This window comes from Nicotiana tomentosiformis, chromosome 1, assembly GCF_000390325.3.
Source record: "Nicotiana tomentosiformis chromosome 1, ASM39032v3, whole genome shotgun sequence".
Classification (NCBI taxonomy): domain Eukaryota; kingdom Viridiplantae; phylum Streptophyta; class Magnoliopsida; order Solanales; family Solanaceae; genus Nicotiana; species Nicotiana tomentosiformis.
In genome coordinates, this window is record NC_090812.1 from 7,370,865 (window position 1) to 7,442,953 (window position 72,089).

A 72,089-nucleotide genomic window follows, 5' to 3' on the forward strand; every position below is an offset into this window, starting at 1 on the left:
AATAAACACCTCAAGTGGTCATTTATCATTTAGATACTTCTGTTTGACTAAAAAATGTAAGTTTCGGTTAACTCAATAAATTTATATAATGATGAGTTAAATCTAGTTAAAGATAATAACTCTAAATGTAAATCTTAAAGACGTGCGGAAGGTAGGGACAAATTCCGTAAATTATTGATGACAACAAGTGCAATATATTCTTAAAGTATGAGCAATAATGAAGGTGTAACTGACAATAAATAACAATAAATGACATTCAAGTAAATAAGGAGAATGATTCACCCAACAATGGATGGATTGGACGAATATTTCTTTTGACAATGATGAGTGACAGAAAGACCCAAGATTTATTTGAACAATCCTCGGATCTGGTGGAAAGATGTGGAATAATATCAGCAAGAATCTTTGTCAAAAGGTAATCTTCGTATTTTTATATGTAGGAGAGAATCTTCTACTGAAAAGTGTTCTTATCAAAATGAATCTTACATGCCCCTATCATTATCTCTTCTCTCTATATATCTAAGACATTTTCCTAAGAAACCCTAATAGTACAAGTGCAGAGAATATCTACTAGAATATTCTCTTTTAATATCCTACCCTGACAAACTAGTTGTTGCAGCTCATGTCATCAATATTCAGCCTCGACCACGACCCTTGTTGACATCTCGATTACAGCTCTCGTCGACATCTCGACTACCGCTCATGGCTGACACCTCGCCCAATGACTTCGCTGCTTTCTGGTCCACCTCGACTGACTCTTTCCTTAATGGCATATTATGCTAAATATCCTTATGGCAGATTTTGATCTATACAGTTAGTCCCTCCGCTTATTAAGGCTAATCCCAGGCGGCCTTGATGAGCGGACTCTGTTTATTGTGGTTGGCAAAATTGGACGAGCAAGTCGAGTATTGGCATTTCAGACGAGGTGACGATATGACCTTTCGTGAGCCGCAACCTTTGGGGTCGCATCGTTTGAGAATGACGTCATGACATCATGCGTCATCATGACGTATTTTCCCGATGCTTTGCATCGTTTCCCGTGCCTCTGCCATTTTAATACCTGCGCTGGGTAGTGATGGCCTGATTTCTCGGTCCTGGCGCTTGAACCCTTATAAATAAGGATGCGAGATCATTCGTTTGTGTTTTGCATACTCTTAATATCGAATCCCTGTGTCTTCTTTTCTATTCTTCACATTAAATCCATGTCTTCCTTTGCTTTGTTGTTGCGTATCCACTCCCCTGATTCTGGTGATTCCAGTTGCTTCTATCCATTCCGTACTTAAAACATCTTCTCTCGAAAGTATGGTTAACGTACCTTCTGGTTCCGACGCGGCATCTGACCCTATCTCGTTGGCGGTGTGTATGCCTCCTCATGATGATAGTGTTTCCGTTGCCATTAAAGATGAGAATTTCTTTACGGTGGAGAAAATAATCCCTCGTAGTGAAAACATTAGGTCTGACTTTTCGATGATACCCGAGGACGACCCTGATGTCTCAGAATCAATAATGAAAGAGATCGATATTGCTGAGTTTCGGGCGAGGTTCAAGATTCCTGCCCATATCGATCTGATCCCAGCGGAGCACGATGTGGTACAAGTACACCGCCCCGGGTATTGCGCGTTCTACGCGTATCCTTTCTATGTTGGCTATTCCTTTCCTCTTCTCCCATTGGCGGAGGTATTTTATCGCTTTTACGGTATTTTTCCGGCCCAACTTTCTCCATACATCTACAAGCTTATCTACATGTTCACAAAATTTGCGGAATTGGCCATGATTGAGGTCATACTTCGCCACCTGATGCATCTCTTCGCCCCTAGTTTTTATAGGGGGCGATGCTGCATCTTCACCACCGAGGAAGTAAATGCCTGGTGGTGAAGATGGACGATAAGGCAAATCGCCAGTTCTAGCTCAACTACTTCTTCGTCAAATCCGAGGACGTGGTGGCCAATGTGAGCAGATTCCCTGAGACTTCAAATTATGCCCGTAAGTATCTTATTTTTTTCTTCAGTCGATCGTTTGGTTTTGCATGTTTTAGTCGTGGTGTGACATTCCGTCCCTTCTTCGTGCAGCCGAGACTACGCCCCCTTCTTTGGTCGGGGACATTCATGACTGGGTCAGCCGAATTCTGCCTTACACAGTGGGGGTTCATGAATGGCCGACCTTTCTTAAGAAGTTCGGACCTGCACCTTCCGCGACCGATGAGTTCACGTATACACCTTTTTATCTATACTGTTTTGACCTCATGATCGCTTACTCGTTGTAGTTTTATGTAGGAAGTGACAATCTTTTATTCTTTCCTTTTTCACCCCGAGGGCCCTCGAATAGACCGAAGGCCCCTCCTCATGTATTTCGTAAGAGGAAGACTGCTTCTTCTTCGGGGTCTGTTATCGTTATTGTCATGATCAGGCCCGCCCGATTGTCCACTTCTATTCCATCTTCTGCCGCGGCTAGGTCTGCCCGATCGTCGACTACACCTGTAGCAGGACTTCCGACTTCCCCTTTGAATCATCTAGTAGACGAGGATGATGAAGGAGAATCGTCTCCGAGTGGAGGTAACTTGCTTCCCCGCAAGAGGAGATTAGTGATGGAGGATTTCATCATCTGAGAGACGACAACCATAGAGCTTGAAAGTGACGCCGAATTACCGCCTGTGATTCTGCCCTCGTCTGAAGCTGAAAAGGGTACATCTCTCCCTGAGGACGTGATTGGATTTGAAGGTCCATCGGTGAGAGTCCCTGATGACTTACGGAAGGACGAGCCATCGACCTCGCGACCGGCCGAGGATCCTTCTTCGAGGGCCAACATAAAAGTAAAATACATAGTCGAGGAAGGTTATGAGACGAGCTCCGACATGGATGTCGAGGAGGTGAGGATGATGAGGAAGGTTTCACTCGACTCGAGGTGAGGTTGGAGGGGACCACACAGACTATTGCTATCCTCATGGATCGAGATTTGCTGGTGTACACGGAGGATGTGGTCCTTTATCTTAGTCCCTTTTATTCTGATGTGCACGATTAAACCCTCAAAAATTTGAAGGATGCCACTCTGTCTAGAAGCATAGCCGGCCTTGCTCTGAGGATAAGTTTTTCGTTCCCTCTTCATTTTTGCATGGCGAGTTCAAAGTTTCATTCTTGCTCTTCGTTTTCTGTTTCTTTTTCTTTCATTTGGAGATTGATACCGCCCGACGTGAGGAGAGGCATAAGGCTATTTTTCAGAAGATAGAGCAAAAATATCGTGAATATCGTAACAAGCATCGCGAGATCTGCAGACGGTTCGGCGAGAGCGACAACTCTCGGGCTCTCCGAGATGAACTAAAGGAGAAGGATAGCAAGTTGGTAAGAGTCATTGGAAAATACAACATTCTTGAGGGGGCGTTAATGGAAAAAGAGGAGGAGCTTGAGGTGAGCAGGGGGGTCGAGGCCCAATGTACCGACCTTCAAGCCCAAGTGGTCTCATTGCACGCCGAGCTCGAGAAGTTTCAACTCAAAGCGGACGCTTTGAGTGGCGAGGTTAATGAGAAGGCAACGGGTTTAGAGAATGCGTAGTTGGCCCAGTTGTCGGCTATGAGGAAAGCGGAGGCTTTAGAGGTCGTGATCCGTATTCTCCGTTCTGAGCGGGAGAGTGCTTTGGAGACGTCCAGGCTCATAGAGGAGCAGCTCGATGAGCGGATAGGGGAGCTGGAAAAAGAGGCTTCAGACCTTTGTGATCGAGTTTCTTCTCTCGAGGTCGAGAAGGCACATCTATTGGCTCAGCCGTCCTCTTACCCTACTTCTATTTTTCCTGATGTTCCGCGGGATTTGTACGAGGAATAGATTCACGCCGAGGCCCAGCTGGATATATTTAGGGATCTAATGGGGGCGAGAGCTATATCAGAAGCCGACTTCGAGGATGCTCATGCTAAAGCACGTAAAGCTCGGTTTGCTTATGGCTACGATCCTGCTACACCGGAGGCAGGTGATGACGATGAGGCTGCGGGTGTGGATTGGATAGACAAGGATGCAGGGTAAGCGGATGAGTATCCAGCTGGCGATAGCGATGACGAAGAGGTTGATGGAGATGACTTAGGCGATCAAGCTAGTGGTGCTGCTGGGCCAGGCGGCGATTAGTTGCTTTTTCTTCTGCTTTTTTGTTTAGTCGCAGATTTGTGTGTATTTTTTGTAGACATGTATTTGAGCCTTTGTAAAACATATTTAAAGTATGAAATGTTAGTTCTGTTATTCGTACCTGATTCTTTTTCTTCTATTCGGGTTTGTATGCTTTTTTGATTTTGTTGCTCGGTTGCCTTAGTCATAATAATTTTGTTCGAGTAGGTCGAACGAGGTGGAAACAAAGCCTAGGTTTCTTTATGGCTGAGGGACAGTAGGTGTTGGTTCGAACGAGGTCGAACACATCACATATTTATTTATGGCCGAGGGCCGATTAGGTGTTCATTCGAACGTGGTCGAATATAACCTTCATTTCGTTATGGCCGTGGGCCGAGTAGGTGTTAATTCGAATGAGGTCGAATGTAACCTTCATTTAGTTAAGGCCTTAGGACGAGTAGGTGTTAATTCGAATGAGGTCGAATGTGGCCGAGTAGGTGTTAATCCGAACGAGGTCGAATGTAACCTTCATTTAGTTAAGGTCGTGGGCCGAGTAGATGTTAATTCGAATGAGGTCGAATGTAACCTTCTTTTAGTTAAGGCCGTGGGCAGAGTAGGTGTTAATTCAAACGAGGTCGAATGTAACCTTCATTTAGTTAAGGCAGTGGGCCGAGTAGGTATTAATTCGAATGAGGTCGAATGTAATCCGTGCTTGGGGAGATCAGAAATAAACTACATGTATTTATGATTTGTTCATATACTTGGAGAGATTTACATATTTTTCGGGCGCTGGCTGGCAGTTCAGTCCCAGTCCCAGTCTATCTAGTCACTTCATTGGTCAAACTGGAAAAGTAGTGAGAGATCGTGCAATGAACTGGCCCTCCAGTGCCTTCGTGTGCGCGCACTTCAATCCTGAAGTATCCCCGTCATCGCCTCGTTAAAAACCTCCTCTAGATAACCCAATTGGAATAAAACTCGAGTGAGGGAAAAAGAGTGCGACTTTGTAGACCTTGTCCTTTAAAAGTTGAAGTACTTGAGGTGTGTAATATTCCAGTTGTTTGGTAGTTGTTTTCCTTCCATTGTTTCTAGTGTGAATGACCCTTTGCTTGTTGCTGCCGTGATTTTGTAGGGGCCGTCCCACTTTTTTCCTAGCTTGCTTGTGTTTTAGCTTTAAGCACGTAGTCCTCGACTTTAAGTGGCCTGATTTTTGCCTTTTTGTTATAATAGCATTCTGCTTATTGCTTTAGGGCGACCATTCTCACGTAGGCCATATCTCTTCATTCCTCGACTTCGTCGAGTTCCTGCATTTTACAATCATCGTTCTGGGATCCACTTTCGCGGGAGTACCTTAAGCTGGGCTCCCCGACCTCGACCGGTATTACTGCATCAGCCCCATAGACTAATGAATATGGCGTTTCTCCTATGCTCGTCTTTGGCGTTGTTCGGTAGGCCCAGAGTACTTCTGGTAATATTTCCGGTCACAGACCCTTGGCATATTTGAGTTTCTTCTTCATGATGTTCAATATTGACTTGTTGGAGGATTTCGCTTGCCCGTTGCCCGCAGGTTGGTATGGTGTTGAGAGTATTCTTTTGATGTGCCATTTTTCAAAAAAGTCGGTGACTTTCTTTCCTGCAAATTGGGGTCCGTTGTCGTAGCTGATATCTTTGGGGAGACCAAAACGACATATGATGTTTTTCCATATGAAGGCGATCACTTCTTGTTCGCGTATTTGGGCGAATGCTCCTGTTTCTACCCATTTAGTGAAATAGTCAGTTAAAACCAAGAGAAATCATACGTTACCTCATTCTATCGGGAGGGGCCCACGATGTCCATTCCCCATTTTATGAATGGCCAGGGGGAGGTTATTGAGTATAGGTGTTCGCTTGCTTGGTGGATCATTGGGGCGTATTTCTACCATTGCTCACATTTTTTCACGAATTCTGTGACCTCTTTTTTCATGGTGGGCCAGTAATACCCTACCCGTATGAGGTATCTGACTATAGCTCGATTGCCTGAGTGAGCTTCAAAATGGCCTTTGTGTACTTCTTCAGGGACGCGTCATGTCTGATTTGGGCCAAAGCATTTCGTTAGAGGGCCGCCGTATGTCCTTTTATACAGGTCATTGTGGATGATGTTGTATCTGGCTGCTTGCATTCATAGCTTTTTGGCCTCTTTTTTATCATTGGGGAGTATGCCGTCCTACAAATATGTAATAATACGGTTGCGCCAGTCCCAAGTCAGGTTTATGGTTCTTACCTCGATTTGATCTATCGATGAGTTGAGGAGGTGGACCACACTTCTTTCTCTGATCGTAATATTCTTGGTGGTTGCGGCTAACTTGACGAAGCTGTCCGCTTTGGTGTTCTGTGCTTGGGGGATCTGCTCGAGTTGAAATTCGTCGAACTAGGGTAGTAGCTTGCAGATTTCAGTCTGGTACTTTTGTGACGTTTGTTCCTTGATTTGGAAAGTCTCTATGACTTGGTTGACTACGAGTTGAGAATCGCAGCGCAATCTTAGTCGCTTCACCCCATATTTGAATGCTAGTCTCAGTCCTGCAATTACGGCCTCATACTCGGCCTCGTTGTTAGTCATATCCGTGTATCTTATGGACTGGCGAATCACTTCGCCTGTCGGGACTTCGAGCGCGAGTCCCAGCCCGGATCCTGATGCGTTAGACGCACCATAGGTGTACAGGACCTAGAGGTCTTGTGTTTGAGGAGAAGTGTGAACCGTTTCTTTTCCGACTTCGGGCATTATTTTTGTGCTGAAGTCGGCGACGAAGTCTGTGAGGACCTGTGACTTTATCGTTGTTCGCGACCGATATGTTATATCATGCTCGCTCAGTTCAATGGCCCATTTGACCAACCTGCCCGATAGCTCGGGTTTATGTAAAATGCTTCTTAAAGGGAAAGTCATGACGACCGAGATGGGGTGGCATTGGAAGTACGGTCTAAGCTTTCGTGAAGCTATGACCAAGGCCAGAGCCAGTTTTTTGAGATAGGGGTATCTTGTCTCGGCGTCGACTAGTGTTTTGCTAATGTAATAGATGGGAGATTGCGTACCTTTATTTTCTTGGACCAGGATAGCAGGACTACGCTCACAACTACTTCGGACATGGCGAGATAGACAAGGATGGGCTGTCTCGGTTCTAGTTTTGAGAGAAATGGTGGCGAGGACAGGGACACCTTTAAGTCCATTAGGGCTTGGACGCACTCAGGGGTCCATTGGAGGCCTTCTCCTTTTTGAGTACGCCGAATAACTCATGGCACCTATCAGAAGATCGTGAGATGAACTTCGAAAAAGCGACGATAAGGCCAGTCAACATCTGGACCTGCTTTTTGGTGGTCAAGTGCTCTGGTATCCCTTTGGTGGCCTTGATTTGGTCGGGATTGACCACGATACCTCTCTTCGACACTAGGAAACCCAAGAATTTCCCTGAGGCCACGCCGAATGTATATTTTTCGGGGTTCAGTTTCATGGCGTATTGCCTGAGTATGCTGAAGGCTTCTCACAAGTGATCGATGTGATTTTCTTTCCTTTTAGATTTGACCAACATGTCGTCGATGTAGAATTCCATCATTTTTCCGAGTTGTTCTTTGAACATCTTCGTCACCAACCTTTGATAAGTTACCCCCGCATTTTTCAGTCCGAAAGGCATGACCATGTAGCATTACGTCCCCTGATGGGTGATAAAGGTGGTCTTTTCCTGGTCCTCTTCCTCCATTAGGATCTGATTATAGCCCGAGTAGGCATCTAAGAAACTTAGCAACTCATTCCCGTCTGTTGCGTCGATGAGTTGGTCGATATGAGGTAATGGAAACTAATACATGGGGCAAGCTTTGTTCAGGTCAGTGAAATCTACGCACATCCGCCATTTGCCGTTCTTCTTTTTCACCATGACTACGTTGGCGACCCATTGAGGGTTCTTCCACTCTCTAACAGAGCCATTTTCCAATAATATTTCCACTTCTTCACACACTGCGCCATTGATTGCTGAGTTAAATTTACGCCGAACCTGCCTCACCGGGGGTAGAGTGGATCGACGTTCAATTTGTGCGTGGCGATCTCCTTTAGGATACCTGGCATATCTGCATGGCTAAATCAAACAAGTCTGCGTTAGCAGTTAAAAATTCACGAAACTTACCTGGTTCCTGAAGTTTGCAGTCGATGTAAGATTTCTTGTTGTGGTCTTTGATGTCTAATTGAATAGGGTCAAGGTCCTCTATGGTCGATCCTGCAACCTCAACCATATCGGGATCTCTGATGACGTCCTCGCTGTCATCGCTTATCGACCTCGACCTTGTTGATTGCAATGCCTTTTTTTCTTTATCCTTTGTTTGTTTGGTGGCTGTGCAGTCTAGGGCGATGCAGTAGCATTCCTGGGATGTGCGTTGCTCCCCTCGTATATTGAATATCCCCCATGGAGTTGGGGATTTGATGATTTGATACAAGCTGGATGGGATAGCTCTCACGGTGTGTATCCAAGGTTGACCTATGATGTCGTTGTATGTCGTGTCCTGATCCATGATGTGGAATGTGGTTTCTAGAGTGACGCCACCCGCCAGTACGGGGAGTGTGATCTCGCCAGACGTTCGCTCAACTACATTGTTAAAGCCTGTTAGCGTGATGCAATGTGGCACTATCTTGTCCTCAAGTTTTATTTGTGCGAGTACTCGGGGATGGATGATACATGCACCGCTCCCATCATCTACCATAATCTGTCTTACGTCGATATCTAAAATTCGTAAATTAATAACGAGGGCATCATAGTGAGGCAAAGCCAAACCGTTGGTATCTGACTTATCGAAGATGATACTTTCTTCAAGTTCATCATACCGTTAGTAGGTGATCGATCGTTTGAGCTTGTGGGTTGTGGTGAACTTCACACTGTTGATGGAAGCGTTGTCCCCGCCGCCGATGATCATGTGGATAGTGCGAGCTGGCGAGGTAAATTTCGGCGGCCCTTGATGTTGTTCACGTCCCCTGGCAAAGTTGGTCCTTCCCCGACTGCTCAGCAATTCTTTGAGGTGTCCCAGTCGCAACATGTTTACAACCTCCTATCTTAGGGCGATGCAATCTTCAGTTTTGTGTCCTCGCTCTTGATGGAACTCGCATAGGGCGTCTGATTTTCTAGAATTCTGGTCCGACCTCATCTTTTGTGGCCACTTTACCTTTGGTATGAGCTTCACCAAGGCATAAACAATCTTTGTAGGTAACACGCAAAAATTGAGAGCGGATAGTAAAGGGGGCATGCCTCTCTCATTTCGGTGAGTCCTTGTTCTTGATCGGGGTGAGCCTTCTTCATGGTGAGATGAGGATGCAGCGGTAGTTTTGACATATGGGAGATGTCGTTCCTGGTTTAGTCGTGAGGCCACATGATCTCTTCTGATATCATTTCTCTGATCTTTTCTGGATTCTGCTTGTACCGAGGTTAGTCGATGAGTCGGCCCATTGAGGTCATCTTCGTCTGCTCGTACTTCGGCACAATATGCCTTATGTATTTCGTCTTCGTTTGCTCGTACTTCGGCACTTGCCTCGGTTTTCTTGGCCCCGACGTGGGCCGTCATGAACTTATTGGCCATTTCCTCAAAATATTCGATGGGGCGTGCAGGCAGTTGCAAATACCAGGTTAATGCACCCCCGTGAGGATTTTGCCAAATTTCTTTAGCAGAAAGGAGGATACTTGTTCCTTGGTGAGGTCATTACCTTTCATGGCAGTGACGTAATGGGTCACATGATCCTCGGGGTCAGTTGTTCCATCGTATATTTTCATATAGGGTGGCATTTTAAAGGTCTTTGGTATGGCATGTGGGGCAGCGCTATCACTGTACAGTTGTTCGACGAACCGACTGACATCTCTCTTCGGCAATAGATTAGGAGTGCCTAGTATTTTATCGACCTTTTCTTGGTATTCTCTCATTTGGTCCCGAAGTGCCATGTTCTCGTTTTCCATTTCCTCTATCCTTTTCAAAATGGTTGTGAGGGTGTCATTGCCTGTATTGTTAACAACATTGTGAGTGATACCTATCATCGTGGGAGGTTGACCATGTTGCTCGTCCACTGGTGGTGTAGCACAGGTTCTCGCGTTTACTGCGGTTGCATCCTAAATGGGCTTGTGGAGGATGCTGGTCAGTGTAACAGTGGAGAGAGGGGTGATCCAACTTACCTAGGAGAGGCATTGGGTGTTGTGTCCTCGTCCACTGCTTCAGAGCTTTCGTGGATGATGTTCATGAGGTTGGTTGGGAGGTCGCTCATTATTCTCGTTCTTTCTTTTCTATTACTTGTCATATCAGATCTATGCATGCAGAGAGGATTTTTTTTTTACGTTAGTAACCAGTGTCGATTGTAGATCTAAAAGGAACTAAAAGACTTAGCTAGAAAATCTCCACAGACGCTAAATTATTTGACCAAAAAACGTAACTTTCGGTTAACCCAATAAATTTATATAATGGCGGGTTAAATCTAGTTAAGGACAATAACTCTAGATGTAAATCTTAAAGACGTGTGGAAGGTGAAGACAGATCCCGTAAATGATTTTGATGACAGCAAGTGTAATATATTCTTAAAGTATGAGCAATAATGGAGGTGTAATTGATAATAAATATCAATAAATGGCATTCAAGTAAATAAGGAGAATGATTCACCCATAAATGGATGGATTGGACAAATATTTCTCCTGACAATGATGAGTGACAGAAAGACCCAAGATTTATTTGAACAGTCCTCGGATCTGGTGGAAAGATGTGGAATAATATCAGCAAGAATCTTTGTCAAAAGGTAATCTTCGTATTTTTATATGTGGGAGAGAATCTTCTACTAAAAAGTGTTCTTATAAAAATGAATCTTCCATTCCCCTATCATTTTCTCTTCTCTCTATATATTCGGGATATTTTTCTAAGAAACCCTAGTAGTACAAGTGCAGAGAATATCCACTAGAATATTCTCTTTTAATATCCTACCTGACAAATTAGCCGTTGCAGCTCCTGTCATCAATATTCAGCCTCGATCTCGACCCTTGTTGACATCTCGATTATGGCTCTCGTTGACATCTCGACTATGGCTCATGGATGACACTTCGGCCAATGACTTCGCTGCTTCCTTGTCCACCTCGACCGACTCTTTCCGTAATGCCATATTATGCTAAATATCCTTAGGGCATATTTTGACCTATACAACTTCAAGTGTCTATTAAGTAGATCAAGTAAATACCCGAGTGCAACACATTATATGCGTGAGTTACACTTGCCAATGTCATATCAAACGAGCCAATTAATAAATGACACGTGTAATTTGACATACAAATTTGATACATATAATTAACAAAAGAAAAAAAATACATTTAAAGGAAAAAAAACCATTCCTTACTTTTCACCAAAGAAGTGCCCCCCTCTTCATCTTCTTCCTTCAGTGTGCGTCCCAAATCCACTTTTCTCAAATCATTCAACCTCTTTCCAACAAATTAAATACAAAATACAAATATGAAACAACATAGAATAGCCAAATAAAGAACCCACTAAGGAACCATTTGTCACGCCCTGACCTCGGGAGCGCGACCGATGCCCAACCGAGATACCCTGGTCAAGCAAGCCTTTACAATACCTTCTACCCAACTCACCCATAAATAAAGAGAAGAATACATTTTATTAATTAGACCGTAAGAGATCATGTGAATAATACGAGTCTATTTTCATTAGTTACGTGATTAACAAATCTCCAAAATAGTACACTGTACAATCATAGTTAAAGTGGAACAGATGATATGATTACAACATTTTTAGTTTAACCTTCCCAAAAATAGATACAACCCAAGTCAGTTGAGGAGAGGGTGTGCTGTTATCACTGATCAATACCACATGCTAGGGAACCACATGCATCAATTAAAGATGCAGCGCCCTCGGTAAAATGGGCATTAGTACATATGGAATAGTAGTAGTATGTAAAACTAAACACCCTCTCAATAGAACTAGCAACATTAAACGGAGAATAAACTATGAAATCAATAAGAGACTTAGACAGTAACAAGGTGTCAAGTTAGGGGAAAGGTAAATTTCAAGTAAGTTTCAGAAATTTAAATTGGGAGATCTTTAGCACCAATACACCACCGTATTTTAGCACGGAGTCCGATCTCAGCCCGACCGACTAAGCCGTCTCACCCTGAGACATACACTCACAATACCACCATGTGCGCGGCATAGCATCCGATCTCGCCCGATCGGCTAAGCCGTCTCACCACAATTTTGTATTGGTCGACATCACATCATATCTCGCTAGCAATAATCTCATCCCATTTAAGGGGAAACATCTCAACACACTAATCTCATCCCATATAAGGGGAAACAGTCTCATCACATTAACACAGGGTTTTACCGCTCAATCACTCCTACACCGACACGTGTAATTTCAGGGTTAGGTTGTTTCGACCTACCCTTCCTCGGTGGCTAAACGATACTCTCAAGGCATTTATTATTAAAAGGATTTAGCACTCATTTCATATTCTTTTACATGTCATTCATTTTATTGGCACCATTAGCCATAACGCAATTCCATTCTTGGCACGTTGGCCGTACTTCATAATTCATGCTCACTGTTTCACTATCAAATATTATCACGGATAGTCAACAACAAATATTTCTATTTAAGACATTAAGCATACATTGGAGCAATTTAGGGTCTTAAGCACATGTGATTTCTTACACAATTTGATATGATCACTTTCATTTGGGCTTGACTTGAAGTCATAACATTTTAATACATACTCCTACTTTGAATACGCTCCCGAAAAATAACATAACATGATAAGAATATTATGGAACATATTTTCAACATATATATATATATATATATATATATATATATATATATATCTTTCGATGCCTTACTTATTCAGAAAAGTCATTTAATAATGGATAACTCGGGACATACAAGAACTTCGTAGGAATTCAATTATAAGAGAGAAGTTTAGCCAACATACCTTGCCTCGAGCTTTTTAAATTATATATATATCTTTCGATGCCTTACTTATTCAGAAAAGTCATTTAATAATGGATAACTCGGGACATACAAGAACTTCGTAGGAATTCAATTATAAGAGAGAAGTTTAGCCAACATACCTTGCCTCGAGCTTTTTAAATTACGACAATGTTCCGAAAATCTTAGCCACTTCGATCTATTTAGAGATATAGCAAAATTGAACATAAATTAGGAAGGAGTTCATAGTTCCAACTCACTTGAGCATTTTATCAAACACTAGGTGTGCATTAAGGTTTCAAGGTCCTCCTGTGGTCGATTCTTTCACCTCACTACCCAAAGTTTACCCAAAAAAGGTCAACAATATTTTTATTACCCTTGATGGTACATGTATGTAAAATAAACAACTCCCACACCCAAGAATTGCTTGACTTATTACCTATTTTAAGTTAAAATCATGAAATTGAGGGCTATGGAGTAGAACCTTACCTCTAGGATGAAGACCTAGTGAATTCTTCAACTTTGAGAAAGAATTGATGAGTGATGAGCTTAGGACTTCCCTTCTCACTCTATGACACTCCCTCTCTCAAGAAATATATGTATTAACCTTCTAAAATGATTCCCAAGGCTGTTTTATAAGAATGGAGTCGGGTTAAAAAATTAAAAAAAATGAAGCCCCGATGCAGATGTGCGATCGCATACCTATTTTGCGGTACAATCCCTGCCTCACTCTGCGACCTATCTGTAGTCCGCAGACCTATTTTGCGGTCGCATAATGTGCCACAGAACTTTCCTCCGGTATTTTATTGTGCTGGATTTGCGAAGGGTTATGCGGCCTGCAAAATAATTATGCGGCCGCATAATGGACCGCATAATGGTCCAAAATTTTGCTCAAATTTCTGCCTCGGTCTGCGGCAGATATGCAGTCCGCAAATTAGTTCTGCGACCGCAGAAACGCCTTGTATTTCCTATTTTTTTCTTTAATTCCCCAACGCACTGTTCAATGCAAAATTTTTCTTCAACTCCCCTACACTTGCTAACACATTAGCCTACTTCAGTACCACAAAACTTTAGATTTTAGGTAAAATTTTACGGGGCCTTACACCATTGACGGGCCTTGCCGGAAAAAGCTCCTCTCGCCGGAAAATTGATCTCCGATCAAAGCTGAAAGAAAGGATTCTACTGGAATCTTCAGCCTTCTCTCTCCATTATTTGCTTGACTTCAAATTTTGGGCTTATATAACTTTTGTTTCTCTTATTTGTTATTTTTGGTGTAAAATTATCTGCCGATTCAAATAATAGGTTGTTGTGTAATGAAGGAAGGTGTTTTCGCAGCTATTGTTGCTATTTTGTTTTTTGCTTCTGTCAATTGGGCTTGGGACTAATTTTGGGTCAACGAAACTAGGCGGTCTTTGGAGGTTTCGGGCAGTGGAGTTTTATGGTAAAATTAGGCAGTTTCTGATGATTTATGGTAGCTTAGTTGGAGCTTTAGTGGCCGATTTTCATGGCCTCTATGGTGGTTTCATGGTGAATTGCAGGTGAGGTGAGGTTAGGTGGTTTACTCACGAAGAAGAGAGGCTAAGCTGTCGTTTCTCGGTTTTTTTCAAAGAAAAAAAAATTAGGCAGAAAAATTTTATTCACGCGCTCAAAAGTTTGTCAGCAAACACGACTATGTTACATCAGCAATATGTGTTTACTTGATCTACTTAATAGATATTTGAAGTATTTAAATGATAAATGGGTCAGTTGAGGTGATTGTTTGATAGTTATAGACAACTTAAATGGGAATTTATGTATTTCGCCTTTTATTATATATCATTTGTAATAACTTTTTTTGCACAGTCATAAAAGTATTTCCTTAAAATAGCTCTTTTTTTCTTAAATGATTTACATAGTTAACACTAACCATTTGGAGCACTAAGAGTGAATTTGGAAAAAAAGAGAATACATAATCCTTCTATTTTCTCAGAACGTGTGATAAAAAAAATCAATTCATCAAAACGGCTAATAATTGAGAATGGATGGAGTTACTTTAACTAATACTCCCTCTGTTCATTTTTTATTGTCTTCCTTTAAGAATAAATAAAAAAAATATATTTTACAAAAACTATCTTATTAAAGCTAGATTCACAAAATTTGATTAATCCTTAAATCAGTGCTAATTTGTTTCTTTAAATGCAGTGTTCCTTGATCAATATTCATTAAATTAACAACGGGATTCTGTAGATTTGTGTTTAAATATTAGTGCCCTCATCCTCGTGTCACACTATCTCTCTTTAATTTGAACCTATAAGAATAAAGAAAAAGATAAAAAGCTCTCTTTTTCTTACACATAAAAGCTTGCACTCTCTTCACCCCTAATCTTCTGTCCTCACTTCTCTCTCCTCTTATTTTCTCTCTCTCTAAAAGCAAAAGTAAGAAGAAGACAAACCCACTCTCAGATCCTTCCATTCTCCAACCCAGAAAAGGCTATAACAACATCAACCACACGCTCCACAAATGTTGCTTCTTCGTTCTTCTATTTCCATTTTCTCTTTTTAAATTTCATACAAATTCAAGTATATAAATAGCATTGGATTTTTACAAAAACATTTTTTTGTTTTGTTTTTGATTTGGGTAAATGAGGTGTAAAAAGCACCTTTCGGACCTGAGTAGCAGCGTCGGCGTCTGCGCTTCCTGCCTCCGTGAACGGCTCTTTGCGCTTATTGCCGCACAGGCCCAGGCCCAAGCCCAAGGTCAGGCCCGAGCTCACGTGCAGCAGCAGCTGTTTCACGAGGATCATCGGAAATCTGATAGCAATCCTCCGCCGCTGGTGTTTCCGCGCTCCGTTTCCCCGTATATTTCTCGCCGGAAATCTGATACGACGCCGTGGCAATTCCAGCACAATTCGCTTCCGTCTATTCCAGATCAAAGATTCTACAGTACTCCACAAGTGGGTCCCAACGGAACGGTAATTGCTGCTGGCCCTGGGCCTTATAAGAAGAAAGGTTATTTTAGATTTTTCTCGGGTCTGTTTAGATCCAGGACGGAGAAACTAGAGTCGAATCCTAGAGTTTCGAATTTCGGCGATGCTTGCCCGGCGTCGTCTTCTTCACCGTCGTGGTTCACTACGATGCTCTCCGGTCGTCGGAAAAAACAGGTACGCACGTTTTCTCTAGAAGAATCGACGATCGGAGGTCATCGGAGGACGTGTCGTAATCGCGATCGAGGAATGTCTCCAGCTCGATATTCAGAAGATGAGGAAGACGAGCATTGTTTCGGCGGATCGAGCGGGTACTCGTCGGAGTCATCGAAACAGACTCCGAGAAGAACACCGGCAGCTCAACATGGACGGCGAGGAAAATCGAGTCATAATCGGAACCTCACCGGGATGGCGTTTTGCTTGAGTCCTTTAGTGCGTGCGAGCCCGAGCAGAAATTGGAATCAGAAGGGAATGCCGCCGGAAATGATATTCTCCGGCGAGATAAGATTACCGGCGAAGCCTCAGCTTTCCACAGCGACTTCGTTTTGCAAGAACAGATCGAGGAAGCTTGCCGATTTCGGAAGGTTCAATCCCAACCATTGATTTCAGTGAACGTTGACATTTGACCAATTTGACGATCACGACCTCTACGACTGTGATCATATAAAAATGAAAGTACGGTTTTGCCCTTGTTTGTTTTTAGTTTTTTTTACCTTCTCATCAGTATTTTCTCTGTACAATTCCACTGCATACAAGAAAAAAATAATCAAAATATTTTATCTAGATATCTTTTCATTGTTTTCCCGATATTTAACTAGAATGGATTATCCGAATTACCCGACCCATTTACTTACATTGTCAAAGAACAAAACTTAGTGGATTGTGGTTGAGGAACATGGTGGATGGTGCTCCCCATTTAGATTTCAGCGTTAGGCAGGGTACAAGTTTTTTTGTTTTTGATGAGTGAATAGTGCAAGACCATGTGTAAAATTATGGGCTATATATAGTTGCCTTTGTTTTAGTAAAAAGATTGATATATTTATCTTGTTTTTGTTATAAAATGTATTAAAACACGAGCTTGAATGAAGCGATACTCATATTTAAACTTATATATGCGACTATAACTTGCTTGGGTGATGCGTAGTTGTTGATATATTTTTTCTTTTGCTTATGGGTATAATTTTATTCTGGTTTAACTATTTCTTTTCATCTAATTGGCTAGTAGAATATAATCTAGTTGCCCAAAAAAAACGTAAACTTCTTGTCTTTACTTTTTGTTAAAGAGTGGAAGGAAGAAGGTGGCAAAGGGAGTCGAATCCAAGGGAATATAATAAAGAAAAGAGGAGATATGAGGGGACCCTCAAAATTTAAGGTAGTGGGTGCCAAAAACATATGTATGTACAGCGTATACATATAAAGACATATACAAGAGTGAGTAAATGTATACCCACAAAACCAAAGTGCCATTAAAAATATTGAAATAATTAGTTAGGGGTAGTATTGAATAAATGAAAAGAGTAATGTACACTAACATTAATAACGTAGCTAGAGGGTCCCGTTAGAGAGAGCAGCAAATGTATTTAATGTTTGACTCTGACTTCACAGTTGCTGGTGGGCTCATTCCTTTACTCCACTATACCTACACATTAATATTGTATGTACTATTGGAGCTGAGACACTCATCTCAAAATTTTGCTGTTACCAACAAGTTGATAAAAAAAGAAGTTAGTGAAGAATTTAAGTCAGCATGTAAATTATTTTTGTAGTAACTACTAATGCTTGTGCTTGCCGTATGGTATACTGTCTATGTCACATCGGGGTAGATCCACGTGAAATGAGGCGGTATTATCCGATACTGTTTCACCGAAAAATCTTACGACATATATGTGGAAATACTGTTCGGATATTAATAAGATAAAGGAAGTGACACCACTTGACATATATTATTGCTTGGCATGTTGGTTAAGTTACTAATTTTATTATAAAAGAGTTTGAACCTCAACTAGATCATTTTATGGGCAAATAGGAGCCACTATTGTTAAACATTGTAGATAAGTAGAATTGAACTCATGAATTCTTCTAACTGAAAGATTCAACAAAACCAATAGATAAAGACTATTTCTTGTTAGATAATGTGATAATTAATAGTGTTATTTATTCTCCACTCTTCTATAAATAATGACACCGCTTACAAAAAATATACGTACACTCCTGTATTATACTAATTTCGGTGCGGCCCTTACTCGGACTGCTCTTTCTAAGTTGATTCTAGTCTAAAGCAGTGAGTGCATCTACGTCGTACTCATTATACATCTGCCTGAGATGGGCTAAAGGTGTATGTGGAACAACATAATCGACCAGTTGCTGCAATAATTCCCATAAGTAGCTTGATACAAATTGTTCTATATTGCATTACACTAAATTAGGCTACTAAACCAGAAAACAAATTTTAAAATAACTTTGTTAAAAACCGTATTTGATGAAATTCAATACGGCTGAGTCAAAGCTTCATTATGGCTATGGAGAGAACGGTTAGGAAAAGGAAAAAAAGGGAGTTACTTCAGGTCCAGGTTGGTGGCTAGTATTTTCTTTAAGATTACTAATAATTCGGTTTTGGCCACTCTTTTTATAAATAGTACTACTGTACATTGTTATAACTGCAATTTGAGAATTTGAGTACGGGCTAGGGTGTTTAGGTACCGACAGTTGAGATCTGGTTGTGGTTTTTCCTCCTTTTTTTTTATTTTTAATTTTCATAAATCATTACAGTTTAGTGTCTAATTACCATAAGTAACTATAATTTTCCTAATTACCATTCGTAACTACTGTTCAATTATTACCAGCTTGTTACTTGTATTCAAACGCGCAGTAAATAGAGCATGTATCAATTGTATTCGTTTGCGAAATGAATATAACATATATCAATTGTATTAGTTCGCATAACGAATACAACCTAGAGATAAGCAACTAAGTTACGAAAGCTTGTTGCTCTCTTGTACCAATTCAAAAAATTGATCTCTTATTTCAGTACTACAAATTTAAATGTAGCTACGAATAGTAATTTTCTAAAAGTATAACTATAAATCATAAATATAGTGTATACATCTGCTGTGTCGCGTAACTTTTTCTTTTAGTTTTGTTATTTTAAATAAGTCTGATTGCAAGGAAGTTGAAAAATTTACTTCACTTACTTTTTTTATTTGCTGATAATAGTTGGTTTACGAGCATCAATTTCGAGGACTTGATTTGGTTTCGGTAGTCTATTTGAATTATTTTGGAAGTATATCTAACTTTGGTTAGTCCAAAGTAAAAAATGCAACCGTTTAATAATATCAAACGATTAAAGTTTGTTCAAAAAGATCCAGTATAACAAGTACTAGTACAATTTGATTGTCATATTTTATAATTTTGACCTCAAAATCAACTTAGAACACTTAATTTATGCAAGGGAGTAACATAACATGTAATGGAAAGTGCATATATGCCAGTATTGTGCTGGATTTAAATTAGTTCAAATTTAAACTCGTGTGCATACAGCGAAGAGAGAAAAATTGAACTTCATAACGGATAATTGGTCTCTTTTATGAAAGAAAAAGGGGGAAAATGGAAAGGGAATGAGTTATCTTTTTGTTTACTGTGTTAGTGTTACTCAAGTTTCTTGACTAAAAAGAGCCCTAAATATTCTTATTCAAAATTTCACAAATCATAAGACGATGATTGAATTTGAAGGGTTGAAGGAAAGTTCTAACAAGGATGTACTTTGAATATGACTTTATTTTCCTTGCCCTTAGCTTGTTTGAATAAGCTCCTCTCTTTCATATTCCTCTTTTCTTTTCCATTTCCAGAGAAAAATGGAAACAGGAAGAAAGTTCGTTGTCACATTCTTTCCTAATTAAATACTATCATGGACCTTGAATTCATTTAGTTCAAAATTTGGGGACCATCGAAATAATTAGGTGTCATGCGGAAACTAGTAAAGTAAATATTGAACGATAAATAATCAGACAACAAAAAAGAAATATATCAAAAGATGCACAAATATTTAACGTGATTTGGTCAATTGACCTATGTCTATAGGGCGAGATGAATAATTCACTATATATAATATAGTACACAATACTGAGATAATAACCTCACAAAGAGGCAAACATAAGCGGCATGCTAACTCTTGTCTCACAAAATTCTCCCCCTAAACAAGACTTTCAAAGCCCTTACGACTACATTGTTGATGCTACTGAATAAGAAGGAAGGATCCTTAATTTATAAAAGTCAAAACCTTTTCTTCCAATAAAAAGAACTAGCCAAATATGGATCATATGTTTCCTTTCCTTCAAGAAATATGTAAGGAAGCCAAATATGATAAATATGTTGCCCTTCCTTCAAGAAATAGAAAAACCAAATATTGTAAGAAAATTAGGACAAGCACCTAACAATTCTCACTCTTGATATGATTTTTCTGACAAAATAAAATTGATCCATCATCTTCACCTAACCTTCTATAGGTCGCATCTCCAAATCTTCACCACAAAGTTTGTCTCAACGTAAGTAGTACTCCGACCAAATTTTTCAAATAAAATTTATGATCATTGTCAAATACGTTGCGGCTAGAACTAAACCCGCCTAGATGAACTTGTCTTGAACCTCGCTCTAATACCACCTATTAGACTAAAACGATTAAAAAGAATACTTTTAATATGATGTAACTCCGTCCGCACGATCTTCTCCCTTCCACAAGTTTACCAAAAGCACAGACGTATAGTTCGTATTACTCATGTGTTGATGTTCCAAGAGATAAAGATTTTACGTTCGTTCTCATGTGTGTTTTCTCTAGAATTTTGTCCCACTCGTATTGATAAATAATTTCTACTTATGTAGATAATATTATTAGTTTTGTTTCGGTTGTTTTGTTAGTTCTCAAATGTAACGTATTCATTTTTTGGATTGAGGTGTTTTACCACCTTTTTATAGAATTTAAATATAGTATACATTCCTTTTATTTTATAAGATAGCTTTTGACAGCTCTTAATTAGAACTTAAGGCGTTTATTTAACTTATATACCATATTGATAATAGTTGAAGAAAAACTAAAGTAAAAATTGAGAAGTTAATTGTTAAAAGGGAACATCATATTACATATTAAATCTTGGATACTTTAATATACTTCAATTTTCGTAAACGAATTTTTTATTATCAAAATAGATAATATGTATTAAATATTGAGACGTTTTTAAAAGAAGTAGTGTTATATAAATTGAAACGTAAAAATATACTCCTTTTCGGTTTAATAGAGTGTACAAAGCCAGATGGTACCACTTTGTTTTGCTTTGTGGTAAGTGAGAGAGATATAAATGGAGTGAGCTGTACTCATCCCTGTTTTAAATGGTTTAGTTCGACTTATTCATGAATCCAAATATTGCCAGACAATATGATTATTCAATTTTAAATCTCTCTAATCCAACAATAAATAAGTAAGAAAAATAAACAATTAAGCATATAAAAAAATGATTCATTAATCCCTCTCTTTATTTGTTTTTTCTTTAGGCATCCGATATCAGAAATTTACTGGCGCATGAACTAATTCAATCATTGTCGAGTAAGTTCACTAAAACGGATAAAGTATTTCCTAACTAGAGATTCTTGATTTCTAGGCTCAAAATCGTAACATATGATGATCAAAGGTGAAGAAATCCCGACCATCCTACTAATTCTCTCGTTGGTTACTTGATCCCATCTCATTATTTGATATACTCACTTTAATAGTGTGACTATTTATAGAAAAACTTGGCATAAGAGTATTCACACCCAAAAATGGCAAGAAATTTGACTAGAAAGTAGTTGTTTTTTGGGGAAGAGGGGAATAGATGGTTATATTCAAGGATATTTCTTGGACTCCACTAGTTAGAAACTTTTAGTGCTTGGAACTTTTCTAAGATGTGAACCTAATTTTGGTCTCTTTGTTCAGATGCAAGGGCTCTATACACATCTGTTGCAGTAGTTGTATAGGATTTTCTTTTGCTCTTTTTATACAATCATTTTTGTTGAAAATTTTGTAAGAAGTTGGTGGCTTTCTATTTGTCCTTATTACACTTGAATGTGTCACTTTCTTTCTTTTCTTCTCCGTTCATGAATACGTGATTTATATATAGTAATTCCCTATTTTATGAATTGATTCCACGACAATGTGATAATGGGGGTTGCTAAGGTTTTACTTAAAACACTGCGAAGTCTTATCGAACTCATGGCTCGAAAATTATTACTTTTTATATGTCTTTTATGAGGATATTTATGATTTTTTGATGTTCAATCGCGTCAAGGATTTTCGATTTATAAGTTTAGTATTTTCTAATTCTACAATTGATTGACAATTACATTTCTTTCTTTCTTTCTTTCCATGTCCTTTTGAATCTAATCCAAAACAGATTATTATAATATTGGGAAGAAATGAAAAGCCAAGTCAGATATGATCATTTGAATTACAGATGATGAGCCCAAATTCGATGGTCTTTTAGTTATTGATGTCCAGTTAAGTCTTCTCTACTTTTTTTAAATATTTTTTTCTAGGTTAAAAATAGAAGAATTAACCCAAATAGCTGTTCACCTAATCTCTTAAACTAAAAATAGCCGACAGATGTATAATATATAAATAATTCATATATAATATATGTATTACTGTGTATAATTAATGTATAATTTATGTATACCGGCTAGAAAAAGTAGATATTGAATCTGGACAATTATTTGTGTAACAATCTTAAAAATATAAAATTGATTTCATCAATCTTGATCAACCAAAACAAAAAAGAAAAGAACAGAAAATTGAACGAAAATATAAAAAAATCAAGCTTAGCCATAAATTAAAAACTTTAGACGTCATTTAGCAATGTCAATGTGTGTTGCATTTCCTTGATATTTTATACGATGTCACAAGGAAAAGTACGCCAACTTGAGTTGTATTTGTTAGAATGGAAAAATTTAGAGCAACATTTTTTAAATTTTCGTTGTTAAGACGTGCTACCTTTTGCATATCATTTATTATTTGTTGACCACTGGCTTAAATTCATGAAGACAGATCTAATTGAGATTTGATCTGAGTGATGTTTACATATTTTAATCCTTTTGCAACTATGTATCATTTACTTGATGTCAGTCAACATATGTAAGATCAAATTAATTTATTTTTTAATTATATTGGTGGTGTGAAATGAACCGCACTCAAAATAATTCAATTACCATGCTAATTATTTGTTTTTGTAATCCTTTGAGTTTTTGATTGGGGATATCATTGGTGAGTAACATATTATTTTTATTAATTAAATTTAGAATTGAAGCCGCTTTCTCCCCTATTTCATATATTTATTGAGTACCAAGTCATAGACTTTTTTTTATTTAATTTAAAATGCAAGCTATTTGAACTTATCCATGTGCAAAAAGAAAGTCGGGTAATAGTGACAAATGAAATATTGATAAAATTATCGATGTCAAACATGTAAAGTATTTACATGCAGCCATTTCGTATACAAATTATATCTTAGACCCCAACTCCTCAAGAAAAGTGGCAAAGTGAGCACAAGTGCAAATGTCAAATATAGCTGTAAGGAAAACTTGGAATTACGCTTGCTTAAATTTCCACACGCATTAATAATGTTCTTCCTTCGCATTTCATTAATTATCATTGACCATTTGCTGGAGTTTCTTTTTATTATGAATAAAAAGCTACGTGCACCACACACATTGATACTTGTCAAAATTTTGGTACACTTCTCACCCATGTAAATATAAAGAATATAAAATATTTATCCAATCAAACTTTTCAAAAGTCAACTATATGTAAGGGTTTACATTAAGCATGAATTGACAATTTGAAAAAGATGGTCCTGGAAAAAAAACTTTGCAAAAATGGTAACTTATTCGAGTAGCTAGGTTAAAATACAGAGAGAAATATTTTGTTCGTCAATGCAGGGAATTTAAATTTTCCTACAAGAAGATATGCAATTTCTTTATTCCTTTTGCTTGTTTAATTATGAAGCGTTTATCCTTTTAGATAGAACGATCAAAAAAGACTTTCTAATTGTAGATGAAGCGAGGGTTAATACATAAATTAATAGTTCAATGATTAACTCCTTCTTATAAAGTGTGAAGCGTATTATCCATAGCTACTTAAATTGAAAATTTATACCGATAATTAATTTCAAATTTACTTTGTAGTGCAAGGCACATATGGAATCCATCAACTCTAATAAATCCAATTTTAGTAAAATCTTTTGTCCAGTATTCAATCATTAGCTTTTCTAAGTTTATGTATTTTAGGTAAACAACCATTAACCGTCCATGTTACCACATATAAATATCTTTAGTTTACATTAATATGTGTTACTTATTTATTTCCATGATTCTTTGACCTCAACTTCAATTTTTATAACGTTAGCAGTTGGGGTCAGCTAAAAGAAATCGTCTAGGGATTTTTTTTCCTTATCTATTGGAATTTAAACCTCAATCTTTATAATTTTCATCTATTTTATAACTACTTCTTCACTCCCTTGCAAGCACTTTGATCCCAAGTCTGTAAAAGTAGCTGGCTTTGTCCATGCCAACAAAGTCTATTTGCCTCACATAATTATATCAATTGCACCATATTTATATTATTCACTTTCAATAGTAATGGCAACTCTATTTCTCTTAAGCTTTACACAAACACCCTTATTTATTAGTATTTTGTATGATTTTTGCATAGCGATTATTATCACATATCTACGCGCTTGGTGTCCTCCGAAATGCCACTCATTTTAATATTTTGCATTGTTAACCAAACTTTTAGCAATTTTAGACTTTCGTCATGTATAAATTAAATTCTTTTTTTTTTTTTATAGTAAAATGATCCTTTGAACCTAAGTTTGTATGAGTAGGTGGCTTTGTCCACAACAATAAGTGTGTTTGTCAACGTAATCATAGCAATAACACTATGATTCACTCTCTTATTTTGGGACAAACAGTTAACCACTTTCTACTCATGTTTTTACAACAAAAGCCAGCCCTTCCTTAGCTATTATTTTGGGACAAACAGTTAACCACTAGAGTTGACATATTTTACCTATTATGAGTTTTGGTAATGTTTCTGAACTTTTGTGTTATGACTAATGCTCAGCATGTTAAGTTTCCCATGTTCAACTAAGTGATTGCTTGTCAACTATTGTAGACTATGCCCACTAGCCTATTTGTTATGTTGTTTGTGATCATACCTTTACTAGGCTCTCATGTTAGAACTTTCATGTGAAAACTACTATTTCACTTGTTCCTGTCTTTGATTCTGCTAGACCTTCATGTTAAAACTCTTATGTCTAAAGTCCTTCAGGCTAATTCTGGATCATGCTTTACGTTAAAACTCTCTTTGGAGTGGTTTGCTAGCTTATGATTCTCAATCCTATCATTTTGAACTTGTTTTTGGAAATACAACACGAGTCTACCTTATTTCGTGTAATGATGTCTTTGTGACTTAGTATATAGCTATCACTTGTATGGTTAGTTTGGCATTCATTTGGGCCTACTAGGTATGTGAAGAGTAAGGTTGTTTAAGGCCCATAAATATCATTCGGTTATTCTATATTGGGCATGTATTTATTCTATTGGGCTTGTAGTTATTTCCTTCTATAGTTAGTCATATTTGGGTTTGTACTATTTCATTTGGGCCTATAATAATTTGTAATAACGAATAATGGAGAATTAATGAAAAGGAGGTTGGGGTATTTTAGTGCTTGTATAAAACGGTTGAAAACATGCCTATAGGGTCTATGTGTTACATTTGTTATTTCGTTCAGCATGCCTTATTTGTTATTTCGTTTAGTGTGTTGCACACTAATAGAAATCATGCCTATAGGAATTATGCACACCTCACTTGTATATTCTTCAAGCATGTTAGTCCAAGTATTTGCCATATTCGTTTCTATGTTACTACTGTACATTTAGACAGCATGCCTATATGATGTAATAACATATGCTTTGTTAATCTAGATACCATGCCTATAGGACTCCAACTAATCAATTGGTTAATCGCTTCTATTGCTTTTAGTATACTGCCCATCTAGATATCATGACTATAGGATTTTACTCAACTAATCAATTACTTTGTTACTTCGTCGCACTGCCACACTTAGACGACATGCCTATAGGGATAAAGTATATAAAATCAATTTTAGTTGTTAACTACTAGAAATCCTACCTATAAGACACTGTCACCTGCCTAAGAAACATGTCTATAATATCAGCACTGGTAATTCAGAATACTTGGAACGTTTCACTGCCTCATTGCGCAGACAATTAGAGATCATGCCTATAAGACCTGCAATGCTTTAATCTGCCTATGCGCTAGTCTAAAGCTGCAGTACTGCTTGTACGATACTAGAAATCAGAATCACTTAGAAACCATGCCTATAGGACTTAACGACTCTAATACGTCTTAATTTTGAAACTGTCTACTGCATAACCTGAAATCTGTTTGCGTGCCTTTGTTGCTACGTGTGGAGACTAACATGAGTCGCTCATTGCTATTATGTGCAGTCCTATTTGTTTTGAATGTGTGACTAGTTTTATAATTTTGAGTAACCTAAGTAAAGTCTAGAGCCACCTAAATAATAGGTCCAAAGCCTCCTGGACCATAGGCATGAGACAGGTAGTGCACGCATAAGACACGACCTAGAATTGAATTAGAGCGCCTTTAGATAAGCAACTTTAACATAGTAATCGGGTAGCAGGAGATGATAGTCTGTGCCCGCTGAATAATATGAGCAACCCTTGACTCAAGGGAATTATGAAGTATTATTTATGTTGCATGGAAAAATCAATTTTAGTTGTTAACTACTAGAAATCCTACCTATAAGACACTGTCACCTGCCTAAGAAACATGTCTATAATATCAGCACTGGTAATTCAGAATACTTGGAACGTTTCACTGCCTCATTGCGCAGACAATTAGAGATCATGCCTATAAGACCTGCAATGCTTTAATCTGCCTATGCGCTAGTCTAAAGCTGCAGTACTGCTTGTACGATACTAGAAATCAGAATCACTTAGAAACCATGCCTATAGGACTTAACGACTCTAATACGTCTTAATTTTGAAACTGTCTACTGCATAACCTAAAATCTGTTTGCGTGCCTTTGTTGCTATGTGTGGAGACTAACATGAGTCGCTCATTGCTATTATGTGCAGTCCTATTTGTTTTGAATGTGTGACTAGTTTTATAATTTTGAGTAACCTAAGTAAAGTCTAGAGCCACCTAAATAATAGGTCCAAAGCCTCCTGGACCATAGGCATGAGACAGGTAGTGCACGCATAAGACACGACCTAGAATTGAATTAGAGCGCCTTTAGATAAGCAACTTTAACATAGTAATCGGGTAGCAGGAGATGATAGTCTGTGCCCGCTGAATAATATGAGCAACCCTTGACTCAAGGGAATTATGAAGTATTATTTATGTTGCACGGGGTGATCTTTTAGGCAAAAAAACTCAGGATCCCCCTTTTATGTTTGCTATGCACGCTTAGTTATTAAATATAGACCAATCAAGTTGTACCTCTGAAGACTTGTGTTTATTCATCTAATTATCATCCGATTTCTTGCGCGTCCATAAATATGACCTTTTAACTTCGTGTCTTCCTTCATTTATGTGATCGCTTAGGACAGTTTTGATTTATAATCCGCATAAGTGTAAACTTAGGCTCGAAGAGTACCTAACACCTTCTCTTTGAGGTAATTTGATCCATTACCCAATCTTTGGTAACACAGACTAGTTAAAATGGAGTTATTTGCAAATTGGTGCCCTAACACACCTTAAAATTGTTAGGTGGCGACTCTCCTCTTTTAATACCCATTTAAAAGAGTTGTCACACGTTGAAATCTGCTTTCGCGAGAAAATGGGGTGCGATAGCATGGCGACTCTGCTGGGGATTTACACTTAGGCTCTTACCATAACGAAGTTACCTTATGTGAATTATTTTCCTTATTTGTCTAAATTGCTATGACATGCATGTCCCTTCCCTTATTTGTTTAAATTGCTATGACATGTACATCCCTTCCCTTATTTCCCTTATTTATTTAAATTGCTATGACATGCACATCTCTTCCATTATTTTTCTTTATTTGTTTAAATTGATTTGACATGCACATCCCTTCCCCTATTTTCCTTATTTGTTTAAATTACTATAATATGAACATCGCCTCCCTGTTTACCTTTATTGCTATGACATGTATGACCTCTCTCCGTTTCCTTCATCTTGTCTAAGACTGCTATATTATTACTCTATTATCCCCATTTCCCTATTTTTACGTTCTCACACATTTTAATGAGTTAAACTGACTTCTCTTTTTTGTCTTTCTTTTCTTTTCTCTTTTGTTCCAACTCATGTTCATCTTTAGCATATTATTTACTGTTTTATGCACTTTTATCATGCAAATACTTGACAACATGTTACTATTTCTGCATAAAGCATGCTCCACATCATACTTTACTCGTGCTTATTATCAACATAGTGGCGCTTGATGAGTGTCCGTGCTCTCCTGAAAATACCCTTTTAAACCGGAAAGGCTTACTTACGGTAGACTAGTCGATCAATAGTGCAATCGACGGTCCCGTGCCTTTCCCTCTCAAGTTGTCCACTTGAGAGTAACATTCAACCAAATAGGGAACTGATCAAGGTTGCCCTCTTTGCCAGAGAATAGGTAATCTGCCCTCTTTTTCAGAGAATCACACTCCAAGTGTTTTTCTGAAAATGTTGGGTTTTAAAAAAAATGATGAGTCGGTATGTCTGAAGAAATCATACATCCCCTTTGAATTTCTCTATGAGCATTATGGGCATAGCAAGTCATATCGCCTTCATCATGAGGAGCTAGCCATTACCTCTTTAGGATGGGTGCACCGTCGAGTTTATGTTTTCATAGTCTATTTTGTGGTTGGAGGACGACATAGTTGGGGACATCAAACCAGGAGTTAATATGAAGGATAAGATCATAGATGAGGTTGCTGAATTACAAGTGAAGTACAAGAGGCTACGCAAAAGGGTGTTCGAGTCCGAATCTAAGCATCTGGAACAACATAAAGTAAACATAGAGGCAATAAGGGATGTAAGGAGATTGCCAATAAGTCGACAGAAAGGTTAGAATACTTGGAGAAAGGATTGATGGATCTAGAAGGGAAGATGAGAAATAGGCTTTGGGATTGTCAAGATAGACGATGATGAAGGAGGGAAGCTGGCCAAGGCTTATTTTCTACTGGACATGCATGATCTGGGGAACATAATTTATGGGGCCAAGAGAGCCAAGCATGGAGAAGGTCCTTCAGGGACCAAGTAAATTAGAAAAAAATGTCCTTTACTACTTTCTAGATTAGATTTCGATGTAATAAGGCTTGATGCCATTAGTGACTTTATTATTATTGTTAATTTAGTGGAATATTGATTTGGCTTATTTTCGCACTAATGGAATGAGGCAAATGTTGGCATGAATTTTCTCCAAGTCTATGTGTTGCTTAGGCCTACCTCGGGTACAATGAGGTCCCTAAAATTAGGACGTGAATTATTGCATGACCTTATGTGATACATGTTTAAATATTGCAAACACTCTTTTACTTCGTCTTACTGACTTGGTTACCTTTTATTTTTATTTTCTTTTGATTATTCCCATTCCCAAAGGTTGGTTCGTGCATACTGGTATCATCAGCATACCACACTAGATCCATAGGTCCTCCACCTAGCGATCCAAAAAAATAGGCAAAGGCAAAGGAAAAATGTATGATTTAAGTGGTATTCAAAAGAAAGCATATTGTTGTGGACGGGATATGAACCGGGCAAGGGTCTTGGCCGAAAGCTTCAGGGGATCACAGAACCCATATGACCGCAGTATCATGGCATGACCTTTGGGCTCGGGTATGAATATACAGTGCAAGAATATCTGGATTGGACACCTATGTGGCACGCTAATAACTATCTATTGGAACAACCCATACAACCGCTGCATCAAACATTCCGCGAGACTAACATGATTTGGGGATCCGAGGAAGACAAAATTTTGGCCGATATGAGGAAACTATTTCTGAACGAGGAGGACATGGGCTACAGTGCAATTTTAGAGGATGAGGAGGAGACCTTACTATTCAGACAGTGGGAGAAGGAGTTGTTCTCAAGAGTTGGACCGATGCACCATCCCGGGCTTGCTGAGTACCTGGATAGCCTGACAGAATTAACATGACTTGTTTTTCAATTGTTTTTGAGCATTTAAGATATTTTCAGTATTTTGTTTTGAAAAAATTACTCAAACTATCGAGTCCTACTTGTTGACAAAATTAAGCTTTATTAATGCATTATTGCTTTTGTAATTATTATTAGCTTTCTACATTCTTTTTAGCATAATTATTACATATCCTGATGAACCTATGACTGTGACATGTAATGAGACAACGCAACATAAGGACAGTGATTCGGAAGATTTGGAAGATGATATAATACCTGAGGAAATTATCAAAGAAGTAGATAATTTTGAGAACAAACCAAAGTCCAACTTGGGGGAAACTGAGGCAGTTAACTTAGGGGATTCTGAAACAGTCAAAGAAACTCGCATAAGAATTCATCTATCACCTTCAGAGAAGGAAGAGTATATCTGGTTTCTAAAGGAATATGAGGATATTTTCGCATAGTCCTACGACGACATGACTGGGTTAAGAACATCCATAGTAGCTCACAAGCTACCGACCAACCCTATGTGTCTGCCGGTAAAGTAGAAGCTTAGAAAATTCAAGCCAGATATGAGTCTGAAAATAAAAGAGGAGGTTACCAAGAAAATCAAAGCCCAGGTTCTTCGAGTGTTCGAATACCCGACCTGGTTAGCCAACATTGTGCCGATTCTAAAGAAAGATGGGAAAGTCAAAGTGTGTGTTGACTATCGAGACCTGAACAGAGCAAGTCCTAAGGATGACTTCCCGTTCGCTAACATACTCATATTGATCGACAACTGCATACATGAACTCTAATCCTTTGTGGTTTGCTTCGCAGGATATCACCGGATTTGGATGGATAAGGAGGACGCCGAAAAGATAGCCTTTATCACACCATGGGGGATATACTGTAACAAAATGATGCCATTTGGTTTGAAAAATATTGGGTCCACCTATATGAGGGACATGACGACTCTTTTCTACGACATGATACACAAGAAAATAGAGGTTTACGTGGATGATGTTATCATCAAATCCAAAAGGAGTTCAGACCATATAATAGACCTGAAGAAGTTTCTCGACTTCAAAAATACAATTTGAAGTTGAACCCCGCAAAATGTGCCTTCGGAGTCCCTACTGGGAAGTTGTTGGGTTTCCTCATTAGCCGCCATGGCATTGAGCTAGAACCGTCGAAAATCAAGGCTATTCAGAACTTGCCATCGCCAAAGAACAAGAAAGACGTGATGAGTTTTCTAGGATGCCTCAATTATATCAGCCATTTTATAGCACAATCAATAGTGATATGTGAGTCGGTCTTCAAGATGCTGAGGAAAGATGTTGCGATAAATTGGACCAAAGAATGCCAGAAAGCCTTCAACATGATGAAACCCGAAGGAAAGAGCAGGCGATATACTATATGAGTAAGAAGTTTACACTTAACGAGGCCAGGTATTCTTTGCTTGAGCTCACCTGCTGTGCTTTGACATGGATAGCTGAGAAGTTGAGACATTATTTCTGCGCGTACACTACCTAACTCATATCAAGGATGGACCCGCTGAAGTACATCTTTCAGAAACCCATGCCTACATGCAAGTTAGCAAAGTGGAAGATATTTCTAAGTGAGTTCGACATCATTTATGTGACTCAGAAGACAGTCAAGAGGCATGCATTGGACGATCACTTGGTAGAGAACCCCATGGACGGAGAATACGAACCATTTAAGACGTATTTTCCCGATGAGGAAGTGTCATTTATAGGAGAAGATATTGCCGAACCATATGACGGTTGGAGAATATTTTTCGACGGAGTGACAAACTTCAAGGCAGTGGGAATCAGAGTTGTTTTAGTATCAGAGACTGGTCAACATTATCCGATATCTACAAAACTCAAGTTCCCATACACCAACAATATAGCAGAATATGAGGCATGTATATTGGGACTCAGGTTGGCCATCGACATGAACGTTCAACAGTTGCCGGTAATCAAAGATTTTGATCTATTAGTACACCAGGTACTAGGAAAATAAGCTACCAAGAGCACTAAAATATTGCCATACTTGTACTATGCACAAGAGTTGATTAAGAGGTTCACAAAGATAGAATTCAAACATGTTCCAAGGATTCAGAATGAGTTCGCAGATGCTTTAGCCACTTTGTCTTCCATGATACAATATCCAGACAAGAATTTCATCGATCCTATCCCAATAGAAATTCGTAAGAAGCCAGCTTATTATGCTCATGTTGAAGAAGAGTTTGACGAAAATCCATGGTTCCACGATATCAAAGAATACTTAGAGAAAGGAGAATACCCATAGAATGCTACACACACTCAGAAGTGCATGCATCAAAGATTGGCCAACCATTTCTTTCAGAGTGAAGGAATTCTGTATAGAAGGACTGCTGATTTGGGATTGTTGTGATATGTCGATGCCAAGGAGGCATCTAGATTTCTCGAAGAAATACATACCGGAACTTGCGGACCTCACATGAACGGTTTTATTTTGGCCAAGAAGATATTAACAACAACGTATTTATGGATGACCATGGAGACATACTGCATTAAATATGTTCAAAAGTGTCACCAATGCTAGATACATGCCGATATGATATGAGTGCCGCCCAACAAGCTCAATGCAATGAGTTCACCCTGGCCTTTCTCTGCTTGGGTCATGGATATCATCGGACCAATTGAACCCGCTGCTTTAAATGGAAACAGGTTTATCTTAGTGGCTATAGATTAATTTACAAAATGGGTTGAAGTCACTTCCTATAAGGTTGTGACTAAGAAGGTTGTAGCAGACTTTGTCTAGGATCATATTGTTTGTCAATTTGGAGTACCCGAGTCAATCATTATTGACAATGCTGCCCATCTCAACAGTGATATAATGAAAGCTATGTGTGAAACATTCAAGATCAAGCATCGAAACTCTATAGCGTACATACCACAGGTTAGTGGAACCGTAGAGGCCTTTAACAAGAGCATCAAGAAGATATAAAGGAAAATGGTGAATAACTACAAGCAATTGCACGAGAAGCTACCATTTTCTTTGCTCGGGTACCACACCATAATTCGTATGTCAACTGGCGCAACCCCATATCTACTCGTCTATGGTACCGAAGCTGTTATTCCAGCCGAAGTGGAGATTCCTTCCTTTAGAATCATACAAGAGGCCGAGCTCAACGTCGCAGAATGGATATGGAGTCGGTATGATGAGCTGGCTTTCATCGATGGTAAGAGGATGAACACAGTGTATCACGGTCAACTCTACCAGAATAGAATGGCAAGGGCTTTCAACAAAAAGCTTAGATCGAGGCAATTCACACCGGGGCAATTGGTGCAGAAATAGATCTTCTCTCATCAGGATGAAGCAAAGGGGAAATTCTCGCCCAACTGGAAAGGCCCTTACATGCTTCATCGAGTGCTGACAGGATGAGCGCTTATACTTGCAGAGATGGATGGAGAAATATTGCCAAAACCTATCAATTTAGACGTAGTTAAGAGATATTATGTTTAAGACTATGTTTGCACTTTGTATTTAATGTAACCTGAACTACGCTTGACCTAATTCCCGTTTAAGAGGGTATACATAATAAGTTGGCTTTTTAACCAATGTCTCTTGGCGCTTTTATAGGATTTTATGCCCCATTTATTGGGAAACAAGTGACTAATTATGCTTTGAATGGCTCGATTTCAGGTAATAAAGCTTTGAGTATGCTTAGAGAATGGAAAGGAATCAAAAATATAAAGAAAAGACTAAGTCCAAGTGAAAAATGGAAGAAAAGTTTAAGTTTGAGCTGAAGACCCTGCGTAGCCTTGTACAGGCAAACTTGCGTAGGCTATGTAGAGGAAGACCTGAGAAGTAAAACTTTAAGGACATTCTATTTTTTCCTACGGAAACTTGCATAGGCTACGCAGATATCTTACGTAGAGGAAAAAAAGCTGAAGTATTCAGACTTGCGTAGGCTATGCAATTAGCCTACGCCCATGCATCCAGCCTACGCAATTGACCGAATGGCAATTTTGTCCAGTCGTGGGACTTTGTATAAATAGCTATTTTAAGTCATTCTAGGGTATCTTTTTGGCAAGAATACTTTGTGCAACAGCTTTTGGGATTCTTCTTTGGGGATTTTGGGTGACTTCACCATTGTTCTATACAATCTTTCTTTCCTCTTTAGCTATTATGTTTAGTTTTTCATCTCTTTTTGTATTCTCCTTTATTAATATGTCTAGCTAAGTTTATTAAGCTAGAACTGTGAACCCTAAGTGTGGTTATGCTTTTGGGTTATTAATATAAATTCAAATTTTGATTAATCTTTGTGTTATCCAATTACTCCGTGCTTTATTGATTGATTTTGTGGTTGCAAACACTAAATCCATACCTATTTTGCTTGTTCTAGCTTGGAAGAGTAGAACTTAGCTTAGGTATAAAGTAATTAGCAAGGAATTAAATGGGTTAACCATTTGATTAATGAAATCTAGCTAGGAATAATGTGATTTCTACTTGGGCTAATCAATTGCTTATCATTGAGCCTTAGTTGTCTTGGAAGAGCAACTTGGGGTAGAAACCTCTTAAGTGTTGGAAGTCATTAAGTTGGTAGAATAGAAATTGAGGTCATAACACATGCTTAATTAACTAGAATTGATGATTTGTGTACCCAAAAGCATAGCCTACACGAAGGGAAGCAATCCTAGCACCTTTCTCTTATTTTGTTATAACTACGTCTTATTTGCACTCTACTTATTTGATAGAATTCCTTAGTTAAACTTTAGTAGTAATTATAGACATAATTGAACAACCACTCTTTGTTTGAAGATTGCATTAAGAATCATCGAGTTTGCATGCATTTGGACACTCTAACACACACCTACTCCTTGTGGGATTCAACCCCAACCTTTGTTGGGTTTATTATTGCTAACGGACCTGCTACTTTCAAATAGAGAGTAGGCTTAGATGTCATCAATTTTTGCCGCCGTTGCCGGGGAGTACGGTGTTCTTGTGTTATTTTGTTATTGTGTGTTTTCTTGAGTTCTTATCTTTTCTTAGTGATACTTTGATTCGTGTGTGCTTGTTGTAGGTTACCAATGGCGAACAACAATGACCTTGGTGATTTGCCTTGTGGGGCCTTTGATGAAGATATGGTAGATTAAGAAACGACTCCAGTTCAAGGAAATCGGCGTGGTTGAGGTCAAAACCAACACCAACCTCCGCCGCATCCACCATCACCTCCACATGGCCAACTGGCTCAACAATATGCCACACTAAATGATGGCTATGCAAGTACAATTGTCTCCCCTCGCATTAGGGCAGGAAATTTTCAAATTATAAATGTCATGCTCACCTTGCTTGAGCAAAGAGGCTACTTCACCGGAGCACCTCATCAAAATGCATACAAGCACTTAAAGGGATTCGTAGATGCTTGTTGGGAAAATAAGCAAACAAATGTGTCCGAGCACTCTTTGAAGATGAGGTTACTTCCTTTCTCCCTAAGAGGAAAAGCCTTGGATTGGTTGGAGCGCTTACCAAACCATTCTATCCATACTTGGGATGAGTTGGCGGAGACGTTTATTGCCAAATTCTTCTCACCCGGGCACATGGCTACATTGAGAATTCAACCAAGAACCGAATGAGCCACTTCATGAAATTTGGGAATGCTATAGAACCATGGGGAAGGAATGTCCTAACAATAATATAACCGAGAACATGATGCAACAAACCTTCTACCGTGGGATTAACACAACCAATCAATACGTAGTGAACTAATCTACCGGTGGAAACTTTATGACCACGCCTTACCCAGAGGCTTGTTCCATACTTGATGAGATGGTGGAGACGTCATCCCCTTGGCAATCCCGAGCAAATGTTCCTCAAGGGGATCCGAATATAATTCACCTCAACAAGGAGTTGCAAGATCATGGTCAAGCCATTGCCGAGCATCGCGGCAAGTACATGTCGTGGAAGGTATTCATGTCTTGGGTTCTAAGCAAAATATGAAGGGTAATCAACGCCAACCTCAAGAGAAGATGTACTCATAAGATAACAAACGCTACACTCAAGATGATTCTTATCAAGAGAAAAATGAGTAAGTTCAATTTATGAGCAACTATCAAAATCAACGAGGTAATTTTCAAGGATCTAGCCAAGGACAATGGAGGGAGAGTAATAACCAAAGTGCTTGGGGAAATAACAATCAAGGAACTTGGGTAAATAACAATCAAGGAAACCAACCTCCTCCATATAACAACCAAGGTTACTCTTCGACTGATAACCAACTTTTAGGGATGATCGAAAGGATGCTCAAAAATCAAAAGTACTCTGACAAAGAGAGGTGAGAAATGAATCAAGTGGTGGCTTCTTATACCACTTAAATCAAGCAAATTGAGACTCAATTGGGTCAAATATTATCTCAATTGAATATGACACCACAAGGATCATTGCCTAGTGACACAATTCCAAATCCAAAGAGAGATGGGGGCATAAAGCGAGTGTTTGTCATTTCCACAAGGCGGAGCAAAATTCTAAAGAAGAGATCCATTGTAGTTAAGGATGATGATGATGAAGAGGAGTTGCCTCTCAAATATGCTTTTCCTAAAGTCAAGAATCCCAAAGTTCCTAAGGTTTCTCTTCACAAGATTGATGATACTCCTAAAGTTTATGAAGTTCCTAAGCAAAATGTACCTCTCATGGTCAATGAGACACCCGAGGTGGTTGAAGTTCCCAAGTGTGAAGTGCCAATTGTAAGTCCTATTATTGTTGAAGAGATTCACCAAGCACCAAGAACTTCTCAAAATGACAAAGAAGTCCCTTCAAAAGAGAACAAACCAAGCAATGAGGCAAGAAAGGAGGCACCTAGAGTGTACAAGCAATTACCGAGACTGCCTCCTCCATTTTCACAAAGATTTGCAAAGCAACAACAAGAAGGTCAATTGCAACAGTTCTATGATATGTTGAATCAAATCACCATCAGTGTGCATTTTGTGGAAGCTCTTGAAAATATGTTGGGTTATGCTAAATTCATGAAGGACTTGGTCACTAAGAAGAATAATATTAATTTTGAGACCATCAAGGTCACCCACCAATATAGTGCAAGAATCTCACAAATCGGGGTTAAGAAGATGGAAGACTCGGGGGATTTCACTATTCCTTGTGCTATTGGGTTGACAAGCTTCGCAAAAGCTTTGTGTGATTTGGGGGCTAGTAACAATTTGATGCCCTATGCCGTATTCAAGAAGTTAGATTTGGGGGATCCTAGACCTACCACAATGAAGTTGTTAATGGCATATAGAACATTGAAGAAACCATTGGGTGTCATCGATGATGTCCTTGTCAAAGTGGATCGATTCTATTTTCCTGCCAACTTTGTAATATTAGATTATGAAGTGGATGTAGAAATTCCAATCATCCTTGGCAGGCCTTTCTTGGCTACCGGGCGAGCTATTTGTGATGTTAAAGCGGGAGAGCTCAAATTTAGATTGAATGATGAAGAGACAATTTTTCATATACAAAAGTCAATGAAACAACCAATGATTATGGTGTGATATCCGTAGTTGATGTGGTTGACGATGACATGGAAGATATTTTCATGGAAGAATCTCTATAAGCGGTTCTCCTCAATTCGAACAATGAGGCCATGGAAGGGTACAATGAAGTTGTGATGGCTAAGGAGGGACTCGGTTCATATTCTTATAAGGTCGAGAACTTGTCCCTTGACTTGGAAAACCGAGTTATTCCTCCAACCAAACATTCTACCATTAAGCCACTAAAGTTCAAGTCAAATTGGGTTGATCCAACAAACTTAAGAGTGTCTCAACTCAATGCAATGGATGAATTTCAGTTTCAGGCATATAAGAGTGATTTTTCGTATAAGCAAAGAATGAAGTTCCTCCATGGAAAGAAGATCATCAAAAGGGAGTTTCACCCTGGGGACTTGGCTATTCTCAATAATTCAAGGTTTAAGTTGTTCCCAAGCAAGTTGAAATGAAAATGGTCCGGGCCATTCAAGGTTATGCATGATTATCCCGTTAGTGTCGTGGATTTAGAATCTGGGGATGGCCTTAGAATCTTCAAAGTGCATGGGCATAGAATCCGACATTATTTGGGCCAATTTGATAGAGGAAATGTTGTTTTAGAAATTCAATTTGGGGAACCCCTAATGACTTGATTGGTATTGGACATTGCGTCGTACCACGACATTAAATAAGGTGCTTCTTGGGAGGCAACCCCAACACTTTTTTCTTTTATTCTTGCATTTTGATTTTGTATTGGTAGTTTAGTGTGTTCTTTTTTTTCCCTTGCTTTGATGTATTTTGGGCACTAAATGTGTGTAGGCTGTAGGTTTAAAGTAAAGAGGTTGAGAAAAATTGTCGAAGAAAAGATGGAGCAACATGGGAACAATTGAACCAAACCGTGAGCTAAACTATAGGCCACGGTTTAAACCATGTCAATTTCTAGCTTGCTCCACCTATGCTCCACTACAAACCGTTGGCTACGGTTTCATCAACTGTTGGCCACGGTTGATCCTGCCACCCCGCTCGGATTGAGGGAGTATTTCTTTACCCTACCCTTATACTTATTTTAATTGCATTGAGGGTAATGTAAATTTTTATGTATGGGGGAGGGGTATTGATGAATTTGGGTATGCTTGATAATTTTTGATGCCATTAGTTGGTGTTATGTTTTCTTTTTAGTCTTTTCTCTTCTTTTATTTTTGTTGATATTTTGTTTTACGTGTTCTAGGAATTAGAAATAACCTCTTTGGGTCTTCTTTGTTATGGTTCTTTCCCAAAGATGCAACTTGAACCGGGTATGTTTTTAGTAGTGTCGATATCCCAAAGTCAACTTTTGACTTGTTTGGTACCAACACTACTTAGATGTATGCCTTGAAACAAGTTTTCATGAAATGCATGCTTTTAAGAATTCCAGGAAGGAGTTGAGTTGATTATTCTTGGCATGATCCTTAGGTTCCATTGTTAGCTTTAATGCCAATATATAGCTTTTAGGCTATGGCAACTTTTTGCGTTCATGTGTTTCAATTGGGCTTTGAATACATATATTTCCGAGGGTCTTTCAGAAATATCCTCTCTACCCTCCGGGGTAGGGGTAAGGTCTGCGTACACACTACCCCCCCGACCCCACACGTGGGATTATACTGGGTCGTTTTTGTTGAGTGTGCATGAGCTATGTGAGGTGAGGTTGTTGTTGAGTTCTTTTATGTCAATTGTGGTCTAGAACTTGCCCCAAGTGTGTTTCGATATGAAATTCTAGGTTGTGCTTGATTTAGAAAATGTGTTTAGGCTTTCTTTGGACCGCTTGTGCCTTTAATTACCTACCCTTGACAAGATTATCCTACTCAACCCTTTTGAGCCTTTAGCCTTTTATTGTCAACCATATTACAAGCCCTTTTTTTCCTTCTTATGATAACCTCTCTTGATACCCCGACTTTCTTAAGTGCTTGAAATTACAATCTAGACCAAAAGCCTAAGTTTGGGGGATGAGATGGAAAAATTGTGATGTGGAAGCTACTTGAAGGTGAAGCAACAAGAACACTAAAAAAAGGAAAACAAAGAGTTTAAATAAAAAGGGAAGACTAGAGACTCATGACAAAGGTAGTGATCACAAAAGGAAATCCTTGCGAACTAAGGAGCTTCAATGGTGTAATTCAATCATATCGCCTAGTTGAAAAGGAGAGCAAAAAAGGTAGAATTTTGAAAAGAATTGTGTTTTGAATTGTCAAGATTGTAGTGCTTAGGAAGGTCGTAGTCAATCTTTACCCATATTGATGCCCTACCTCCAACCAAAAGCCTACAATATATTTCCGCAAGTCCTAAATGATTTTGAACTTGGAACATCTATATTAGTGGAGATCCACGCGATGGGCAAGCCTATGGTTCTGCTTTTGTACATTTGAACTTCTTTTGAGAGAGAGAGAGTGCTTATTTCTTTTGTTCATATCCCACTTTTGCCTTGAAACTATAGTAATGTGTGTGGGAATCTCTCTTGATTTGTGAGGGCAGATGAAAACTCGAGTGTGGTTAATGTTTCTTTTCTCAATTGAGACACATAAACAAAAGAAAGTGGCCTTGTGACTTAAAGATAACTTTAAAAGCTTTGGGATCATAGTTTAAAACCTTCTTGACCTGCATGGTACTCATGTGGTTTTGAAATTGAATCCTATGAAAGTTGTTGAGGGTCATGCATTTGAGTATAGTTGTGGTACCAACCGAAGTCGTGGGTTTTTGTGCTTGACTGCTTCTTAGCTTGGTTGTGATACTAGCTTTAGCTTGTGAGCTTAAATGTTTAATAGCTTCAATGAATTGATGCCTAAGTCTTAGTCTTGATTTGTTTGAGTACAACCAAACTGTAAGTTTGGGGGAGTTGATAAGTTAGCTTTTTAGTCAATGTCTCTTGTGTTTTTATAGGATTTTATGCCCCATTTATTGGAAAAAAGTGACTAATTATGCTTTGAATGGCTCGATTTCAGGTAATAAAGCTTTGAGTACGCTTAAAGAATGGAAAGGAATCAAAAATATCAAGAAAAGACCAAGTCCAAGTGAAAAATGGAAGAAAAGTTGAAGTTTGAGCTGAAGGCCCTGCGTAGCCTTGCGCAAGCAAACTTGTGTAAGCTACGTAGAGGAAGACCTGAGAAGTAAAGCTTTAAGGTCATTTTGTTTTTGCCTACGCAAACCTGCGTAGGCTACGCAGATATCTTACGTACAGAAAAAAAAGCTGAAGTGTTCAAACTTGCGTAGGCTACGTAATTAGCCTACGCCCGTGCATCCAGCCTACGCAATTGGCCGAAGGGCAATTTTGTCCAGTCGTGGGGCTTAGTATAAATAGTTGTTTTAAATCATTCCAGGGTATCTTTTTGGCAAGAATACTTTGTGCAGTAGCTTTTGGGATTCTTCTTTGGGGATTTTGGGTGACTTCACCATTGTTCTACACAATCTTTCTTTTCTCTTTAGCTATTATGTTTAGTTTTTCATCTTTTTTTGTATTTTCCTTTCCTAAGATGTCTAGCTAAGTTTATTAAGCTAGAATTGTGAACCCTAAGTGTGGTTATATTTTTGGGTTATTAATATAAATTCAAAATTTGATTAAGCTTTGTGTGATCCAATTACTTTATGCTTTATTGATTGATTTTGTGGTTGCAAACACTAAATTCATGCTTATTTTTCTTGTTCTAGCTTAGAAGAGTAGAACTTAGCTTAGGTATAAAGTAATTAACAAGGAATTAAGTGGGTTAACTATTTGATTAACGAAATCTAGCTAGGAATAGTGTGATTTCTACTTGGGCTAATCAATTGCTTATCATTGAGCCTTAGTTGTCTTGGAAGACCAACTTGGGGTAGAAACCTCTTAAGTGTTGGAAGACATAAGTTGGTAGTATAGAAATTGAGGTCATAACATATGTTTAATTAACTAGAATTGACGATTTGTATACCCAAAAGCATAGCCTACACGAGGGGAAAGCAATCCCAGCGCCTTTCTCTTATTTTGTTATAACTACATCTTATTTGCACTTTACGTGTTTGATAGAATTCCTTAGTTAAACTTTAGTAGTAATTGTAGACATAATTGAACAACCACTCTTTGTTTGAAGATTGCATGGAGAATTATCGAGTTTGCACGCATTTGGACACTCTAACATACACCTACTCCTTGTGGGATTCGACCTCAACCTTTGTTGGGTTTATTATTACTAACGACCGTGCTACTTTCATATAGAGAGTGGGATTAGACGTCATAAATATGTAGGCAGCCTTGTGGGTTTGGTCTCATCATAATAAAATACTCCTTCCCCTCTATGGTCAGAAACTAGGGCATAATTTCGAGTTTGTCAGATCTCATTATGTCAAGGATCACCAAGAAGAGTATTGCCAGAAGTATGCATTTAAATTGGGGCAGAATTTTGAGGGTCCTCAAAATTCCGAATTGAGGAGTTTGCAATGTCTCAAAACGTGTCACGGTCTGCGATCCGAACATTATTTGTTTTATGCATCATCACATATTTTGAACAAACTGCATTTTTTATATAAACGATTTATCACAAATGCATGTTTTCAAAAATTTCATTTTCTGTAATAGCCAGATGTTACCTAGGGTGACTCGAACAAGGCAGCAAGACAAGGAGCAAAGGCGAGATGAAGAATCAAAGGCACAAACCAACCTTTCCCCCACAACTTACAATTTTTCTTTGGATGCAGTCACAATGGACATAACAAGCACGCCCGCAAATATATACATACAATAAGATCACTATCTTCACACCAAGGGAAATCGCCAAGCAGAAACGCGTCAAGCTAAGATTTATTTTTCCTATTACATTTAATCATTGCTCTTCCCATATAGGGCTAAACACTGCCCCTACCATTGCATAAGGCTAATAACTACCTTCTCCAGCAGATTTGGAATACTAAAAGAGAGAGCCTGCGATAACGGGCCATAGTTTATAGGTGCAAAGATTACAAAGTTCCTTGAAGATTTGAAAATCAAAAGGATCACATCTTCGGCCTATCATCCTGGTGCAAATGGTCAAGAGGAATCAACAAACAAAGTGATTATACAAAATCTCAAAAAGAGATTGGAAGCAGCCAAAGGTAAATGGACCAAAACACTGCCTGGAGTGATTTGAGCATACCGAACAACGGCCTAATAGAGCACATGAGAGACTCCTTTCTCCCTTATTTACGGAGCAGAAACCTTGATCCCGGTGGAAGTAGGGGAACCTACTTTGAGATATTTCCAGTCAAATGAGGAGGCAAACAACAAAGCAATGTTAGTCAAATTGGAGCTACTCGATGAGCGCAAGGACTTGGCGCATATAAGGATGGAAACTCAAAAACAGAGAATAGAAAGATATTATAATCGAAGATCCAACCTCTGTTATTTCAAAGTGGAAGACGGTTCTAAGGAAAGTAACTCAAAATGCCCGGGAAATCAACACTGTGAAGCTAGGTCCAATATGGGTAGGCCGCTATCGGGTTTCAGCTGTCACCGGGAAAGGTTCATATAAGTTGGAGAATCAAGATGGAGAAATGTTACCGAGCAACTGGAATGTGGCACACCTCAAGACATATTATTGTTGATGAACATCGCCGCTACCGAAAGTATGTGCTGCACTCTTTTTCCCTTCTTCCAATTTTTGTCCCAATTGAGTTTTTCTGGCAAGGTTTTTAATGAGGTAGCAATGGAAATCATACTATGAAGAAGGTTTCAACAGGGGCAATAAGACCTTTTAATAGCAAGGCACATAAGCGAAGAACCACCCCAAAGAAGTTAGATAATCTTTGGCTCGATAGCAAATTTCCTACCGGGAAGTTAAGTTTGCTAGCAAGCAAAGGTTACCCGACCGTTCACAAGTACAAACAACTAAGGGATTGTTAGATAGTCTTTGGCTCGATAGCATAAATTCCTAATGAGAAGTGAAGTTTGTTACCGAACAAAAGATTATCTAGCAATTCATTAGTGGGGTCCTCAAAGGTGCAAAACTTCCAGTGTTCAAATTTGCATTCTTCACAATCGAACACTGGGTGGGATGATATGAGGATACGATAATAATGACAGCCACGTCGACTGGAAACATAGTTATATCATCGGGACCAGGGACTGTGCGGCCAGCCCCGTAGAAACATATTGTACAAGTAAGCCACAAGAAATGGCAATTTCTTTTTAGCATAATGAATGCTTATGTACTTTTTGAAAATGGAAAGAATAAAGTAAAGTGCTTTTATTTCTATCTTATTTTTTGTCTGAACGATGAATTGATTTTGTCATTTGAAAGTTAAACGAATACTTCATATGCTAGTGTCGTAATGAACATGAGATGTCCTCTTCAAGAGCACCGTAAACATAAGAGGGCCCTCTCTTATAAAAACCCTCACGATAAAGGGTTGATTTTGGAAGAACGTGTGCCCAAAATCCAAATGCTTTCAGGGGAGAATACACCCAAAGCCTTGCGTAATCAGACGCAAACAGTAAAACTTGCACAAAATACTTAAGCAAGATAAAACGCAAAGATTAAAACTTGCATAAATGTTCAAACCAAAGAACTCAGAAAGACTCATGCAATACTTAAGCAAAAGATATTTTTATTCACAATAAAGGTGCCAAAACGGCACAGTTACAAAAGTTGGGAAAAGGAATGAAAAGCTAAGCTACTATATCTCCGGAACCCGGAGGAAGAGAAGCATCTGCACCCCAGGGGAAGTGGGTATATCTGCCACCGGCTTGATGTCTTGACCCTCAACATTTTAGCCTTCAACACCTTTTCCCTCCAGTTCCTCTTCAGTTCCCAAGGATTCGGAACTGAAACCAAAAGAACCGGAAGCATCATGCCCGGCCGGGAGCCCCATTTTAGCAGCTGACTCCAGCTCACGGGCTTTAGCAATTTTGGCATCAAAGTCAATGACACCCGATTTATCCTCTTCCGAGGTTTTTCTCCTCATGTTGTACATAACATATATTTTTTCAACAACGAGGGAAGTCGCTCGGTGCTTGAGTTCTTCTTTAAGTTGGTCAACATCTGCAGAAAGGTTTTCCCGGGCAGATCTAATGGACTTGAGGCTAAATTCGAGTTCGCAGATAGTAGAGTTGAAATGTCTAATATGATCAATGGTCTTCTTATACTTCTCCTCCAATTGGGCATATTTCGCCCCGACAGCAACAAGATCTTTAGTTTTGAAGTGCAAGGCTGCCTCTAAATTGGTCAATCTTTTAGTGGAGTCAGCCTCGCAATCGAATGCAGCAAGAATGACACTATTGACTTCAGCCCATTTAGCCCTAGCCTCTTGATATTGAACCCTCAGCGGGGCAAACTTTTGGCTATCGGTCTCTACTTTTTTCTTACTTAGATGCAAACGAGCCTCCAACACTATAGCCTTAACAGCTTTGGCTTCCAGTTCTAAGAGGCGAGCAACAGTTTGGTCCCGCTCGGCCAAAAGTTGATCCCACCCGGAGGTAAGTTCTTCTTTTTCCCGAATCAACCTCTAGATCCCCTCAGAAGCAATGAAATTGGCCTGCGAAACAAGAAAGGCGAACCCAAGATATTACTAAATCAAAGACACAAGAAATATCAAAGTAAATGAAGAGTGTACCACTGCGGCGTAATGCATAGCATGGTTCAACAAGCACTCTCCCGAGATAGCCTGTATCTTTTCCCAATCTTTTTCTAAAGCCAAAGGCTTTATATAGTTAGCAAGTTCCACCGGCCGGGACAGCAAATTGCATCCGGTAGAGACTGAGAGAGTAATGCTCCTCCTCATTTGCGAATCTTTTGAGGGGGTAGCATAATTATGCCCCAAATTCCCATGAATTGGGGACTGGGGGAGAGAAACATCCTCTTCTCGGGAATATGCAGCCGGTGAAGATGATGTAGCAGTTGCTGGAGGAAGAGTTGGTGAAGAAGGAGATGAAGCTGATGGTGTTGAAGGGTGAGAAGCAGTTGAGGCAAACGCAGTGCTGGTTGTCAGTTTCTCATCAGCCGAAGACGGCATGGACCCGGTTCTCAGCCCCATAATACCGGGCGTAGCGACTGGGATCTGAAGTGGGAGTTGGCATTTTCCACCATCTCAAGCTTCCCCTAGAGTGTCGAGGCATCGTCCTCGGTTGGTGTAACTAACTCAATAGATTTAGCAGTTTGTTGAGTTGAGGAAGCTCGTCATGTTTTGTGTAGAGAAGCCCCTTCCTCGCTAGCTTCTCCATCATCGTCAATTATCATGATATCATCGTCAATCATCACCGAAGACGACTCGGGGCAGTGTTGCCTATTATTCTTTCCCCAGCTGCGGAGGAACGCCTTCTTTTTGGTTGTTTGTTCTTCGGGCGGGGACTCCGAGAAGAAGCACTCACACTAGAATTAGGCCCGGAGATGCCTATCTGTGAAAAAGCCCTCTGCAGCAGCATCGTTGTATAAGCAGGATCAGCCAAAGTGTCCTCCGCTGGGATGACAACTAAGCCCTGGGGTAGACCTATATTTAACAGGGGAGAAGAATTAGACAACTTCCTTATGAGAAAAGGTAAAGACAAGATGAGTTCAACTTACCATGATTTTTGGCTTTCCACCCGTATTTCAGGGACAATATCTTTCCACGTGCGGGTTTCGGGCGTAGTAACATCAAAACTTTTCTGAACCCATTGGTCCAAGCCCTCAACCCTAGGGGGAACACACTGAGTAGTTGAGACATGCAAAGGAAGAAAAGTCTATAATAACGAGGAATGGTCTTTAAAAGAAGTAGAATCAAACTATATACTTATGAGTGCGGTTCCACAATTCCAGGAAAGACGGAGCCGAGGCCGGGATAATGTCACTGGTGGCGACTGAAATGAACTGTTATATCTACCCACGGTCATTATCATCATCCATGCTGGATAGCAGTATATGGTGGTCTCGTTTGCTAAAGTTAAGCATTCCCCCACGGAAGATATTGGGGGAATAGAGGTTCATCACATGAGCTAGGGATAGCTCCTCTCCTGTTTCTTGGAACATGCGCCAAAGTCAAGCAATCATCCTCCACACGGAAGGACTCAGCTGTGCCAAACATACCTAGTAGCAGAGGAAGAACTCCACAATGACAGAGTCAAGCTCTCCACACAGAGAAAATATCTCCAAAGTGAAGTGATACATTTATAAGTGCGTAAAACCCTTCTTAGGTAAGGTTACCCGCTCTGCCAGATCATGAGTGATAATGTCTAAATCCCGGCAATGACAATCTTCCTTCACAGTAAGAATACTGGAAGGATGGATGGAAGTAGGGCATCTGCCAACGGCCCATGTATGAGGGTTAGCAGAAGAAAGTTTCTCTTTGATGTCTTTAGTTGTGATGAGACTTCTGAGGATGATGATGCTCACTGTAGGAGGAGCAGCTTTATCGTCTTTGCTTTTGTTCTTTGAGAAACAAAGGTTTTTAGAAAAAGAAATCATTATATGTTAGAGAAGATGGAAAAGCTTTTATCGTGTGAAGAAGAATTAAAGAAAGGTTGAAGAACAGAATACAAGTTGAATGAAGAGAGTTTGAGAGAGTATGGAGAATTATGAGGTATGAATAAAGGAGGTTGATGCGTATAAGTAAAGGTATAGTGTCACGACCCAAAATCTCACCTGTCGTGATGGCGTATATCTCAATACTAAGCAAGTCGACAATCTCAATAAACCACCATATCTTCTAAATTTTAAAACATAATATTTAAATTTAGTGAAAGAAATCTCACAAATATAGATATAAACACTTCCAAAACCCGGTGTCACTGAGTACATGAGCATCTAATATGAATACAAAGTCTAACTGGTAAAACACTGTCTGAAAGTATAGAACAGTACAATAACTGAAGAAAAGAGAGTCAAGGTCAGTGGACGCCAGACAACTACCTTGATAGTCCCAAACTGATAGCACTTTGAGATCTAACAGTCGCCGTATCCGAAAGCACCTGGATCTGCACACGAGGTGCAGAGTGTAGTATGAGTACAACCAACTCAATAAGTAACAAGACTAACATCTAGACTGAAAGTAGTGACGAGCTCCGCAGGTACAGTCCAGTATATAAATAACTGTAATGAAATATAGGCATGCTTTCAAGTTCAATAGTTAAACTCAGTACAAGTAAAATAGATCAATACTGCATGATATGTGGAATATGACATCTTAGTGGAAAGACCTCATGTACTACTGGTCACTAATTATTCGGTCATTGGGTATTGTTCATAGGCAATCCAGCCCAGGGATATTCCATTACATATATATATATATATATATATATATATATATATATATATATATATATATATATATGACACACACACACACACACACACATCGACTGACAGTCAGTCACTCAATAACATATAAGGCCAATCCAGCCCTGGGGTAATTTATCCCCACATGTAAATGATACAGACAAGATCCATGTCCATGGAAGATTCATCACAATATAAATAAATAAGGCAAGTTCATGCCCTAGGAAGTCCATCCCTCAATAAACCACCATATCTTCTAAATTTGAAAACATAATATTTAAATTTAGTGAAAGAAATCTCACAAATACAGATATAAATACTCCCAAAACCCGGTGTCACTGAGTACATGAGCATCTAATATGAATACAAAGTCTAACTGGTAAAACACTATCTGAAAGTATAGAACAGTACAATAACTGAAGAAAAGAGAGTCAAGGTCAGCGGACGCCAGGCAGCTACCTTGATAGTCCCAAACTGATAGCACTTTGAGATCTAACAGTCGCCGTGTCCGAAAGCACCTGGATCTGCACACGAGGTGCAGAGTGTAGTATGAGTACAACAAACTTAATAAGTAACAAGACTTAACATCTGGACTGAAAGTAGTGACGAGCTCCGCAGGTACAGTCCAGTATATAAATAATAGTACAGAAATGTAGACATGCTTTCAAGTTCAACAGTTAAACTCAGTACAAGTAAAATAGATCAATACTGCGTGATATGAGGAATATGACATCTCAGTGGAAAGACCTCATGTACTACTGGTCACTAATCATTCGGTCACTCGGTACTGTTCATGGCCAATCCAGCCCAAGGATATTCCATTATACACACACACTATATATATATATATATATATATATATATATATATGTGTGTGTGTGTGTGTGTGTGTGTGTGTGTGTGTGTGTGTGTGTGTGTGTGTGTATAATGGACTGACACATCGATTGACAGTCAGTCACTCAATACCGTATAAGGCCAATCCAGCCCTGGGGTAATTTATCCCCACATGTAAATGATACAGACAAGATCCATATCCATGGAAGATTCATCACAATATAAATAAATAAGGCAAGTTCATGCCATGGGGAGTCTATATATATATATATATATATATAATCATCTACGCTCACTGGGGTGTGTACCGACTCCGGAGGGGTTCCTTCAGCCCAAGTGTGATATAAAGCCGATATGGCCTACTACAGGTGGGCAGTTCCGATCCATATAATAATAAAGCCTATAAGGCCTGCTGCAGGCGGGCAGCCCCGATCCATATACTAATAAAGCCTATAAAGCCTGCTGCAGGCGGGCAGCCCCATTCCATATAATAATATATATATATATATATATATAAAGCCAATATGGTCTGCTGCGGCGCGTAGCTCGATCCCATAAATATCCTCTCAATGGACGAATATGACTGAGTGTGAAATGTACATTTTTAAAATAATTAATTCAACAGCAACACGACCCCATGGGTCCCAAAACATCGGCACGTAGCCTAAACATGATCTTTAATAAGAGCCTCAGCTCAATTTCTCTAACACATGGAACATGTTCAAATAATAACATGATTCTTTTATTTTTACAACTTTACAGGATTTATTCAAGTCACAATTTCTATGGTGCACGTCCACACGCTCGTTAACTATCGTGTGCGTCACCTCCAAACAATTTATATAACACCAATTTGGGAATTCATACCCTTAGAACCAAGTTTAGAAGTGTTACTTACCTCAAACTGTGTAACTTCTTACTCTGCTTTGCCTTTGCCTGGCGAATCGGCCTCCAAATGCCTCGAATCTATTCATAAATAAATCGATTCAGGCAATACAAATTATAGGAATTAATTTCATATAAAAATATAATATTTTCATTAAAAATCCAAAATTTCACCCAAACATCGCCCCTGGGCCCATCTCAAAACCCGACAAAAGTTATAAAATATGAACGCCCATTCAATCACGAGTCTAACTATACCAATTTTACCAAATTCCGATATCAACTCGACCCTTAAATCTTCAAATTAAACCAAGAGGGTTTTCTAAATTTTCCAACTTAATCCACCCATTAAATGTTAAAAACAACCATGGATTCAGATAATTTGATCAATATTGAGTTAAGAACACTTACCCCGTTGTTTTGCTTGAAAATATCCCAAAACTTGCCTCTTTCCGAGCTCAAATCAGTCAAATCCCATTTTCAGAACTTAAACATTATGTCCAGGCATTCCTTCTGTGCGTTCGTGAAGCACAAAAATGTGCTGTCAAATTTTCTCCTTCGCGTTCGCGATGCCTTCTGACCTATGCCCTTCGCGTTCGTTAGCCACGAGTCGCGTTCACGAAGGCTTAACGCCAGGCAGGCCCCCAACTCCCTTTCCTCTTCGCGTTCGCGTAGGCTTCCCCATCCTCTTCTTCTTGTTCGCGTCTCCTTCATCGCGTTCGTGATGAGAAAATCCCAGCAGTCAAAAAATCCTTCTTCGCGAATGCGTGAGACCCTTCGCGTTCGCGAAGAACAACATCAGACACCAGTTCTAGCAGTTGCAAAACAAGGAAAAATGATCTGAAACTATCCTGGAACTCACCCGAGGCCCCAGGGACCTCAACCAAATACACCAACTAGTCCTAAAATATCATACGAACTTAGTCGAAACCTCAAATCACATCTGTCACACCTCCTTTTTACCCCCAAAATGATGAAATGAGTATTATTGATTGTGGATGGTGGGTTAAAGAGTTTTTCCAATTAAAGTGACAAACTTGAATAGGGATTATTTTATTTACAGAGTCGCCACTTGAAATTGATTTTTTTGGGTGTTTCAAGTCACCTTTTGTTTGAATCCCTAGTCAAAGGAAAGATTTGACTCTTTTATTATTGGTCTGCAAAACAAAATCCGGGTAAGGAATTCCGTTGACCGGGGAGAAGGTGTAAGGCATTCCCCGAGTCCCGTGGTTTTAGCACGGTCGCTTCATTGACTACAACTTGGCTTAATTATTAGGCCCAAAACCACACGTAGCACGTCATATTGACCCATTTGACTTAGTGAAATTTCTTACAGCTTTCTTCTCCAAAGCTTTCACAAAAATAAACTAATGATAAAATAATATTTAACTCCATGACACATGCTCAAAACAGAATTACTGCAAATGCAAGTGACATGGACAGAAACTGCAAATAATGAAGTAAATATCTAGAATATGAATTAGCGAATTAAGACGACAAACAAAGGCATGCTAATACAAGATATCAATTAAGCGACAGAACTTTTACTTAAACCAACAGGAGCAAAAATAAAATAAAAAATTAATTAAAGGGGGGAGGAGACCTTATGTGAAGCTTTTCAAATATGTGTATTGATATAAAACTCCAAATGTATACAGCAAAGTGGGACTCCGATTGTCAAACTCGCCCACAGAAAACGGACAGCAACAAAACCTCGGACTGGAGCTTTCGAACCTCAAGTGACTCGAACAACGACTTCAAACAAGGAGCCCGAACTCGCCGGTAGCCTCTGTTTTTGACATAGGAATAGTGGCTGTTTCGGGGTGGTTTAGTGCTGGATTCTTTGGCTGGAAAAATAGCTTTTTTTCTTACTGATTTTCGTCACCCTTTTTTTGGCTATTTTTGCAGCGAATATTTGCTGGAAAAGGGCTGTTTTTCAGGTATTTTCGGAGCTATTTTTTGGAGTGATTTTTGGCTATTTTTTTTTTCTGTTTTGAACTGATTTTTGCTGGGGTTTTGATGTGGAAACAGAGCTGGTTTATGGACTATTTTCGGATCCGATTTTGAGTGAGAAAAGCCGTGTCTTTTTTCCCGTTTTTTGGGTGGATTTGGACTGATTTTATGCATGTGGGAGGGGGACAAGCATGGGGGACAAAAAGTAATGGGGGGACAAAGCATGGGGACAAGAATAATGGGGGTTTAGACGTGGGGGACAAGGCATGGGGGACAAACAATAATGGGGGGACAAGACATGGGGGACAAAAATAAGGGGGGACAAGACATGGGGGACCGGTATGGTGGGGACACGCGCGGAAAGACGGGAGCGGAAAATATTCAAACACGGTAAAAAATTAAGTGCTCACAGCATGCCCCTCTTTGCTTGGAAACATTAAAGGTTTTCAGGCAAAGATAAAGTGAGCCGTGTGACTAGATTTTAGTTTGGACTGCCTACATATCCTGGGTTATAAGAGAATCAGGTCGCGTGTAGTTCAAGGATAATGATGGAATGATGAGTTGGAGAGTCGAGTGAGGTTCCGTCGAGGCTCTGGTCCGTGGTCTTGCTATTACATCAAAATTGAAAGAAACTAAACAAGCCTATCAACTATGAGTTACAAGATTCCTATCTATAAGTCTTTTGGAGCTTGATCTTGAGTCTTGACTGGTTGTTCAATACGGACTCTGATCCGAACCTTGATGCTTGCTAACTGTAGGTGCTAGTTCATTCTTCTACGGCTTCTTCTGAGCAAGACGGGAAATGTGAAGCTCGTAACTTTAGTCATGTCTTGAGTAGTCCATATCCTTTCTATCTTCTTCTGCATTTTGATTCACTTCTTTTCCTTTTCTTTTCTTTATTCTGGATTGAGACTTTTTCTTTTGTTCATCTCGAACACTGTGCCTCGCGGTAAAACCTGCTCAGACATCACAACAAACAAACAAACGAAATTTTTCTGCCCCAGTTTTCACTAGGAAAATTTCGTGAGTTATTGTAACAAAAATTCTAAACTACTTCTTTATTGAAAGAAATAAAAGAACAGGAATGGTGTACCCTGAAAAGGTCATGATAATCTTTTTTTTTATTGTCCCAAAAGAATGTCTCAACTAAGGATTTGTGTACCTTATGTTAGGAAACTGTGGTCAGAGAATGGGATACCCTATATTGGCAATGATACCAGGGAGTGGTGTATCCTGCTTTTAAAATCAAATCAACTAGGGAGTGGTATACCATATGTTGGAGAACACAACAAGGGATTGGTGTACCCTATACTGGTAAGGAAATGTAATCAGGGGATGGCGCCCTGTATTACTGAAAAGGAAATATAACCAGGGGTTGGTGCCCTGTAGTACTGAGAAGGAAATGTAACCAGGGGTTGGCGCCCTGTATTACTGAAAAGCAAATGTAACCAGGGGTTGGCGCCCTGTATTACTAAAAAAAAAATGTAATCAGGGGTTGGTGCCCTGTATTACTGAAAAGGAAATGTAACCAGGTGGTTGGTGCCATGTATTACTGAGAAAAAGAATGTTGAATCCCCTTGGTGAAAAAGTTCTACCTGGGTTAAACTATGAAAAACAAAACTGGACAAATAGTACTTCTACCTGGAAATATAAGCTGGATCCCCTTAGGCAAACTACCTAGGTTAAGCTACGAAAAGCAACCTGAGCGAATAGTACTTCTACTCGGAACTATGAGCTGGATCCCCCTAGGCGAAAAAGTTCTACCTGGGTTAAACTATGAAAAGCAAAACTGGACAAATAGTACTTCTACCTGGAAATATAAGCTGGATCCCCTTAGGCAAACTACCTAGGTTAAGCTACGAAAAGCAACCTGAGCGAATAGTACTTCTACTCGGAACTATGAGCTGGATCCCCCTAGGCGAAAAAGTTCTACCTGGGTTAAACTATGAAAAGCAAGCTTAGGCGAAGAGTACTTCTACCCGGAAATATGAGCTGGATCCCCCTAAGCGAAAATGTTCTACCTGGGTTAAGCTACAAAAAACAGCCTGAGCGAAGAGTACTTCTACCCGGAACTATGTGCTGGATCCCCCTAGGCAAAAAGGTTCTACCTGGGTTAAACTATGTAAAACATCCTGAGCGAAGAGTACTTCTACCCGGACCTATGAGTTGTATCCCCCTAGGTGACAAGTTTTTACCCGGGTTAAACTATGAAAAGCAAACCTGGGCGAAGAGTACTTCTACTCGAAACTATGAGATGGATCCCCCTAGGTGAAAAAGGTTCTACCTAGGTCAAGCTACGTAAAACAACTTGACCAAAAGTACTTCTACCTGAAACTATGAACTGGATCGCCCTAGCCAAATGGTTCTGCCTCGGTTATGCTACGTAAAACAACCTGAGCAAAGAGTACTTCTACCCGGAACTATGAGCTGGATCCCCCTAGGTGAAAATGCTCTACCTGGAACTAATAGCTGAATCCCCCTAGGCGAAATGGTTCTACCCGAGTTAAGCTACGGAAAAATAAATCCTGAGCGAAAATTATTTCTACTCGGAACTATGAGCTGTATCCCCCTAGGCGAAAAGGTTCTACCTGGGTTAAGCTACGAAAAACATCCTGAGCGAAGAGTACTTCTACCCGGAACTATGAGCTGGATCCCCCTAGGTGAAAATGCTCTACCTGGGTTAAGCTACGAAAAGCAACCTGAGCGAAGAGTACTTCTACCCGGAACTAATAGCTGAATCCCCCTAGGCGAAATGGTTCTACCCGAGTTAAGCTACGGAAAAATAAATCCTGAGCGAAAATTATTTCTACTCGGAACTATGAGCTGTATCCCCCTAGGCGAAAAGGTTCTACCTGGGTTAAGCTACGAAAAACATCTTGAGCGAAGAGTACTTCTACCCGGAACTATGAGCTGGATCCCCCTAGGTGAAAATGCTCTACATGGGTTAAGCTACGAAAAGCAACCTGAGCGAAGAGTACTTCTACCCGGAACTATGAGCTGGATCCCCCTAGGCGAAATGGTTCTACCTGGGTTAAGCTACAAAAATGGGAGGTATGAACAGTAGTGATGCATGCTGCAAATAAAGGAAAGTGGAGATTTTAACGAAACCTACCTTTGGTGACATTCGCCCGTTGAAAATCGCCATTTTGCACCGCTTTGATCCTGCTTCAAACAAAGAAAAATTTGTGAGTTTTTAGAGTGGTGGTCGGTTTGTGGCCTTGATGCCCTTAGTAGTTCGAATTCACCCCTCTGCTGTCGAAGAACTGATTTTGTCAGTGTGATACCGAGGTTCCCGAATACTCTGTATCGCTTTCTGGAGACATTGTCTTTCTGACGGTGCCCCTGGCTGTTTCCTTTAAAATCAAACTTAGTGGTCTTTCACCTAAAACCAATGTTTTTCTGTAGTGCTTATCAACTTTTCCATGAAGCAAGTCTTGCTCAAGAGACCTTTTCAGTTTCTTTGAGACACTTTGTCTGCCTTATCAAAAAGAGATCACATATGGATTCCTGCCTTCGTCAATGCCGTATATGCTCCAAATTTATGCTTGGTATTACGGGAAAGTTATAGCCAGTTTCGCAGCCATCTTTGCTTTGCTCTTGATGCAAGATTAGACCGAAAGAGAATCTAAGAAAAAATTGTGGAAAAGAATAGAAAAGCAATTGGAAAATGAAAAAGGAATTGTGTCTAAATAAAAGGTGTCCCTTTCGGGGAGAGAAATAAGGAGACTTATCTGGAGATATGTGCCGACTTCAATGAATCATGACATGCATTTTGGATTGGACGCCTGATCTGTCTGAGCTGTCTAATTCTCAAAATACGTCGCAAATGTTCATCTTGAAACTGTCTTAGTTGTACTCATGTCTGCGCATGGAAGACCCTCATTCGGTTAGTAGCGCCCTTTGCGGGTTTTCACTAACTGACCTCTCTCATTTCTCTAATCACTGGCGCCTTATAGTGCCCATACGGGTTTTCACCGATAAGACTCTCTAATCACTTTTTTTTTTTTTTTTTTTTTACTAAAATACGACCCGCGGAAGGTTGGCTGATGCCCCTGGCATGGGGACTTCAAGTATTCTCAAAGATCGATCAGAAGTTCTTGACAGGAAAAGGCGAAAGGAACCTTGAACTGAATTACGACCTTTGGAACTGTTTCTACAGGGAAAACTGTAAGATAAAACAAACTTCTGCCCCAGTTTTGGAATATTAGGAATATGGATTTTTGTTGCAATGGGACCGAACCCGGGGTAAGGCTGCCTACGTATCCTTTCGGAATCAGGTCGGACGTAGTTCAATAACTCAGAAAATTTGCTCTTCTTTTTTTTTTTTAAGTACACATGTTCCAAAAAGTGGAAAACAAAGGAAGAAGAAAAATACAACTTGAAAGGGGTAACAAAAGGGTGACACTTTCTTGGAATAGCGAGCAATGGTAGCCTTCGTCATCTCGATCTAAGAAAATCATGCACGAAAGTTCCACAGTGGGTATATATCATACATAATATCTTTTGACTGCATCTGCATTAATAGTCATATCTGGTAGCCGTCCTTCTTCATCTACCAAGTGCAAGGCCCCTTTTGGTAACACTTTCTTGATGATGTACGGTCCTTTCCAGTTTGGGGCGAACTTTCCTTTAGCTTCTACTTGGTGTGGAAGAACGCGTTTCAGGACGAGTTGGCCTACCTCAAAGTACCTTGGACGCACTTTCTTGTTGTAAGCGCGTGCCATTCTTTGCTGGTATAACTGGCCAAAGCACACTGCTGCTAGCCGTTTCTCATCAATCAACATTAGTTGTTCTAAACGGGTCTTTACCCATTCTGCATCTTCAATCTCCGACTCCACAATGATCCGAAGAGAGGGAATTTCGACTTCAGCCGGTATTACAGCTTCTGTCCCATATACCAACAGATAAGGAGTTGCACCGACCGATGTGCGAGCAGTCGTGCGGTATCCCAGGAGAGCAAAAGGCAACTTTTCATGCCATTGTCTCGAGCCTTGGACCATTTTCCTAAGAATCTTCTTGATGTTCTTGTTCGCTGCTTCAACGGCTCCATTGGCTTTTGGCCGGTAAGGGGTAGAATGGCGATGCATAATTTTAAATTGCTCGCATACTTCCTTCATCAAATGACTATTGAGATTGGCTGCATTGTCAGTGATAATGGTATTTGGGATACCAAAGCGGCAGATGATGTTGGAATGAACAAAGTCTAACACTGTTTTCTTGGTGACTGCTTTGAAAGTGACGGCTTCCACCCACTTGGTGAAGTAATCAATTGCAACCAAAATGAATCTATGCCCATTTGAAGCCTTTGGCTCAATTGGCCCAATAACATCCATTCCCCAAGCAACGAAAGGCCAAGGAGAGGACATGGGATGCAACTCTGAAGGTGGCGAGTGGATCAGGTCACCATGAATCTGGCATTGGTGACACTTGCGAACAAAACTGAAGCAATCTCGCTCCATTGTAAGCCAATAATACCCTGCCCGCAGAATCTTCTTCGCCAAAACATATCCATTCATGTGAGGTCCGCATACCCCCGAATGTACTTCACTCATGATCCGCTTAGCTTCTGTTGTATCTACACATCTCAACAAGTTCAAATCTGGGGTCCTTTTGTACAAAATTTCCCCACTCAGGAAGAAACCGTTGGCGAGCCTCCTTATAGTTCTTTTTTGATCTCCCTTAGCGTGCTCTGGGTATTCTCTCATTTTCAGGAATCGTTTTATGTCATGATACCATGGTTCACCATCTGGTTCTGTCTCAATTGTATTGCAGTAACCGTGTTGATTCCGAATTTGGATTTCTAGTGGATCGATATGGGTGTTTCCCGGATAAGGGAGCATCGAGGCTAAAGTAGCCAAAGCATCTGCTAGCTCGTTGTGAAACCTGGGAATGTACCTGAACTCGATGGATTTGAATCTTTTGCTCAAATCTTGTACACATTGTCTGTATGGAATAAGCTTGATGTCTCGAGTCTCCCATTCACCTTGGGCTTGCCGGATAAGCAAGTCAGAATCTCCCATAACCAATAGTTCGTGCACATCCAGATCGAGGGCCATTTTCAAACCCATGATACATGCTTCGTATTCTGCCGTATTATTGGTACAGAAGAACCGAAGTCGGGCTGTTGCAGGGTAATACTGTCCAATAGGTGAGATGAGGATTGCCCCGATCCCAACTCCTTTGATATTGACAGCTCCATCAAAATACATTTTCCATAGAGGGTTGTCGTCTGGAACTACTTCCTCTATTGAGTTGACCTCTTCGTCTGGGAAGTATGTGGTAAGTGGCTTGTACTCATCATCAACTGGATTCTCTGCCAAATGATCGGCCAAAGCCTGTGCTTTCATTGCAGTGCGAGTGACATAGACGATGTCGAACTCTGTAAGTAGGATTTGCCATTTTGCGAGCCTGCCGGTGGGCATTGGCTTTTGGAAAATATACTTCAGAGGATCCATTCTGGATATGAGGTAAGTAGTATAGGCCAAGAGATAATGTCTCAACTTCTGAGCGACCCAAGTCAAAGCACAACATGTCCTTTCTAAAAGGGTATACTTAACCTCATAATTTGTGAACTTCTTGCTCAAATAATATATTGCTTGTTCCTTTTTGCATGTCGCATCATGTTGCCCCAGAACGCATCCAAAAGAATTATCCATCACCGATAGATATAAAAACAAAGGTCTACCAGGTTCAGGTGGGACCAGTACAGGGGGTTTTGATAGATAATCTTTGATCCTGTCAAAAGCATTTTGGCAATCGTCTGTCCACTTGATTGCAGCATTCTTTTTCAGCAACTTAAAGATGGGCTCGCACGTGGTTGTGAGCTGAGCGATGAACCTACTGATGTAGTTCAACCTTCCGAGCAAACTCATGACCTCCTTTTTGTTCTTCGGGGGTGGCAGATCTCGAATGGACTTTATCTTAGATGGATCCAATTCGATGCCTCTCCGACTGACTATAAAACCGAGGAGTTTCCCAGATGGAACCCCAAACGCACATTTGGCTGGATTGAGCTTAAGGTCATACCTTCGAAGCCGTTTGAAGAACTTTTCCAAATCATTCACGTGGTCAGCCTGTGTCTTTGATTTTATGATGACATCATCGACATATACTTCAATCTCTTTGTGCATCATGTCGTGAAAAATGGTGGTCATGGCCCTCATGTAAGTTGCCCCTGCATTCTTTAAACCGAATGGCATGACCCTGTAACAATAGGTACCCCATGGAGTGGTGAAAGCGGTCTTTTCTGCATCACCCTCATCCATTAGAATCTGGTGGTACCCAGCATAGCAATCCACGAACGACTGTATCTCATGCTTTGCGCAATTATCTACAAGAATATGGATGTTCGGCAAAGGAAAATTATCCTTCGGGCTTGCTTTGTTCAGGTCTCTGTAGTCAACACAGACTCTAGTTTTTCCATCTTTCTTTGGCACGGGCACAACATTTGCCACCCAGGTGGTGTATCGTACAGCTCTGACAACATTGGCGCTCAACTGCTTCATTATTTCCTCTTTGATTTTATCACTCATGTCCGTTTTAAATTTTCGCTGCTTCTGTTGGACTGGTGGAAAATCAGGATACGTGGGAAGTTTATGAACCACTAAATCGACGCTTAAACCAGGCATATCATCATAAGACCAGGCAAACACATCTCTATACTCAAATAAAAGTTGAATCAAGGCATCTTTGGTTTTTTGTTCAGTGTGAATGCTTATCTTTGTTTCTCTAACTTCTTCATGACCTCCGATATTGATTGGCTCAGTTTCATTGAGGTTGGGCCTAGGCTTGTTTTCAAATTGTTCCAACTCTCTTTTTATTTCATCAAAGACCTTATCTTCATCATATTCGACCTCTTGATGCATTATTTCGAATTTAGACAGCCTTTTGAGATCTGGGCGTGAATTCCGCATGCATGTCATGTTATTAAAGCCGGCATTAACAACACTGAAATGGAAATAAAAATGGCAGGAATTAGGAAAAGGAAAATATACAAAATTTAACACGAAACTGAACTGCATTTCATTGAATTCGAAAGGATAGGAGGGTTAACATCAAAATAAAACAATCATACTAAGATATTCGGATTACAACCCTGGAAGTAACCCAAAGTACAAAAGAAAGAAGCTGCAAAAGTCAACTACCAAAACTCCTTCCTTATGGGGAGAGGAGTTGCTTCCCAGTTATTGAGCATGGTTTCTGGGCCAATTAGTTGCATATCGGCATGACTAGTGCCTTCTCCCGCATGGATCATGTTCACTTCAAAAAACATCTGCCTGAGGTCTTGGCAAATTTCATCAATGTTTGCATGCGCCTCGGAATTTTCACCATATTTGAATCGTGGCTTGACAAAAGTGTGGAAAATGTGAGGGATAGGTTGCTGCAAGACCCACCCTTGCTTCTTGCAGTGCTTGGCTTTGTCTTTGTCTGCTTGTGTTGGCCTGAAGCCTAAACCAAAAGTACCCCTGTTACTGAACGGAGAAATGGGTTCTGAAATTCCTTGCAATGATGCCCCCAAACCTTTTCCTGGCTCATAACCTTGTCTCATCATAAGTGCAGCCACCATTACAGATGTGGCAGAGAGACGCGGATGTAGAATGGGTTTTCCTTCCTCAACATGGTCCACAACAACCACTTCGAAAGCCTGATAGACAGTGGACTCACATCCTTCCTTGGCCTCAATACATGGGATTAACGGGTCTTTATAAATGGATGACTCGTCTTCTCCGTGAACAATAATTTCTTGCATGTTGTGCTCGAATTTGAGCATCTGATGCAAAGTGGATGGCACAGCTCGGGCTGTATGGATCCATGGCCTTCCAAGAAGCAAGTTATAAGAAGTTTTCATGTCCAATACTTGGAAGACAATTTCAAAATCAACAGGCCCAATCGTCATGGTCAGGTCGATCTCCCCAATGGTATCCCTCGCTGAGCCATCAAAAGCCCGGATGAGAACATTGCTGGGTCGGATCCTGTCTGTATTGATCTTCATTCTTTTCAAGGTAGAAAGGGGGCATACATCTACACTCGAGCCTCCATCAACCATGACTCGCTTCACATAATGCCCCTCGCATTTGACAGTCAAGTGCAAAGCCCTATTGTGACCGGCTCCCTCCTCAGGAAGTTCATCATCAGTAAAGGAAATTCTGTTCACCTCAAAAAATCTATTGGCCATCTTCTCTAATTGATTCACAGTGGTATTTTCTGAGACATGTGCCTCGTTCAGGATTTTGATTAGTACACGGGCATGCTCTCCTGAGTGTATAAGCAGAGATAACAGAGAGATTTGGGCAGGAGTCTTTCTCAGCTGGTCAATGATTGAGTAATCGTGAACTTTCATCTTTTTCAAAAACTCCTCCGCCTCTTCTTCAGTGACCGGTTTCTTTATTGGCATTTGGCCTTCTCTGATTTGCTTAGCCTTCCTCAACTCTTCTGGAGAGTAACACCTTCCTGATCGAGTCAAACCTCCAATTTCCCCCACTTCTTCTATGATTTCCTTACCTTTGTAGGTTACTACAGTTTTGTTGTAGTTCCAAGGGATGGTTTTCGTATTTGTTATACGGGGTTGTGTGGCAGGCTTGATTATGATTGGCTCTATTATACTCGTCGTACCGCCCTGATTCTCCTTTGTGATGGGGTGACCTCCAAGGACGTATAACTTTGGGCTTTGAGCATTGGAGCGAACCTCCAACCTCGAGATTTTTGGAACATATAAAATTGCCCCTTCTGAGCCCTGAGCACCTTTCACAATCAACGGTGCATCTAGGCTTGGATTTACTTCCAGTTTGGTTCCCTCTTGAATTGTTACCACTGTCATTTCTGCTCGACCAACCGGCTTGTATTCATGATCTCGGCCAATCATTCCCACAAAATGAACATCATTGTGTACTGGTAACGGGTTATTGGTCACATTAGGAGGGTCCTCACCATTCGTGACTACAATCAATTTTTCAACAATGAGTCTTTCTACGGCTCTTTTCAAGGTCCAACAATCATCAGTGCTATGCCCCGGAGCACCTGAATGATATTCACATCTAGCGTTTGCTTGAAATCCATGTGAATCGGGATGCATATGGTGGGGAGCGATGGGTCCAATCACTCCTATCTGCTTCAACTTTTGGAACAGACTAGAGTATGATTCCGCCAATGGAGTAAATTTTTCCACTGGCCTCTGCTCTCGACCATAATCCTGCCTAGGACGAGCGTTGTAGGGTGCCCGAAAATTTTGCTGCTGAGGTCGGGGTAATCTTGGAGCTGGTGCCCGTACCTGTTGATTAGGAGGACGAGCATATGATTGAGCATTAAACACTGTGTATTGTGGCGGTCCCAAAGAGTACTGAGGAATTGGCGGGGGATAGTAATGTTGAGGGTAGATGGAGTGCCCCTGCTGAGCTTGCACATAAGGGTGCGATGCCCCTCTTTGAACTTCCCTGGATCCCGAAGTCATCATGGACCCTTCATCTCTTTTCTTTCTATTTGCCAAACTTCCCGACCCATTTTGGATAGCCTGGGTGGTGGCTTTGAGAGCAGCTTGACTTACAATTCTGCCAGTCTTGAGGCCATTTTCGACCATTTCTCCTATTTTGATCGCTTCTGCAAAAGGTCTACCCATTGCGGACATCATGTTCTGAAAGTAATCAGGCTCTTGGGCCTCCAGAAAAACAGTAATCAACTCGTGGTTATCCATGGGTGGCTTGACTCTAGCTGCTTGCTCCCTCCACTTGATTGCGTACTCCCTAAAGCTTTCAGTCGGCTTTTTCTTCATATTGGACAGGGAATTGCGATCCGGTGCAATATCTATGTTGTATTGAAATTGTTTGACGAAGGCTTGGGCCATGTCATCCCAGACATGCCAGTGAGAGATATCTTGGTCAATGAACCATTCAGAGGCTACTCCCACAAGACTTTCTCCAAAATAAGCCATCAGCAATTCTTCTTTTCCACCTGCACCCCTCAGTTGGTTGCAGTACCTTTTCAAATGGGCAATAGGGTCGCCGTGCCCATCATATTTCTCGAATTTTGGGGTCTTGAACCCTGGTGGCAAATGGATGTGAGGGAACATGCATAAATCACTGAACGAAACACTTTTGTGACCCCCTAGTCCTTGCATGTTCTTTATGTTCTGTTCAAGACTTTTCATTTTCCTGGCCATCTCATCCGACTCAACCGTCTTGGCAGGCTTTTCATTTTCCACTGGTGACTCGTACTGAGGAGTCTGATTATATGGAGCCGAAACCCCGAAAGCCATGTTTGGAGAGTAGTATTGGCCATCATAAGCGTGAGATGGTGGCTCGTTGATTGGCCTCGTCACAGGATGTGGAGGCGGGATTGTGTATGCCGGTGCGCCAGACACGACTAGAGGAGTGTTCCTGACCGGTGCGACTGGAGGTCGCACATTAGAGGTACCGGGAGCAACGTGGAGGCTGTAGTTTGGCACATACCCTGGTGGTAGGATGTGGTCGCTCGTTGCATGAGGCGGTGGTTGAGTGACCAGGGGTACGGTGGAAGTTCCCTCTGAGGGACCACGGGGTGGAGGCTGACCAGACACCCAAGCTTGATACACATCAGACAATTGTTGTCTCAATTTTCTTATTTCCTCTGACTCTTGTTCAACTGATTGACCTTGTGGATCGTCACTGATCAACTCGATCTCATCATCGTTGGCCATTACTACCGCTCCCTTAGATCTAGTGAAGTAATGGTGTGTTGCCAGTTTCACCACAAACCAACCACCCTAAGCTTACTAGATAAGAGACCGCAAACGTGTTAGGGTTAAGCATTTTATAGATATGAATCACATAATGTGCCATGCTCCTATCATTGTCAATATTTCTAACATGCTTTTGGAGGCTTCATGTTTCATTCCGGCTTATGAGGTAGCTTCTTATTGACGCTTTTTTTTTTTTTTTTTTTATTTATTTATTTTTTATTTTATTTTTTTTATTTTATTTATTATTATTTTTTTTTTTATTTATTTTTTTATTACTCACGCCTCATTTTGATCCATCATCTTAGAATCATTGAAAAAATATTTTGATCGAACCTTTTGTGGGTTGCCTACGTATCATGTCGCCGCATGAATCAGATCATTACGTAGTTCAGGACAGACAAAATAACAATTATATATATATATATATATATATATTTTTTTTTTTTTCAAAATGACTCTAAAGACATAAATATGACTGAAAATGCGACAAATATAAAATTAAAAATACGACGAATGCAAAAAAAAAAAAAAAAAAAAAAAATGAAACTAATAACTAAGTGACTGCACTAAAACTTTAATCTTCATTGGCATTCTTTCTTAAACTGATATCATCAATGATCTGCATCCCTTGGCCTCCACTCTCCCCCAACATCTCGTACAAATTCTGAAACACTCCCGGCAATTGTGGAACGAGGGCACGTGCCTGTTGACCAACTTGCTCATTGTTTAGATGACGATGATCATCGTGGATATATGCTGCTTTTTCTGCCAATTGAAGTACTTGCTCTCTCGCTTGCCCCATATTCATGTGACAATTCTGCAACCATATCTGGGTAGTGTTGAGGGCGTTACCCATATCAGTCTCGCGTCCCTCGTATTCTTCAATCCGGCGATTTAGCACAGCTCTCTCAATCATCCACTGACGCCGCTCAACCTCAAAATCTGTATGTTGACGACTTTTCGTTTCTTCCAATTGTGCAAAAAACTGACCCTTTGAACGTATCGAATGGGCCCTTTCCCTTGCAAACTGCTCTCTCTGTTTATCAAACTCTAATTGCTGTTGGTGCGCATCCTCTTCAATGATACTCAAGTCTTCTTGCAGCTTACGCATTTCAACATTTTTATTTGCCTCAACTCTTCTAACTAAACCAATAGTGCTTGCCAATTCTTCTTCTAAACGGGCCGCCTCATTTTTAGCATGCTTTAGATCTTTATCCATGCCCTGTAAGGCCGATTGATAATCTTTCTCAATATTTAAACGAATCTGAGCGACTCCGGCCTGCATTTGGGCTTGTTGTTTAGATATGGTCATCCGGGAATGCTCCAATTCCTCTTTTAACCTTTCTATAGCTCTTTGATCGTTTCTCCTCCTGTTGGATCCTTCAATCCTATCTCTAAGAAACGAAGGGTTATGAAACCAGGTAATATATTCAGGGATCACCTCTCCACGATCGCGGTCTTCTACCATATCATTCAACTCCGAGACTTTACTTGCATACCAAATTTTCATAATTTCTTCTTCGTCATGAGGTTGATCTTTACCAAAATCATAACAGAACTTGCTCATATCTCGTGTTGGTGGCACCTCCTGTAGTCGTGCAAATTGGCGCATTACCCGAAGTGGAGCATAAGACTGAACACCATCCAATCCTATGAGTACCAAATAAGAGTGGTATGCAGACTCACAAATGACCTCTTTGGAGGAGAACCAATCGTAGTTCCAAGTGATCCGTTTGGCAGACAGAGTAAGAAGTAGTTCTTTCCAGGCGCCAATCCCCTCTGGTAAGTCACATTTATCAATCCTTTTCTGGTGATCGTAAGTATGATTGGGCCATAACTCACTAAAATTAGTGATCGTAGGATGACGATAGAAATGCTCCAAAAACCATATCTGTAACAAAATGTTGCAACCATCGAAGTTTCGCGCGCCCATTTTACATCTAGTTAAAGCACGAAAAATGCAAGAAAGAATCATAGGAACCAAAGTATAATCACTCCCTTCTGAGGTCAGAGCCTCAACTATACCTGCCAAACGGATGTCAATGCGTCCCTCTCTTTCCGGGAAAACTACACGCCCCAAAAAAGTGACCATAAATGCAAACCTTCTATGTATCTTCCACGTTTCCTTATCTTCCTTTGATTTTAATTTTCCCACATTCCTTTCGAAATTGCATTCTAGGCCATACAACTGAAACAAAAGGCCCAACTTAACCCATTTGCCTCCTAGACCTTCATATTGTCCGTAATTTATGTTCAAAAGCTTCAGAAACCTACCCTCATTCATATTTTTTGGTACTATGGGCCTTTGGCGGCGAAGATTGCGGCCCCACCCCTGGAAATGGGAGATTTCCTCCAAGGTCGGAGTCATTTCGCAGTCGGTAAAACGGAACACATTATTTTTCGGATCCCAATGCGGAATTAAAGCTTCAATCACATCCCTCCTGGGCTTTATCGTAATCATGTGAACCAAATGTCCCAAGTATTTCTTTATCTGGTTCCGCTCATATTCCTTAAAATCTCTCCACCAATCCCACAACAACTGTGGTATCTGATCGACAATCAGAAAATCTGGTATCCCTTCTGATCTGGGCCTCTTTTCAGACCTACCTCTTTCCCCACTCATGGTATGCCTGTCTAACCAGACACAGGGTTAGGATTTGATCAAACATATTATTGACACACAAAAATTCCGATTTCTTGGGTTTTGACTCCATAAAAGAATATAAATCAATAAATAAAAACTCAACTATGGGACTATAAAAAATATTTTCGGATTTAGTAATTTTTTTTTATTTTTTTATTTTATTTATTTATTTTTTTTTTATTTTTTTTTGGATTTTCTAAGGAAAGAATTGTAAATAGGAAATTAAGGAAAAGGAAAATATTTTTGATTTTTATTTTATTTATTTTTTTTTTTTGAAAATTGGGGCCGGAACCGATGAGGTTTGCCTACGTATCTCACATCCGGTGAGAATCAGACCCGCGTAGTTCGGTTAAATCGACTATATTTTTTTTTTTCTTCTTTCTTTTTTTTTTTTAATGAAAATTAATCTTTAAAAACCATATGACTGAACCACATCATTTTTTCTTCGTTCAACCGATATATGCTAAAGTCGGTCGACATGCAAGCCTCCCAAATAATGCAACAAGTAGCACATAACATGACATAATGGTCTCAACAAGGAACTTGTCCTAAAAGACAACTCGGCTCATGAGTCGAGTGCTTCTAAGTCAAATGCACATGATGCAAATAAAGCGTAGCCTACTAGGGATATTCATTTCTTGTGGCTTGTTCTTCTAAGTTTGTAAATCCTAAAGGAGATGGTATCTAGACCTGGCTTACTCAGGCGGACAACCCGAGCCGGGGAGCGTCAAGCATTACCAGTAGTAGAACAGCACTGGCTAGCTAACGGCTCTCCCGCCTAAACATATGTGACTAAATCCTTCACCAGAAGCTGGTAGGCTAACTGGCTTTATCTCAAGACAGAAATTTTGTGATGCTGGTAGGCAAACACAACATAACTAATTATCAGAAGACTCAGAGGGATGCGAGAGAAAAATACAATTTATATGTACAGTTCAACAATATCAAAGCGGTAAAAACTCGACAAGTAACATATTAGATTCAAATAAATCACAATATATACAAAAATTAATAAAGCCAAATAAAGTCAATGTACAAGCTCGAATTCTTGAAAAGGTTCCCCAGCAGAGTCGCCAGAGCTGTCACACCTCCTTTTTACCCCCAAAATGATGAAATGAGTATTATTGATTGTGGATGGTGGGTTAAAGAGTTTTTCCAATTAAAGTGACAAACTTGAATAGGGATTATTTTATTTACAGAGTCGCCACTTGAAATTGATTTTTTTGGGTGTTTCAAGTCACCTTTTGTTTGAATCCCTAGTCAAAGGAAAGATTTGACTCTTTTATTATTGGTCTGCAAAACAAAATCCGGGTAAGGAATTCCGTTGACCGGGGAGAAGGTGTAAGGCATTCCCCGAGTCCCGTGGTTTTAGCACGGTCGCTTCATTGACTACAACTTGGCTTAATTATTAGGCCCAAAACCACACGTAGCACGTCATATTGACCCATTTGACTTAGTGAAATTTCTTACAGCTTTCTTCTCCAAAGCTTTCACAAAAATAAACTAATGATAAAATAATATTTAACTCCATGACACATGCTCAAAACAGAATTACTGCAAATGCAAGTGACATGGACAGAAACTGCAAATAATGAAGTAAATATCTAGAATATGAATTAGCGAATTAAGACGACAAACAAAGGCATGCTAATACAAGATATCAATTAAGCGACAGAACTTTTACTTAAACCAACAGGAGCAAAAATAAAATAAAAAATTAATTAAAGGGGGGAGGAGACCTTATGTGAAGCTTTTCAAATATGTGTATTGATATAAAACTCCAAATGTATACAGCAAAGTGGGACTCCGATTGTCAAACTCGCCCACAGAAAACGGACAGCAACAAAACCTCGGACTGGAGCTTTCGAACCTCAAGTGACTCGAACAACGACTTCAAACAAGGAGCCCGAACTCGCCGGTAGCCTCTGTTTTTGACATAGGAATAGTGGCTGTTTCGGGGTGGTTTAGTGCTGGATTCTTTGGCTGGAAAAATAGCTTTTTTTCTTACTGATTTTCGTCACCCTTTTTTTGGCTATTTTTGCAGCGAATATTTGCTGGAAAAGGGCTGTTTTTCAGGTATTTTCGGAGCTATTTTTTGGAGTGATTTTTGGCTATTTTTTTTTTTTTTTTTGTTTTGAACTGATTTTTGCTGGGGTTTTGATGTGGAAACAGAGCTGGTTTATGGACTATTTTCGGATCCGATTTTGAGTGAGAAAAGCCGTGTCTTTTTTCCCGTTTTTTGGGTGGATTTGGACTGATTTTATGCATGTGGGAGGGGGACAAGCATGGGGGGACAAAAAGTAATGGGGGGACAAAGCATGGGGACAAGAATAATGGGGGGTTTAGACGTGGGGGACAAGGCATGGGGGACAAACAATAATGGGGGGACAAGACATGGGGGACAAAAATAAGGGGGGACAAGACATGGGGGACCGGTATGGTGGGGACACGCGCGGAAAGACGGGAGCGGAAAATATTCAAACACGGTAAAAAATTAAGTGCTCACAACATCAAACAACGCTAAAATCATGTATCACACCCCAATTCAAGCCTAATGAAACTAGGAAATTCCAACTTCTACATTCAACGCCGAAACCTATCAAATCAAGTCTGATTGACCTCAAATTTTGCACATAAGTCACAATTGACATAACGAAGGTATTCCAATTTTTAGAATCGGATTCTGGCCCCGATATCAAAAAGTCAACTCCTCCGGTCAAACTTCCAAACTTAAATTTCTATTTTTAGCCATTTCAAGCCTAATTTATCTACGGATTTTCAAATAATTTTTCGGACATGCTCCTAAGTCCAAAATCACCATAAGAAGCTATTGGAATCATCAAAACTCTATTACGGGGTCGTTTACACATAAGTCGACATCTAATCACTATTGTAACCTAAGTTTTAAACCTTGAAACTAAGTGTTCCAATTCATTCCAAAACCTCAACTGATCCGAACCAATCACACCAGCGAGTTAAATAACAACTGTAAAGCATAAATTGAACAGTAAATGGGGGAACAGGGATGAAATACTCAAAACGGCCGGTCGAGTCGTTACATTCTCCTCCACTTAAACATACGTTCGTCCTCGAATGTACCAAGAGTTATTTCCAAGCCATCACATCACTATCCCATCTTAGCACGCATATACCCGGGAGTGATCCCACGCCACCCTATTCCATATAGGCCTGACAATACCACGTAATTGAAGTTCATTGCTTCAACCTTAACCCATAAACCTTGAAATTCAATTTCCAACATTCAGAATTTCTTTTCAAGACCCGAATCTCACATCTATACAATGTATAAGTCTGAACAACCTGTATCAAGCCATATCCATAACTCCAGATATAATCGCATAACATACTATATAACTCGCATACTCGCAACACCATTCTCGATCACAATAACTACTCAAAACCAACCAGGTGCTGGTATTAAACCCCATATCAAACAAAACCTCATTCTAAAACCTTCCTACACTACTGATACTGAAAGAAACACGCAGAATCTCATAACCGCTTATCAGATCAATAAGTCATGGAGCTTTCTCGCCCCAACCAGAATCATAATCACCTTCTAAGACGACTTTCAATATTATCCTCCCAATATGCTGTAATAAAATCTGATAGTACCCATTCTAGGTCCAATGACCATATATTATTAAACACACCTATCCCACTGACATACCATACCAATACAACTCAAGCCACAACTGCGCAACTTTATACCCAAAATGGAAGATGTTTCAAAGTAGAGAACCGTATTGAGAGTTCAACAAGCACCACCACAACTGCAATACTATAAGCTCATTATATATAGTAGAACCAAGACACGAATTTAATAACAGTAACCAGCTCTTCTAGAGCTCACATTAACATCACCCGCATGGATAACTCACGTATAGTATCAGTATATGGATCTGCACGGACAACTCATGTGCCAATAACATAATCCGCCTGGCATGGTCATATGCCTCCAGTCCAAGCAAACCATACAAGAGCAATCAAATAAGTACACATGTATATGATAAATAAAATAAGATTTACATGCTCCTGGACTGGTATAAATAACACGTCATAGAGTACGCATGTGCAAAGTGTGCTATCAGAACTCAAATAGACAAGTTAATGCAGAAACAGTAACTACCCTATATATTCAGGGAATTAGCCTCTTTGTAACCTCAAGTGTAGTCCAGATAGTTCTCGACAAAGGTACGAATATTAGAAACATTATAACTTTACGCTTAACAGTCAACTCTAGGCATATCATAGCCTAAGCATTCTTCCGAGTAGGAATACTTGCCTGATACCCACACATGGGCTCAAAACCTCACATATATACACACTCATAGCGCGCAGCTATCACAAATAATTAACGCAATTAGTGCCTCCATTGAGTTTAAATAAAATACTCACCTCAACCAGGTCACAACCCTGAAAAAATTTGCTTCTGAGAACTCTCAGTCCCCAAATTCATAAAACACATGAACCACCATAACTGATCACAACTCCAGCACTCGAATGACCATCACATCCTTCATGCACGATCATTCCACTAGGAATACTTCCTTAATTCTTCTGTGCCGCATAGCAATAATTGGAATATCAGTAGTCTATCACCCAGGTTAGTACCACAATACTGATGTGTCACAACCCAAACCTATGGGCCGCAACGAGCACCCGATACCTTACTCAACCAAGTACCAACATAACATATCTTTCTTATCGTACTTTCATTGACTAAAGGGCCAAACGGGCTGTCATGGACTAACCTGAATAAACATAGGGGAATACTCAATATAAGACGACCCAACCTAATATAAAAACTTATAAATGTGACATACGGGCCTATAAGGCCAACATGATCATTTGTAAACTCAAAATATAGGCCGACAAGGCCACATACGTATCTGTATACATGACATCTGTCTACGAGCGTCTAAGAGTACATAATATTATAAAGGTCGGGATAGAGCCCCGCCATACCAATCAATGCATGTACTAATCATACTGACCAAATAAGCAACTCCGAAGCAAATGGAGCGCACCAATGCCTTCCGCAGAGCTGATAGCTTACTTGGAGGACTCTCAACCTGTCTATCGGGACCTGTGGACATAAAACGCAGCATCCCCATGCAAAAGAGACGTCAGTACAAATAATGTACCGAGTATGTAAGGAATGAAAATCAGTAAATAATAGACATGAGAGAAACGTGGAGTAAAAAACTCGACATGTAAGTCTGAATAACTCTGTGAATCATTTAATACTTATAATATCATGCATATGCGTATAAATGTCATACCATGCATGGGGATATGCGTTCATATCATCATCAGGTCTCTACAGACATCCATCATATCATCTCGGCCACTGTGGGCAAATCATCAACGTATACCAACTGATCAGGTAGTGGTGCATATATAACGACGTAACCTTTTCCCATATCCCATATACATATATATACGCGTATATAACGCCATCTTGTCATGGGTCAATGTACATGTATAAATGAATTCAATGCATGAGAAGTACGTCAATAAAATCTTTCGAAGTGTCATAACACCATTATGCCTTTGATTAACATCATGAAATAAACTTTATCAACTTACGTATTTTCTGAGACCGATGAACAGACGATAAAATAATAAGACATATGGGAATTCAAGAACATAGGCATTTCTAGCATTTCTATGAATAGAGTCATTTTATGGAAGTTGTGCATTTGCTCGTTTTGTTTGTATCGTATGAATCATGCCAAAAGGAAAGAAGGGATAGCCTTAACATACCTGAGCCTATTCTCTTGACAATCCTTCTAACACACACTAATTGCGACGAAACACGTAATGGCGGATCGAAGTAAGGAAAAATCTGTATGATATTCTTGAGAAAAATTGCACCGTACTTCCTTAGAATCACAAAATCTCACGTTGCTAAGTATTAAGTAGTCTTGTATGAGATGTTTGAAGCAAATCATGTTACTATTGAGAAATGTGATTTTCTTGAGAAGTTGCTGAACCTTCTTCATTCCCTTGTAGAGAATATAAAGTGATTTTTAGAGAAGCATTAGCCTTTGGGTGTGGGCCCCTCATTTTAGATGACTTAGCCGCAAGAATCTTCAACATGT

General features: G+C 39.8%; 4 protein-coding genes across 4 annotated transcripts; all 4 read left to right on the forward strand.

Moving 5' to 3' along the window:
- Window positions 1–15,351: 15,351 nt before the first annotated feature.
- LOC104099002 (uncharacterized) lies at window positions 15,352–16,797 on the forward strand. Its single transcript, XM_009605864.4, has one exon. It carries the CDS (start codon window positions 15,671–15,673, stop codon window positions 16,613–16,615), a length of 945 nt encoding a protein of 314 aa, XP_009604159.1. The 5' UTR covers window positions 15,352–15,670; the 3' UTR covers window positions 16,616–16,797.
- A 14,958-nt stretch (window positions 16,798–31,755) lies between these two features.
- Window positions 31,756–32,523, forward strand: LOC138898012 (uncharacterized). Its single transcript, XM_070184059.1, has 2 exons — window positions 31,756–32,220; window positions 32,335–32,523. The coding sequence occupies exons 1-2, from the start codon at window positions 31,756–31,758 to the stop codon at window positions 32,521–32,523; spliced, it is 654 nt and encodes a 217-aa protein (XP_070040160.1).
- Window positions 32,524–33,210: 687 nt separating this feature from the next.
- LOC138898060 (uncharacterized) lies at window positions 33,211–35,357 on the forward strand. Its single transcript, XM_070184105.1, has 2 exons — window positions 33,211–33,521; window positions 35,285–35,357. Exons 1-2 carry the CDS (start codon window positions 33,211–33,213, stop codon window positions 35,355–35,357), a joined length of 384 nt encoding a protein of 127 aa, XP_070040206.1.
- A 1,266-nt stretch (window positions 35,358–36,623) lies between these two features.
- Window positions 36,624–37,745, forward strand: LOC104099007 (uncharacterized). The gene has a single exon (XM_009605870.1). It carries the CDS (start codon window positions 36,624–36,626, stop codon window positions 37,743–37,745), a length of 1,122 nt encoding a protein of 373 aa, XP_009604165.1.
- Window positions 37,746–72,089: the final 34,344 nt, after the last annotated feature.

What these genes read in the sequence shown, in the direction of transcription:
- LOC104099002 (XM_009605864.4), top strand. Translation starts at nt 15,671, where the DNA reads ATGAGGTGTAAAAAGCACCTTTCGGACCTGAGTAGCAGCGTCGGCGTC.
- LOC138898012 (XM_070184059.1), top strand. Translation starts at nt 31,756, where the DNA reads ATGGACCCGCTGAAGTACATCTTTCAGAAACCCATGCCTACATGCAAG. An exon ending in TTGATCTATTAGTACACCAG is followed by an intron (nt 32,221 to 32,334) that starts GTACTAGGAAAA and finishes CCAAGGATTCAG; the next exon opens with AATGAGTTCGCAGATGCTTT.
- LOC138898060 (XM_070184105.1), top strand. Translation starts at nt 33,211, where the DNA reads ATGGTGAATAACTACAAGCAATTGCACGAGAAGCTACCATTTTCTTTG. An exon ending in AACAAAAAGCTTAGATCGAG is followed by an intron (nt 33,522 to 35,284) that starts GCAATTCACACC and finishes TGCTTGTTGTAG; the next exon opens with GTTACCAATGGCGAACAACA.
- LOC104099007 (XM_009605870.1), top strand. Translation starts at nt 36,624, where the DNA reads ATGACACCACAAGGATCATTGCCTAGTGACACAATTCCAAATCCAAAG.